This window comes from Triticum aestivum, chromosome 5A (genome assembly GCF_018294505.1).
Source record: "Triticum aestivum cultivar Chinese Spring chromosome 5A, IWGSC CS RefSeq v2.1, whole genome shotgun sequence".
NCBI lineage: Eukaryota > Viridiplantae > Streptophyta > Magnoliopsida > Poales > Poaceae > Triticum > Triticum aestivum.
In genome coordinates, this window is record NC_057806.1 from 311,256,183 (window position 1) to 311,328,271 (window position 72,089).

The 72,089-nt window shown below is 44.5% G+C and overlaps 1 protein-coding gene and 1 long non-coding RNA gene across 3 annotated transcripts; one reads left to right on the plus strand and one right to left on the minus strand.

Moving 5' to 3' along the window:
* Positions 1-21,084: 21,084 nt before the first annotated feature.
* Positions 21,085-27,853, minus strand: LOC123103084 (uncharacterized). 2 transcript variants are annotated; one of them, XR_006449648.1, is made up of 4 exons: positions 27,459-27,853; positions 25,601-26,798; positions 22,147-25,431; positions 21,085-21,586 (listed from the first exon to the last, which is right to left on the minus strand). It is a non-coding gene; the product is annotated as an uncharacterized lncRNA (long non-coding RNA). The 2 variants fall into 2 exon arrangements; XR_006449647.1 differs by having other exon boundaries at positions 22,147-26,798.
* A 2,229-nt stretch (positions 27,854-30,082) lies between these two features.
* On the plus strand, positions 30,083-35,654 carry LOC123103083 (U3 small nucleolar ribonucleoprotein protein MPP10). Its single transcript, XM_044524575.1, has 12 exons — positions 30,083-30,878; positions 31,187-31,245; positions 32,721-32,868; positions 32,938-33,048; positions 33,159-33,296; positions 33,456-33,524; positions 33,616-33,657; positions 33,762-33,830; positions 34,582-34,653; positions 34,740-34,793; positions 34,877-35,018; positions 35,318-35,654. The coding sequence occupies exons 1-12, from the start codon at positions 30,177-30,179 to the stop codon at positions 35,371-35,373; spliced, it is 1,662 nt and encodes a 553-aa protein (XP_044380510.1). The 5' UTR covers positions 30,083-30,176; the 3' UTR covers positions 35,374-35,654.
* The last annotated feature ends 36,435 nt before the right edge of the window (positions 35,655-72,089 follow it).

A 72,089-nucleotide genomic window follows, 5' to 3' on the forward strand; every position in this document is an offset into this window, starting at 1 on the left:
CATCCCTCTAATCATCTAAGTGATCATGTGATCCATATCAACTAAACCATGTCCGATCATCATGTGAGATGGAGTAGTTTTCAACGGTGAACATCACTATGCTGATCATATCTACTATATGATTCACGCTCGACCTTTCGGTCTCAGTGTTCCGAGGCCATATCTGCATATGATAGGCTCGTCAAGTTTAACCTGAGTATTCTGCATGTGCAAAACTGGCTTGTACCCATTGTATGTGAACGTAGAGCTTATCACACCCGATCATCACGTGGTGTCTCGGCATGACGAGCTGTAGCAATGGTGCATACTCAGGGAGAACACTTGTACCTTGAAATTTAGTGAGAGATCATCTTATAATGCTACTGCCATACTAAGAAAAATAAGATGCATAAAGGATAAACATCACATGCAATCAAAATAAGTGATATGATATGGCCATCATCAACTTGTGCCTTTGATCTCCATCTCCAAAGCACCGTCATGATCACCATCATCACTGGCTTGACACCTTGATCTCCATCGTAGCATCGTTGTCGTCTCGCCAACTATTGCTTCTATGACTATCGCTACCGCTTAGTGATGAAGTAAAGCAATTACATGGCGATTGCATTTCATACAATAAAGCGACAACCATATGGCTCCTGCTAGTTGCCGATAACTCTATTACAAAACATGATCATCTCATACAACAATTTATATAATCACGTCTTGACCATATCACATCACAACATACCCTGCAAAAACAAGTTAGACGTCCTCTACTTTGTTGTTGCAAGTTTTACGTGGCTGCTACGGGCTTAGCAAGAACCGTTCTTACCTATGCATCAAAAACCACAACGATTTTTCGTCAAGTGTGCTGTTTTAACCTTCAACAAGGACCGAGCGTAGTCACACTTGATTCAACTAAAGCTGGAAAAACACACGCCCACTAGCCACCTGTGTGCGAAGCACATCGGTAGAACCAGTCTCATGAACGCGGTCATGTAAAGTCGGTCTGGGCCGCTTCATCCAACAATACCGCCAAATCAAAGTATGACATGCTGGTGAGCAGTATGACTATTATCGCCCACAACTCTTTGTGTTCTACTCGTGCATATAACATCTATGCATAGACCTGGCTCGAATGCCACTGTTGGGGAACGCAGTATTTCAAAATAATTCCTACGATCACGCAAGATCTATCTAGGAGATGCATAGCAACGAGAGAGGATAGTGTGTCTACGTACCCTCGTAGACTGAAAGCGGAAGCGTTAAGTAACGCGGTTGATGTAGTCGAACGTCTTCGCGATTCAACCGAGCAAGTACCGAACGCACGGCACGTCCGCGATCTGCACACGTGATGAAGCTACCGGCGTAGGGCTTCGCCTAAGCATTGCAATGATATGATCGAGGTGTGTTTCTATGGAGGAGGGCACCACACTCGGCTAAGATAAACTTTGGTGTGACTTTGGGGTGCCCCCCTCCCACGTATATAAAGGGGGGAGGGAGGACGAGGCCGGCTAGGGTGAGGAGGCGCGCCATTGGGGGGGGGGGCAATCCTACTCCAAGTAGGATCCGGCCCCCCTTTCCTATTCCAACAAGGAGAAGGGGGAAGGTGAGGGAGGAGAGAAGGAAAGGGGCCGTTCCCCCTAGTCCAATTCGATTTGGGCTAGGGGCGCATGTCCTGCCTTGGCCTGCCTCCTCTCTTCCACCAATAGGCCCATGAGGCCCAATAACCCCCCGGGGGGTTCCGGTAACCCCCCCCCCCCCCCCCCGGTACTCCGAAAAAACACAATACACCTCAGAACTGTTCCCGTGTCCAAATATAGTCTTCCAATATATCAATATTTATGTCTCGACCATTTCGAGACTCCTCGTCATGTCCGTGATCTCATCTGGGACTCCAAAACTACCTTCGGTACATCAAAACACATAAACTAATAATACCGATCATCATCGAACGTTAAGCTTGCGAACCCTACGGGTTCGAGAACTATGTAGATATGACTGAGACTCATCTCCGGTCAATAACCAATAGCGGAACCTGGATGCTCATATTGGCTCCCACATATTCTACGAAGATCTTTATCGGTCAAACCGCATAACATCATACGTTGTTCCTTTTGTCATCGGTATGTTACTTGCCCGAGATTCGATCGTCGGTATCATCATGCCTAGTTCAATCTAGTTACTGGCAAGTCTCTTTACTCGTTCCGTAATGCATCATCCCGTAACTAACTCATTAGTTACATTGCTTGCAAGGCTTATAGTGATGTGCATTACCGAGAGGGCCCAGAGATACCTCTCCGACAATCGGAGTGACAAATCCTAATCTCGATCTATGCCAAATCAACAAACACCATTGGAGACACATGTAGAGCATCTTTATAATCACCTAGTTACGTAATGATGTTTGATAGCCCACTAAGTGTTCCTCCGGTATTCGGGGGTTGCATAATATCATAGTCATAGGAACATGTATAAGTCATGAAGAAAGCAATAGCAATAAACTAAACGATCATAGTGCCAAGCTAACGGATGGGTCATGTCAATCACATCACATTCTAATGATGTGATCCCGTTCATGAAATGACAACTCATGTCTATGGCTAGGAAACTTAACCATATTTGATTAACGAGCTAGTCAAGTAGAGGCATACTAGTGACACTCTGTTTGTCTATGTATTCACACATGTACTAAGTTTCCGGTTAATACAATTCTAGCATGAATAATAAACATTTAGCATGATATAAGGAAATATAAATAATGACTTTATTATTGCCTCTAGGGCATATTTCCTTCATAAAGAGTTGTATATGATGCAACCAGAAGGTTTTGTCGATCCTAAAGGTGCTAACAAAGTGTGCAAGCTCCAGCGATCCATTTTTATGGACTGGTGCAAGCATGTAGGAGTTGGAATATACGCTTTGATGATGTGATCAAAGCATATGGTTTTATACAGACTTACGGTGAAGCCTGTATTTACAAGAAAGTGAGTGGGAGCTCTGTAGCATTTCTGATATTATATGTGGATGACATATTATTGATTGGAAATGATATAGAATTTCTGGATAGCATAAAAGGATACTTGAATAAGAATTTTTCAATGAAAGACCTTGGTGAAGCTGCTTATATATGGGCATAATTATCTATAGGGATAGATTGAGAAAGTTCTGAAGAAGTTCAAAATGGACCAGTCAAAGAAAGGGTTCTTGCTCGTGTTGCAAGGTGTGCGACCATGGCAGAAGATAGAGAGAAAATGAAAGTCATTCCCTATGCCTCAGCCATAGGTTCTATTATGTATGCCATGTTGTGTACCAGACCTGATGTGTGCCTTGCCATAAGTTTGGCAGGGAGGTACCAAAGTAATCCAGGAGTGGATCACTAGATAGCGGTCAAGAATATCCTGAAGTACTTGAAAAGGACCAAGGATATGTTTCTCGTTTATGGAGGTGACAAAGAGCTCGTCGGAAAGGGTTACGTCGATGCTAGCTTCGACACAGATCCAGATGACTCTAAGTCACAAACTAGATACTATTTATATTGAATGGTGGAGCTGTCAGTTGGTGCAGTTCCAAGCAGAGCGTCGTGGCGGGATCTACGTGTGGAGCGGAGTACAGAGCTGCTTCAGAAGAGGCACATGAAGGAGTCTGGATGAAGGAGTTCATATTCGATCTGGGTGTAATACCTAGTGCATCGGGTCCAAGGACAATCTTTTGTGACAACACTGGAGCTATTGCCCTAGCGAAGGAATCTAGGTTTCACAAGAGAACCAAACACATCAAGAGACGCTTCAACTCCATCTGTGAAAAGGTCAAGGATGGAGACAGAAATTTGCAAAGTACATACGGATCTGAATGTGGCAGACCCGTTGACTAAACCTCTTCCATGGGCAAAACATGATAAACACCAAGACTCCATGGGTGTTAGATTCATTACTATGTAATCTAGATTATTGACTCTATTGCAAGTGGGAGGCTATTGAAAATATGCCCTAGAGACAATAATAAAGTGATTATTATTATATTTCCTTAATCATGATAAAAGTTTATTATTAATGCTAGAATTGTATTTACTGGAAACTTAAATGCATGTGTGGATACATAAACAAATACCATGTCCCTAGTGAGCCTCTACTAGACTAGCTCGTTGATCAAAAGATGGTTAAGGTTTCCTAACCATAGACATGTGTTGTCACTTGATAATGGGATCACATCATTAGGAGAATGATGTGATGGACAAGACCCATCCGTTATCTTAGCATATGATTGTTTAGTTTATTGCTACTGCTTTCTTGATGTCAAATACATATTCCTTCGACCATGAGATCATGCAACTCCCGTATACCGGAGGAATACCTTGTGTGCTGTCAAATGTCACAACGTAACTGGGTGATCATAAAGATGCTCTGTGGGTATCTCCGAAGGTGTCTATTGAGTTGGCATCGATTGAGATTGGGATTTGTCACTCCGTGTATCGGAGAGGTATCTCTGGGCCCTCTCGGTAATACACCATCACAAGAAGCTTGCAAGCAAAGTAACTAAGGAGTTAGTTACAAGATGATGTATTACAGAACGAGCAAAGATACTTTCCAGTAATGAGATTGAACTAGGTATGGAGATACCGACGATCGAATCTTGGGCAAGTAACATACCGACAGACAAAGGGAACTACGTATGTTGTCATAAAGGTTTGATCGATAAAGATCTTCATAGGATATGTAGGAACCAATATGGGCATCCAGGTCCCACTATTGGTTATTGACAGGAGAAGCGTCTCGGTCATGTATACATCATTCTCGAACCCGTAGGGTCTGCACTCTTAACATTCATTAATTATATAGTATTATATGAGTTATGTGAGAAGTGACCGAATGTTGTTCGGAGTCCCGGATGAGATCACGGACATGAAGAGGAGCTCCGGAATGGTCTCGATATATAGGATGATACTATTTGGTCATCGGAAAGGTTTCAGAATGCACCGGGTATTTATCGGATCACCGGAAGGGGTTCCTGGAAGTCCATGGGGAGTTATTGAACTTACTAGGCCAACGAGGGAAGCACACGAGCCCACAAGGGCTGGTGCACCCCACCTCTAGGTCGCCGGCCCTAGGGAAGGAAAGGGGGAGGGCTAGCCCCTCCTGCCTTCCCCTCCACATGAGAGAAAGGACAGGGGGCGCCTCCCCTCCTGCCTTCTCCCAAGGCGCCAAAGAATGAAGGGGGGCAACCAGGGCAGGAGCCCAGGGTGGGCATCGGCCCTCTTGGGGGCGCCCTAGGCTGCCTTCCCTCCCACCCCACCTATATGCATGAGAGGAGGGAGAGAGGCAACACACACCACAATCCCCAAGCCGTGTGCGGCGCCCCGTCTCCCTCTAGTTCTATTTCCTCCTCCATACATGTCCGTTGTGCTTGGCGAAGCCCTGCGGATAGTTTCACCACCACCGTCACCACATCATCATGCTGCCGGAACTCATCTACTACTTCGCCTCTCTTGCTGGATCGAGAAGGCGAGGACGTCATCGAGCTGAATGTGTGCTGAACACGGAGGTGCCGTACGTTCGGTACTTGATCGGGACGGGTCGTGAAGGTGTACGACTACATCAAACGCGTTGATAAACGCTTCCACTTAGCGATCTACAAGGGTATGTAGATGCTCTCCCCCCTCGTAGCTATGCACTTCCATGGATAGATCTTGCGTAGAAATTTTTTGTTTTCCATGCAACGTTCCCCAACATCAACTTTATCCTTTATTTATTCTTCTTCATCTCTTCTTTTCTGCAAACGACTTTCCCAATCTGAACAGATACACTGGCATAGGAATAAAACAAATCCGTTGGCCCGTCCATGATAGAGAGCTACTATTTTTCTGGACACCTCGAACCGCCACGAAGCGTTTGCACCATGTGTTCCCAAGTAGCAGATGGCACGACAACATGGGCATAGGATAAACGTAAAAATACTCTGCACAACAATCTTTTTCCAAAGTGAAAAATAGCAAAATACAATGTGTAATTTTGATTTCACCTTTGAACCACTTCACTGTGTACGGTTTTTCAAGATGCGCCATATTCAGCCCAAATTTTCTCACCACCTCGATGCTCATCATGTTGACCGCAACAAAATGTATATACATGAAAACACACACATATAGATAGATGGGATTTGTGCAACTAAGGAATGAGCAACCACGAAAAAAGCCCGTGCTACACAAACACAAGAGAGACGCTAGCCTGATTGCTCAAATGGCCTAGATATGTACTCGTGCACCAACCTATGAGAACAAACATGTCGTCTTCTATTCCGAGTATGCTTGTATGTATGATCTAAGAGGATATACACTCCAAGGTAATGGATGTGAAATGCCACGACTATTGCTATTGAAGCTCTTTTATATCTTTTTCTTTTGCTTAAAAGTTCTTTTTATATGCTTCATTTACCGCTATGTTTGATGCTTGAACCGATATGCAAGACACGCACGCAATTGTTGCTATGCGGGGATTGTATCACTAAATGCACAAGTAGCGTGGTCCGATAATTCTGAAATCGCTAGTCGCAATGGGTAAGGAACACAACATGCTTGGGGCTATCAAGTGTAATGGAAAGGGAAGGTGAATGGTGACGAATGGATACCTTGGTCGAGGTCGGAGAGGTTACCAGCCTTGCTTCCGGTTGTGGTGTCAAAGAATGAAGTGATCGTTGTCGTTGAAGTATTCAATGATGATGCTGTCGATGTCTTAGTCATCCCTAAGTAGCCGAAAAATGTTAGGAAAATGCAAACCGCGAACTCTAAAACCGCAAAAGGAAAAATGGGTAAAAAAATTGGGTTTGGTAGCGGAAGGTGGGTTGTGGTTACAAAAGCTTAGGCGTGGTTTGCCAAAATTGGAATAGAGCCGCAAAAGAGATGGTGGTAAGGCGTGCTGGGGTTTTCTTTATTTTTGCTTTCTTTTTGTTGGACAGGGTTGACTCGATGTCTGGTGCGTCGATCGGTACGGGATGTCCGGTGGCTGGGGAAAGTCCGTGGTTGAATTGGAAAATCTAGATCTCGCCAATTTGGTGGAAGAAGAAAAATTGCGGGGATGTGTGGGGTGGGTTTTATGGGGGAAAGCGGAGGGAAGGTGGAAAAAATATCTAGATCCACTCATAACACAAGAAATCCATGGATCAAATCCAACAAAATCTCATCAAAATCAAAAAATTGCAAGATTTTTGGTATGACTATTTTTGGTGGGGATTTTTGAAGTTGGGTAAAAAACAAAATTGGCTAGAAAAGGTGAAGAGGGAGAACTCCAATATTTGCTCGACGTTGCTCTGATCCAACATAATGTAGGGTAAGGTACACTAGTGCGCAATCTTCCAAAACTTGGAGGGGACTCGAGAGGAACACAAATCATGAGGAACACTCAAGACAAGTCTGATCACACATCCACTAGATAGACAAACACATGAGTTCTACAAGCATACACAAACAATCCGAGGAAAAAGAGGAACACGGTAAAGTTCATCCCAAATCCAAGAGGAAGTGGGGTCTTGATGGTAGATAGTTCTTCCTAAATCTCTAAGAGAGATGGGGGCTTGAATCCATGGCGGAACTTCCCTTGCAGGGGTCTTGAATCCACTTAGGATCTTTTCCAATGGAGGTCTTGGCCTCCAAAGATGGGTGGGGGGTAAAGGAGCAAAGATCTCTCTAGTTCTTCATCATGCTTTGACAACCTTAATTCACCCAAGGGGAAGGATATTTATGGTCTTGGGGGGAGGGAGGTACATGGGCCGAACCCCTTGAATCTACGCACAGGCGGTACCGAATGTTCGGTGGCTATAGGATGCCCGGTAGCTTTGTGGTACCGGATGTCTGGTGGATCACGAGGGACCGGACGTCTCATAGGCATCGGACTTCTGTTAATTTCTTCTTTGGACATTCTGGACAGTGGCACTGGATTTCCAGTCGCTCAGGACCTGTCAGATGTTCGCTACTTGTCGGATGTCCAGTCATTGTAGGTTTCATCTATGAGTGGTTATTTCGGTCATTGGTCTTCATGTTGCACCAGATGTCCGACAGATGATGCGGTTCACTGACTCCTCTGCTTGTGTTACTTGCCCCGCTTCCACGCCGTCTTGTCCATTGCTCTTAGTATTCCATGGTCGTTTGCTTGGTACCTAAGTACACATAGCATTTCTATTTGAGGTAGTAGCCATGTCTTGCATGTAGAGAAGTGAGATTCGATAAGGAGTGATCTCACCTCATGTTCAATGGCGCGCACATGAGCTCTTTTTATAGGACCACCTAGTGTTTGGGGAGTTGGTGTAGTGTCCATGGGATGACCGTAGGGGTGCTCTGCACCACAATGTGAGGAGGGGAACTTTTGCAGCTCTGTATAATTTCACTCTAGCAACCACCCACTCTATGCGGGGTTATGGGGCTATTTATAGCCGACACAATAGTTGCATACAAAGTTGTTATCGTCTCAACAGCAGACATCTTCCAGTCCAGTGTCGCCGGCCTCATCTCTCTGGTAGTTTGGATGTCCAACACGACGACAAAGTTGTCATCCAAGGTCCAACCGATGAAGGCGAGGAGTTTGCATGAATGCTATTAATTAATCCATGATTTTCTAAATAAATTTTGTGTTCACGTTGTTTGCATGATAGGTATAACAGTATGTCTCTTCGCAACATTTATCAATATATTTTGTCAATTTACGGTACGAGCCTGCTCTCGTTTCTACTCTAAATCCATAATCTCATACGCATTCAAATCATTATAGAATTATTATCTGCTTCGCTCTAAATTCGACTAATAAAGATGGTAAATGATACAGAGTGAGCTTCCGGGGACACGGAGTTTCTGCTCCCAGGCTCAACTGCACCCGCATTGACGAAAAAATCAAAACAAATAGTAGAAAAATTAAAAAATCCATTTTTATGTGGTAGATAATCTGATGCATGATGTTCGCTTCAAATTTCAACCCATTTGGACATTTGAGCAGCTCTCGATAAAAAAGACAAAATCGTGGTCTGTAAAAAAGTTTACTATTCACACGCTGTTCTGATCCGATTTGTGTTTTTGGCGAGAGCTTCTCAGATGTCCAAATGAATTGAAATTTGGAGCAGGCCTCATGCATCAAATTATCTACCACACATTTTTTTGATTTTTTTTGAAATTTTCTAGTATTTATTTTGTTTTTTTTACCGGCAGCAGATGAGTGTGGGCACCAAGTTGGATTTCAGCTTCATGTGATCCTAATCTTATCGTTGTATTATTAGAGCATCTCCAACAGGCGCCCAAAAAAAGCTCCGCGCACTAAAAATTCGTTTTTTTTGCGCCCAACAGCTCCAGCAGATGCTGTAGCGTTAAAAGGTTTTGGGCGCGCGCTGAAAAACGCTATCGCGCATAGCATATTTTGGGCTCCTGATTGGCTGCGCTTCACAATTTGCACTGTCTGCTTTTTAGGCGCGCATCTTTGGGCGTCTGCTAAAGTAATGTTGGTTCCGGCGCATTAAAAGTGCTATAGTGGCGCGCTATAATTTTTATTGGGCCTGAGATTTTTGTGCGGCCGTTGTGAAAAATCACAAAACTGGCCCTTTGGCCAAAGTTCAGCACAAAATAAATCCTTTTTCAAAATATTTCACAAAATGGCCCTTTCCTCATGGCGCCCGCACCCGGGGCGCCATGCTAGACATCATAACGCCCCAGTCAAGAGCGCCATGTCGCGGTGCTGACCAGCCACATCGGTACGCCTGGGCCCATCTGTGGTTGCATGACGCCCCAGGGACGAGGGCGCTATGGGCGTGACCATGATGCCCTGGACGAGGGCGCCATGCCCCTTTGATGAAATTACCCCTGCCGCCGCGATTCACTACAGGGAGAGACAAAGGCTTGTCTCTGTTCTTCCTCTCATCGCCCAGCCCGCCGCCCCTCCCTTCCCTCCTCCAAATCCACGGCCAAGAAGGACAAATCGAAGGGGAAAACTAGTGGATCTTCTTCCCCTCCTAATCCTCTAAGTGATCCCCCAACTTTCTCCTCTTTTTATTGGTTAATTTTGTTGCATTCACCCCATGTGTAGAAACCCTAGTTCATCCCCTTTTTCAAAATTTGTTGATATTTGCATTTGTATTAGAAATGTATGGGTAGGGATATGTATGGTATGATTAGTATTTGGTATTTATAGTAGTTTTTTTAGTTTTTATGTATTTGGTAGCAAATTTGACATAGAGGATAGAAGGTTGTGTGCAAATGTGTATGTGCATAATCACTTGTATGGATGATTTGGCTTAGGTACAGATTTGTAGTTGTATGTATCCATTTGTTGTATGTATATGGATATTTGCACCTGTATGTATGTTTATATTTCCATTATTTTGGATATTTACAAATTAAAAGGAGGCTTACGATGTACATTGTAATTTTGTAGGATGGCTTCTCTGATCCATCCATCGTACGATCTACTTCATCGTGCACGGTTCATGGCAGATGAAAGAAAGGTTTTTGATCAGCTTCACTTGAGGTCTGGTGCAGTTCATGAGAAGATGGAATATGATGAGCGATACACGGAGTATATCTGGAAGACTGGGCTTCTCCCATTTGTCTCACTCGTGTCTCGTTCGATGCCGAAGATGAATCCTTGTGCGATCACGGCACTAGTTGACCAATGGCGCCCTGAGACACATACTTTCCACTTCTTTGCTGGAGAGATGACGGTGACTTTGCAGGATGTTACAATGATCATTGGAATTCCTATCAAAGGAGAGCCTATTTGTTTTAGCACAGATTCAGAGGGATGGCATGAGACTATGGTGGGACTCATTGGGAAGGAGCCGGGGGTGCAAGGAAAGTCCGCTGGTGCAAGTTATCATTGGATTACTGAGAACTTTAGTAAGTGCCCGGATGATGTTGATGATGAAACGGTGCAACAGTATTGCAGGGCATACTTGTGGTATGTAGTCAGCCGGACTCTTTTCTCGGATGGCACGGGCGTGAATGCTTCCTTTATGTGGTTAAAGTTGTTTGCTGGGTGGGAACATGGACTGAGTTGGGGTACGGCGGCACTGGCTTATTTGTATCGGCGAGTAACTAGTTTTGCATAGTATCTTAACAATGTAGATATTTTATATGGTTTGTACTGACATATCTACTATTTGTGTGTAGTTGGACGAGGCTTGCCGTAGGGGCGTGGATCCAAAGAACACCGCCAAGGCAAAGGAAGCCAATATCGGTGGTCCCATGCTTCTCTTGTCGGTCTGGAGTTGGGAACGCTTGCCAGTTGGGATGATCATGATGACCCGGACCGTATGCCTACATGGGCATATAAGTGGGACAAGGTTGAAGGTTTTGTTGGCAATTCAAAGACCATGTATTTGCACTATTGCAACGAGCTCGACATCATGACCCCGAAGCAGGTGAGTTTGTTGACTGTGTTGCCCCTTCGGTTTTCCAAAAATCATAGTAAGCATCTATTTTATTATTTGACGCTACAGGTGACCTGGGAGCCATACGGAACGGCGGGCAATATTGGTAGAAGTCTCACTTTCAAATTGAACCGAAAGTGTTATGAAGAAGCAAACCTATGGCGGATGCGTTGCCCATTGATTTGTTACTATGTCGTTGAGTTTCATCAGCCACAGCGGGTTATGACACAGTTTGTCTTATATCAGGAGACCCCGCCAAAGTATAAGGACACTTCGATACATCTGCATAGGTAAATGCTTAATACTACTTGAAGGTATTCTTTTCATTGTTTCATGCTACTGACAAACATGATGAATTTGAATAAGCAGCTTGGACAAGATGAAGCAGAAGAGTATAAAGAAGTGGAATCGTGAGCATGACATGTATATCCAGGAGTTCAAGCACAAGATCGATAAGATTGAGCTCTCATTGCATGAACCTACTTCTAAGCCTCCCCCGTGGGCTTTCGATACGAAGCATTCAACCACTATCTCTTGTGGTTTCGTTCCGTTACTCGTACTCAAAATAAACCCGCCGACATTTGATCCAAATGACATATTGCATGAACCCAATCTGGGGTTCGACCGGATGGCCAACATGCAGTACAACAAACTAATAAGAGATGGTAGACGGTATGAATCGGCGCTCGTTGTCCGCTTTGTGGTAAGTTACCGTTATCTCTAGTTGGAACCATAAGAAATATTGAACCGAACATGATTTATTTTGTCATTTTGAACAGCAATCCGAGCTCTCGAAGCATGTGAACGACGCTAGCGAGGCACTCAAGTACCCTCCAGGTGATGAGGTGTACAACAAGCTAAAAGCTTTTGTTGAGGTATGATGCTTTGTAAATTGATTTCCATACACACTTGTTAATGTTTATCTCCTTACTTTGACATGTTGATTTCACAGCGGAGCAAGTCTTGGGCACGTGGCCTGGGTGCTCTACTAGGCTGCCGCTCCATTGATGTCGCCCTGCCTTCTACATCGAGGTCGAGATCATCATCAAGTGCCATAGAACACCCACTCGATGACTCGGTTGATGGCGAGGGGGAGGAGGGCGATGAACAGACGCATGATGAGATCAACACCTCGCAGATGCCCGATGCACCCCAGCCTAGTCAAAGGCATGGAAAGTATACTCCGCACAAATATGACAGGAAGGCACGTAAGGCCCCGGTGATCGAGGCCGCTTCAGAGGAGGAGGAGGTGGAGGTGCCGCTGCAGAGGAGAAGGCGCTTAGTGAAGGGGAAGGATGTTGCACCGGCTAAGAGGGGTAAAGGAAGGAAATGATGCATTTGTCTTAAACTATGTAGGAAACTTGATGCATTTGTGGTGAACTATGTATGAAACTTTATCTTGAACTATGTATGAGACTTGATGCATTTGTGGTGAACTATGTATAAAACTTGATGCATTTGTGATGGTTCTCTTCCACTTAATGTTCTTGAAGCATCAGCAAAACTCCAGTAACAGCAGCAGCAGTACTCAGCAAGTGGCTAGTTGACAGCATGGCACCCCGGGGCAGGGCGCCATGCCTGTTGACAGCATGACGCCTTGGGGAAGGGCGCTATGCCTATTGACAGCATGATGCCTTGGGGAAGGGCGCCATGCCTGTTGGCTGCAGAAACGGCTAAGGACCCTAATTTTTGCTCTCTGATGTTCAGGGCGTCATGCTAATTAAGTCAGCGCGCCATGCATGGCGCCCCAGGATGGGGCGCTGTGCATACTTACATGACGCCCTTTCCCAGGGCGCCATGGTACTGCACATTTTTTAACTTAGTTTCCCGCAGATTAAGAACTTAGTTTGATCCATATTATTCAACAGAAAAAAGACATCAAATCATACATAAGTTCACACATAAATGCGGGACATAGAAAGTTTCATGGACATACAAATGGTTCATGTCACACATAAATGCGAGACATACAAAAGGATCACGTCATACATAAGTTCACACATTCCACACACCTAACATGACCAACACATACATAAGATTCACGCCCTAAGCCAGTAAGCAAAGCCACGTCCTTGAGCTACACCTTCACCACAGCCACGTCCTCGAGCTCCACCGTCACCACGGCCACGTCCTCGAGCTCCACCGTCACCACGGCCACGTCCTCGAGCTCCACCGTCACCACGGCCACGTCCTCGAGCTTCACCATCACCACGGCCACATCCTTGAGCTACACCATCACCGTGGCTCACACCACCATCACCACCATCACCATCTCGTTTTGATCTCTTTCTTTTGCCCCTTGAGCTACAACCTCTACTATTGTGCCCCTCGTTGTTACATTCACCGCAACGGCTGATATCATGAGGCTCTGCGAAATGTTGGCTCCCCCATTCCTTACGGAATCCACCACCCCAATCATCCATGTCACCCAAGAAACACTTTGTCTTCCGTCTTCCACGTGTCACCACCTCCATTTCCAAATCAGGGTATAGTGGGGGTCCATGGTATTCCGGCCATTTAGATTGGTCTAGATAGGGATGAACCCTCGCAACCCATGTATTTTTGACTACATTGATTGAATACTCCTCCAATCTTACATTGTTGGTCATGTTGACACTCACATTTCTAGTGCGAGATGCAGCCATCAAGTGAGAGCACGGGAGATGATACAATGTAGGCCTCTCGCATGAACACGCACCCATCTTAAGATAAACCTTGAAGGAGCCACCTCCATATGGTACGCTGTCACGTGACATTCCACCGTGCTCATCAACTTGGTAAATCAATTCTATGTTATCAAAGGACTGGATTTTGTGTGAATCCGCCTTCCTTGCTTGGTATTCCATCCAATCGTCGACCTTTGGTGGATACTTGTACATCTTTTTGGCCTTGTTTTTCCCGGACATCAAGTTGGATGTTTCTTCACTATACTTTTGAAAATAGACATTCAACTTCTGGAGTGTATACTCTACTATTGCTGTCACCGGCAATGCACGGACACCCTTTAGCACCATGTTGAAACATTCAGCCATGTTGTTTGTCATGTTACCGTACCTCACTCCATCGTTGTCAAAAGCCTGTGCCCACTTTCCTTTATCGGCAAGATTCCTATTTAGGAAATCTTTGCCACCATTGTTTGCTTTGGCATACACTTTGTCCCACAATTTCTCAAAATGTCTAGTGGTGAATGCGAGACAACAATCATAAAGAAGGTCAGACAATTCCTTGTCTCCACATGCTCGGTAAAAGTTGGAAACAAAATGCCTCATGCACCACCTATGGTGCACGCGAGGATGTCCTGGAATGTCAATCTCCACTGCATTGAGTATCCCTGAGTGGCGGTCCGAGATGATGCAAACCTCTCTTTCAGGTCCAATTACCTTGGTCCTCACTAGACTAAGAAACCACTCCCAGTTGTCATTGTTCTCCGCCGACACCAAAGCAAACGCCAATGGAACCAATTTTTCACCACCATCATTAGCCACGACGATCAACAATGTGCCCTTGAACTGGCCCGTCAGAAATGTGCCATCCACGGACATAACCGACCTACAATGCTTGAAGGCCCTAATGCATGGCTCAAAAGTCCAGAATGCACGTCCAAATATACGAACGTTTGCATCGTTGTATATCCTTGTTCTCACGCCATATGGCTCCACCATATAGTATATGCCAGGATTTTCTGCCGCCATCGCTTTCAACACCATCGCAAGGCGGTTGTATGATTCTTCCCCACCACCATACAATATCTCAAAGGCAGCTTTCCTGGCCTTCCATGCCTTCCCATACTTCACATCGTACCCAAAAACCTCCTTCACCATCTCCATTAAAGCCCGAATGGGATATGTTGGGAGTATCTTTATGGAGGCTGAAAATCTATATGCAATGAATTTGGAGGTCAATTGACGGTGATCATCCTTTACATTAGCATCATCAATATCCTTGCCACTACATCGATGGTGAAACACGAAACTTGTAATCTTCCATTGTGGCCGCCTTTGACACATCTTGCACGGATAACCCAAGGGCAATGATTCTTGTGTTCCTCACATTTGACCACATAACGCACTTTCGAGTTTGACTTCTCCACAATGGATGGCCGATGAAACTTAACCGCATAGTCCTTGGCCCATATTTGAAGTTCTGTCAAGCTTTCAAAGATTGTACCTTCACTAACACCATACACACTTGCTTTGGTAGCTCGCTTTGAAGTTAACCTTAGTGCAAGAATTTTACTTGTGCCACCATCAACAATCGCCTTATCGGCTAGGCTTAGATCACGAAACAATGATGTCTTGTGACTATGGCCTATTACCTTCTTGAAAGCATTGGCTTCTTTAGCCGTCAAACCATCCTCATCTATTTCTTCATCCGGGCCTTCATCCTCCGAGTCCCGCGCATAGGACCTATTGTATGGAATCTCATGGTCCATATCCTCTTCCATGCAATTTTCCTCAACATCACCAACATAATGGTCATGAAGATAAGCCTCCGATTCATCACCCTCAAACTCACCACCATCCATGTGCAAGTCTTCATTATCAACTTGGTCATTCCCGCCGGGGCTCAAACATTGGGTCATTGGAGGTTGTCTCATTGTTGTGTCATGCACATCCGGAGTGACATGTGTTGAATCTCGAACCGGGCTTCTAGCATCATATGAAGATGCACACCGATTCAAATCAATGTGCAAATGAGCACGAACAACCTTTGTGGCAAATAACTCAAATGATTTATCTTGTGAGGCCAACACACTCTCTTTATATGCTTCCCAATGAAACTCGGAGTCAAGAGGCATTATCTTCCAACGAATATGTTGCCCGTACCCAACATTATACCTTCCGATTAAGTCTACTCCATCGCTTTCTTCCATCCAATTCAACCTTCTTCGAAGCTCAACCAAAACCTCCTCAAGGCTAGGACTTGTGGGAAACACCATCACTACCGGCTTCTTCTTCGGGTCACCATACTCCGCGTCTCCCTTCTCAAAGGAGACAAAGTCCACATGATGCACATTGACGATCCTCACCATCTAGAATCATAAACACCAAAATTCATCAACAAAAATAGCAAAATTGGATGACCTAGGGTTTCCCCAAATCCCCACAATGTGGAGATTTCAACCAACAAAAAGAGGAGGAATGATGGAGAATACCTTGAGGGGTCGAAGGGAAGGATAAATCACCGATTTGGAGCACCGATCCACGAAATTTTGTGGGCATTAGATAGGGGCTTGAGTGGGGCGGCCGAGATGGAGAAGGGGAAAAGTGAGGGTTTGTGGAGGGGAAAACAGGGGAGACTCTGTTTTCTTCAGGCAAGGGGCATGGCACCCTGAGCAGGGGCGTCATGACCATCAGCACGGCGCCCTGGCCTGCGGCGCCATGGTGGCATGCCCATGCCAACGTGGCAAGTCAGCGCTGACCAGTATGACGCCCTTGACGAGGCGTTATGATATCTAGCATGGCGCTCCGGGTGCGGGCATCATGCGTGTAGTGCCATTTTATGAAATACTAGTAGAGTGCCCGTGCGTTGCCATGGGCTCTTGAAATAGTTTACCAGAGTTAAATGTTAAATTCCACACATACAAACAATATAACACAAACACAATTATTTAATAACTGAAGTCCATTGTTGCAATGTAATTTGATAACATAAAGAAAAATTAACGACATGTCCATGTAACAAACTGAGCGATGTTCCAACTAAACATCTATTACAAAACTATTAATATCTAGATGATGCGCTTAAGAAATTCTTTCACAATATCAGGAAAGTTTCATCTAGCTTCATTCCCATGATGTTTTAGCAAGTATAATAAAAAAATGCTTCCTTAATTCATACCCATCCTGCACAAACAATACATGTAGTTAGTATGAAAAATTCATGCCGAAGGTCTTAAAACATGTAACGCACAATACTCACCGCGCAAACCGGCTTGACCAATTCTTTACCGTTCCACCAGAGCATAAAATGAAAAACAAAATAGCCAGACACATTCTCGCAAAACTTTAAATTAATAATATAAAGAATATAGTGATAACAAAAGTAAATGTTTTTGTTATTAATTCATTACCTGTCTATACTCATTGGAACACTGAACGGAAATAAACGTTGCCATTTAGATATACCAGAATTCCAACCAGACAGCTTTATTTCGAGCGCTTCTTTGGAATCCCTTGCAAAACTTTTTAATTTCAGTGCATGCCTCAATTTTTATCCTCTGACGATTGTGATGTTTGAATAGGATCCATAATATATAGACAATGTGCCCATTTGTCGATATCGTACAAGATGTATCGGCCGATGGATGCATAGGGAAGATAAATCTACAAGTGGAGCTATTAGAAACAACAATAAACCGTATCTTGTTGGGTAAGGCAAAAACTAACCATATCTTGTTGTAGATAAATCTACATAAACTGCTCTACAACCGTCCATTTTGTAACATTAAGATCGGGCCACTTATGACATCTGATAAACTCCGGACTACGCTCTGCAAGTTTCAGCCATTTCTTGAGTCCTAGTAAATATTTTATATATAAGAAATATTAGGGATCAAGCCAAACAAAACATGTGTTAAGATGAGTAAAAAAATAGATAGTTACTATAGTAGCAAGGTCATTGTGTTTGACCTGAGAACCAGGTGAGTCCAATACTTGGATCTCACGTTTTCTGGCATTGGCGACTGCTAGATACCAATGGTAGCCTGGCATGTTAATCGGAATAAATAACTGGTGTAAATATCATACAAGTCACGGTCACAATTAGATATAAATTTTAATAAATAGTTATACATATGAATTAAATAAAAACAATCCATAATTATATGCATGGATAACGAGACAAAAACTAACCATATCTTGATGTAGATAAGTATTAACATGACGCACGATGCGACGATATTTTGATGGGTCTATGTCTCTTTCCCCGTCTTCTTTTATCTGCCAGATACAAACGTGCTAATAATGTGTACCTTTTCACCCGCTCTGTCTTGTAGATGCTCGTGAGCAAGAATGCAATATATGTAAGCATTTATCACCTATAATCAACATTTAGATCATATTTATATTTTATGATATTATATATTGTTCATTTATTAATTACAAAGTTTGTGCAAATTGGTCTTACACCGTCATGTAAGAACATATCATCTTTCATAAGGCATTTCAAATCGTCGGTTGCTAACAAGGCATCTCCAATGTCCACGAACTGGGTATTCTTGGGGGCAGACTTGATTGATTCGATGACTGTAATATCTCTAGGGGTACAAACATAGTCCGGCGAATTCATAAAAAAATGAGCCAACTTAGTAAACAAAATGAGACAAATTAGTTGAATACAAAAGGCAATATCACAAAAAAATATTAATAATAATACTAAGAAATACCTTGTGGGATAACATGTAAATTAGCATCCTTTTTTGGTTTGTTATGAGATATAACCTCTTCGACATTATTATGTTGTGAATTTTTGTCCCTGAACCCTCAATGGGTTCTTTCCGTGCATCTCCAAAGTCCATATCCATGTCTCCTGTAATCTGAAAAAATAGCCCTTCTGTATTATCATCTATAAGATACATATAGAGAAAGGTTAGCTATATGCACCTCTTCTCGTCGTGTTTCAGTGTGGTCTGTCATCGTTGCATCAGTGCATATGTCGGAACCCATCAATTTAGATCTGTGCTGAAATATAATTAATATTTTTTACTGCATCATAAAATCATATATTATATATAATAAAACTAAATGTGAAACTAACACAACTGTTTTCTCCATAATAGAAAAAGCATTTGGTTATATTAGAAAAATATGCTGCTTTTATCATTTTACTAACACAACAATTCGGGGAAAACAACAAACTATAATGTTCATATATAAGTAAGTAGGCGTCTGGAATTGCTTAAATTATTTTAAATTAATTGGATAGGCTATGGGAATTTGTCAAACAAAAACTAAAACAAACAAACCAACATTAACCAAGTACATATGTTTTTTCTATGATTTTTGTTGTGATACCCTTAGTATATGTAATAAGCATAAAAATAATTATTTTTATGAACCATGTTTAATATATATATATATACAAATTTTTTTATTTTGTGAGGTATGTATACGGTAAATGTATATGTTGTTTTATGAGGTATAAAAGATAATTACAAAAAAATCATCACAACAATAATTACAACTATACCATGATGAAATATAAATGATATTTCCTACTGCATAATATAATTATATTTTTTAGACAATTCCATGAAGCTTTATTGATTCGTCACAATGTTTACATGGACGGACGGAAGATTCCCTAGATGCCCCGGTCAAACATGGCGGCCAGCTCCCAGGGTAAGTGCATGCTTCGCTAAATTGTGAGCTTCAAAGTTTGAGCTCCTACGTTCATGAACAATATTACAGAAAGTAAAAGAAAAAGAATGGTTTATAATCTCTTGAACTATAGCCCCATAACTCGACAAATTTTTTTGAATGTCGTCAACCACCACCTTGCAGTCCGATGCCACATGAATTCTTTGGGCATAGAGATCATCGGCTAGATCCATAGCTTCTCTAACTGCCAATGCTTCAAGCGTTGTTGGGTCCGAAATATATCTGAAAACAATGGTAGAGGCACCCATATAGCCACCTTGTCGGTCCCTGCAGATAACTCCGATCGCCCCAAAACCACGGCGTGAAACCGCCACATCCACGTTCAGCTTTGCACATCCGTCCTCCGGCGGAATCCAGCGAGGTATGTGCTGCGGTATGGCATTAGTCCGAGCGGTTGGAGCTCTTTCATTGATCACCTGTAACTCTGATAAATAAGAGTTGATAAAACCTTGTACTGTATGTTGTGGCTGAAATATATCTTCATGAATGGCCTTTCTCCTTGCTCCCCAGATCGTCCATAGTGTCACCACCACCCGAACAAAATCATCATTGGCTAGTATTTCATGTAAGGCAAACAACCAATCCTTTGCACTTTCCTCCAAGTGGCCGCTCATAGTCTCGACTATATTATCAGGTGCGAGCGCCCACACGCTCCCTGCCATCGGACAAGAGAGTAGAGCATGCCGCCAAGTATCACGAGCCCCGCACAACAAACATGTCTCGGTCGTAGCCATATTCCGATTGTTAAGCAGAACCCCGCAGGGTATATATTGTCTTGCGAGCCGCCAAACTATAATTATATATAATATATAATAAAAATAACATCACAACCTTGCTACGGGCTATAATTAATGCATATATATAAATAAGACAAATGATTATGATCGTCTCCAAGGTCGAAGCTCCTTTATCCCTCATACGCACAGACGTGTTCGAACATCAAACAGATGACCAGCAGGCTCCCCCAAATTCAACTGTCTGGAAGTACATGCTCTTTACCATATATCCTCCCAATCTACAAGGAATAGTTCGTAATCCCACATAATAGAATAAAAAGGTTATATACCATCTATCCTCCCAATCTGCAGAACAATTAGAATTGATACACATCATGCCAATTCAATTACTAAATCTCATCCCCAATTTTGTTGGCAATTTCGTTTCTCAAGAGAAATGCATTCATACAATTTTGTCCACTTTGGATTATTCCCTCTAAACAGAATGCCATTGACCTTTCTGCTTTGGTAAGCCCAGCAAGTTACACATAAAAAATGGAGTACTTATAGCATGAATGATTTATATACTATATTGATAAATTAGGACATTCGTTTGAACTTACAAGTATCATTTTAAAACACATTACTACAGAATTCACTTCAAACTTTCATCTCTCATGCTATTAGACCAAAGAAGCATCCCCATTTAAATAGACCTTGTGCCTGCGCAAGCACTTGCAGTAATGTCGGCTCCTGACCAGAGTTAAAATAGCTTCCCATTAACAATAATTCTTTGTGGCCATGATACCCTAAGCCTGCTATGATTCCTTTCCAGAGCTATATTTAATCAGACCATTGAACAACAAAGTTGGTTCAAATAGACATAGTTTGTGCAAGTGAAGAATGCAACAAATCACTCATCAATCTATGGCTCAAATAGAAGTCAGTTCAGATGCAACCAAATGCCGCAAAATCTTCAATGTATGCAAGAGTGCCAACAAAAGCCAGTTCATCTTGTTGTTCCCAATCCATACTGGTTGTTCCCTTCATGCTTTGGTGGTTCCTATGATTCATGTTCATCAGTCTGTAGGGCATTCCCACATGCACCTGTGATGTCAAGCACCAATCAAGAAATGAACAAGCTAACAAAAACTATACTAAACGGAGGCCAGCAAAGATATGTTGAAAGAAAGGTCCAATAGTTGAGCACTATTTTCATATTACAAGTTTGGCAATATCAATTTCAATATCTACATCAAACAAAGCCTTTTAAGAAAAATAAATCATATCAACGGATTTAATATGGAGGGAGGATTCTAGATAGTTGGTCTCACTGAAAATAGAGGTGAGGGGCTGTGCTTTATACTGAAGCGATAGTAAAACAAAGACCGTCAGACTATTATAATGTAAGGCATGCACTGACACGTCATTGGTGTTGTAGCCCTTCACCGTATGTGTGATTTCAGATTTATATGTGTTTGATAGAAGAAAGATGATTGACTGAACTGCAATACAACCATCAGGTTGGGCATTGTTTATGCATTGGAAGGTAACTACAACGGCAAATAAAAATTAAGGACGAGTAAACAAAAATAAAAATAAACTCTAGCCGTTATTGCCCAATTAGAACCGTTGGATAATGTACAACTCTCATATTTTCAACATACCTTGAGTAACGGTAGAGAGAAGATGGCCGCATGTCAGTTCTGAATGGGAACAGAATGCAAAACGTTATTTTTCAACTGGCTGATTTTCTGGCTGTTTAAACCGCTCGGGACGCACAACACGTGTCCGGCCCCACGCACCACTTCCTTCCCTTATCTCCCGAAGTCGCTCGTCCTCTGTTCGTCTTGCTCCCCGCTCGTCCTCTATTCGTCTTCCTCCCCCAATCCCAATCCCTTGAACGCTCTCTTTCTCTCCACCACCCCATCTTCCATCTCACCTTCTTCTCCAACGCCTCCCATGCTAGCCATATGTGCCCCTCCACGCGTGCTACCCCCCCTGCTGCAAACCATGGTGTCTCCGCCATTGATGCAAGCAGAGGAGAGCTGCACAACACCAAGCTCCGCTGTAGCAGCACCTGAGCTCCGGCGCGGCCGGTGTTGCCCTGCGGTTGCCATTGCAAGCACGTCAGATGGAACGCCGCCGGTGCTACCGGGAGGGGTGCTGCAACCGATGGATCTCATCGGCGGTGGCGGATGCTTCCAATGCAGCGCGTGTGTTGTTGCGTCCTCGCAGATCTCGGAGGGCGGCAGAGCTGCAGTACACCACACCGGTGGGTGGCGGAGCTGCTGTTGCGACGGGGCATCTCTCCTCAACTCCGGCTGCTGTGGAGCTTCATCACGACACCGGTGCTGCCATGAGCGTCACTCATACGTTGCATTGGAGCTTCACCGGAGCCGGCGGTGCTGCATTGGAGTCTCGCCGGACACGTCATGGCTATAGTGGAGCTCGTCCAGAGTTGCAATGGAGCTTCGCCGGAGCGTCGGCGCTGTGTTGGAGCTCCGCCGGGGCTGCAATGGAGCTCCGCCGGGGCTGCAATGGAGCTCGCAGGACGTCGTCGGTGTTGCGTTCAAGAACCGCGCGGGGTAGCAATGGCGTTGTGAAGCTGCCGCGATGCGCTGCTGTCGTGGCGTTGTTGTGATCCAACGGCCCCAGGACACGGATCTGACGGTTGAACAGGCGGATGATCTAGCTGATTCGTAGCAGCGGCCGAACAGAATTGCATGCCCTATAGAAAGAATAGCAGGATGGGAAGTTTATGGCCCAAAATGATCGAAGAATATTTTGTACAATCTTACAACTCTAGGATTAAGATGAAGTAGAAAATATAGAGAAACATAACCACTATGAAGAAAACAATGTTATCATTTTTTAACCAACCAGTGTACTCATCGAATTCAAGGGGCACGTGAACAGTACCAAATCATGATGGTTGTGCAAATTTTCCACTAACATTACTTCTAGAAGTACATGAATCAGTAACGTGTAAATATTTTTTTTTCACTCAGCTTGGAATCGGCAAACCAAAAGAATCTACAGGTTTTCTTCTTTAGCCTTTTGGCCAAGCGTTGTCATTTTTGACAGATTTTTGCGATGCCTATTTTTGAGATCCTCAATTACTACCATTTACATTGGATCTTGACTGTTGAACTTCTAGGTAGTATGTATCAGTTCGCATAATCAGGCAAACACAAAGCTCTAAAAGTAACATATCCTTTCTTAGTAGCACCAAAATTCTGTCATTTATCTCTAAAATTCTCAAGGAAATATTTTCTCCTAAAGCCTAACTCGTGATGAATTTCAGACAGCAAGTATGCAGTTGCAGACACAAAGGGCACATGCAGTTGACCATGAGGTTCTTGAAGGCAATTCATCTAACGCTTGGTGCACACCCAAGAAATTTACAGGACAACAATACTCACAGTTTGGAGAAATGAGGTGAGGTCTTTTGGCTGGAATGTAAATGGTAGTACCCATCTTTACATCCTTGCGTTAGTGTGTGGGTTGCTACTGATGCCCCATGCGATGTCACATGATGTGGCGAATGATCGAACCAAAAAGTACTGGTTTGAGAAAGATAGTTGACCTGGGCAGGTGTTTGAGTCTGGTTATTAGTCGATGATGTAGGTCCTGGGGACTCTTGGTCATATGTTTCGCCAGCGATCAGTGTCTCTTTCTTTGAGAACAAACTCCAATCCGCAGAACAAGCATCAAGCAAATGATCAACAAAAGGAAAATGTATCCAACTATGTACGCTTACATATCTTCACATGCTCAATCTGCTTTTTATGATGTTCATGGTATATGAAATGATTAAATGTCCTTATTCACCCTTAGATATATATTTGCCAAATCATGAAGTCCAGTAGCTGCCCTCAAACTCTGTAAGGATCAGGCACATGCTAAGGTATGCAGCCCACGTTAGGCTGTGACGGGAAGGATTACAGGGACTTTTTTTCCAACAAGAAAATGAAAAGATCTATTTATTCACAAAAATATAAGTGAGCATCTGATTCAAGGAAAAATACTCCTAAGGCAAGTATAACAGTTCATGATACTCACCTAGCATTCACAAATAGAGATTGGCCATGCCTTCACTGCCTGATGAGGTTGTCAATTTTATTTTTCCTTGTTCGGAAAAGATAATGAAGATTAAAATGATGGGTCTAGTATGTCACTTCAGCAATAGGATGCAGTCACCATATTTTAGTTAGATGAACATAGATTAATGCCAAACGTTTTCATTAGTAGAATATAATGGAACAATTCCATTCTCAAAATGTTGGAACATAATGCATCAAGTCCAATGAGATACACTACCAGAAAGAAATGATTATAATTCCCTAAACACATAACCATACCGTTAAACAACTATCTTCTTCTCCTTTACCGCCCCTGTTGATGGGGCATCTGGCTCACAATCCAGCCTCCACCCCCACTCAAGGTCTTCTGATCGAGATATGGAAGAGTCAATTAAAAGATGAAATTTGAATTTAAGATGATTTCAATTCTGCAATGAAGACAAGGCTAATTAATTTATAGTGTGTCGGCCCTACCAAGATTAACCGTAGGAAGCGCCTCTAGAACCAGAATGAGCAGCTCACATTCACTATGTTGAGTAGCTGCATGAGCTGCTCATTCTAGTCCTGGAGGTGCTTCCTATGGTTTTAATTGTAGTCTCAGATCTCTATATTAGCTGTGTTTTCCAAACACCTTTGGCTTCAATAGCAGCAATGTGCTCTTCTGCATCATCATATGAAGAGGACTCCAGATATGGATGCATGGGTAGATTCACTATCATGAAGTAGCATAGGAGTGCTAAAAAGACTGACTCAGACCTTGCTACCGCCATATATTTCCCGGCGTTATTCAGCCTTTGGTAATCATAATTCTGTTAGCATGGTATCAAGTATCATACTGCAAGGCATCCTCACTACTGCTGGAGCAGCCTGTAGTTTTCAACAGCATGTAAAGTGGCATTAGGGGTATACCTTAGACTCAAAACTTATAACCTGTTTATACTGATCAAAGGAATAAACAACCTATCAATTAAATCAAAATCACATGACATGGCGAATGATCAAACCAAAAAATACTGGTTTGAGAAAGATAGCTGACCTGGGCAGGTGTTTGAGGCTGGTTATTAGTCGATGATGTAGGTCCTGGGGACTCTTGGTCATATGTTTCGCTAGCGATCAGTGTCTCCTTCTTTGAGAACAAACTCCAATCCGCAGAACAAGCATGAAGCAAATGATCAACAAAAGGAAAATGTATCAAATATGCACACTTAAATATCTCCACATGCTCAATCTGTTTTTTATGATGTTCATGGTATATGAAATGATTAAATGTCCTTATTCACCCTTAAATATATATTTGCCAAATCATGAAGTCTAGTAGCTGCCCTCAAACTCTGTAAGGATCAGGCACATGCTAAGGCATGCAGCCCACATTAGGCTGTGGCGGGAAAGATTACAGGGACTTTTTTCCCAACAAGAAAATGAAAAGATTTATTTATTCACAGAAATATAAGTGAGAATCTGATTGAAGGAAAAATACTCGTAAGGCAAGTATAACAGTTCATGATGCTCACCTAGCATGCACAAAACAGAGACTGGCCATGCAATCTTCACTGCCTGATGAGGTTATCAATTTTATTTTCCCTTGTTCGGTGAAGATAATGAAGATTAAAATGATGGGTCTGCTATGTCACTTCAGCAAAGTAACATGTAAAAATACAGTACAACACTCATTTTAGCTTTCCACAATATTGGCAAATATCACTTTTAGCCATAGGGTGGAGTCACCATATTTTAGTTAGATAAACACAGATTAATGCCAAACGTTTTCATTAGTACCATATAATGGAACAATTCCATTCTCATAATGTTAGAACATAATGCATCAAGTCCAATGAGATACACTACCAGAAACAAATGATTATAATTCCCTAAAGAAGTGTGTACATAGAAATTATAGCCAGACAACTTACTGTAAGCATGGGCTCCCACATGGCAAAATCATTATTCCGTTCTGATAAGACCAGCAAAATATCATAGACAGATACCAAGAAAACGCCAGAGCGGCAGAAAATATTGATCAATTATTGGTTACTGGCAAGACAAAAGGTAGAAGGAACCATAGTATAAGTAAAAAGGGAACCGCAATTTAAGTACAATGGAACCATATGAGTATATGAATGCAGTTAAGGGGGAGCTTGTGTCGTATCCATAATGCTCGTTCGCGGTGGTTGACTTGCCAGACCAGGTGGACCGATTATCCCAATCACCATGAAATCATTGTTCTCCATCAAATACTTCAAAAAAGGAAGAAGTAAAAAACACGAGTTCAATTTTTCATGCATGCCATTTAGCAACCAGTAATTCTAAGTTTTAGTTGTAACGTAAACGTATAGGACGCAAGTATCAATAGCCGGATTGTATATATGTCGAGAACAACTGTGTGCAATACAAGGTATATCTCCACAAATAATTCTAGTGTACACTATACATATATAGGTTAAGAACTACTGTGTACTGACCAGCCCTTCTGAAATCCCTGGTCCTATGTGATAACATACACGAAAAATTCTGCTAACCTGGAAGGTTGTGGGCACTGCTGAACCAAATGTTGAATTCAGAGAGAAGGAAGCAACAAACGACTCCATTAAATATATCCAGGGAGAATACTTCAGAAAATTAACGAATCCATATGCTTAATGCTGAATGACACATCAATGTGTGCACTGGCTCAGATCAATCGTAATCACAACATCCCTCCAGTAGTATGTACATTTGCTAAGTTTTTATAGTGACAGAGAATAATAGCATGACATACGTACATTCAAAACTCGACCAGTTTCCATTGCTATCATGCCCAAGGGAATTGTCACAGATCTACTGATCCTAAGTTACTTTGATCCCAGCATTATCAACGTAGCAGACACAAGCAAAATGGTAGATTCTGATTTTCCCACCTGGGTGCATCCATCTTGCCCGTCGATAGGAGGAGAGCTCTTCCTTCTGCCCTGAAAACGTCGATCCCTGGAGGAAGGACTTCCATCCACGTCCTCACCAAAGGGACCTGTAAAAGCACAAAAACACAAGCGGGAAACAACGCAAGACCAAAGGAAACATCAATTTCCACCGCTCACATCAACTTTTCTTACCATCTCATCGGTTGCGGAAGGAAAGCCTCGCGGCCCGTGCCGCGGCCGCGGACACTCCCTGCCCCGGCGACGATGGCGGACGACGAGTCAGGGGCCCCGACCAGGTAGGCGTGCTGGATGAGGTCGATGCCGGCAGGTGGGGCGGAGGGGCAGCAACGGAGGAGGAAGAGGTGGATCCGCGACGACAGCAATGGATCCACGAAGAAGTGTGTACAATGAGATACACTACTAGAAACAAATGATTATAATTCCCTAAAGAAGTGTGTACATAGAAATTATAGCCAGACAACTTACTGTAAGCATGGGCTCCCACATGGCAAAATCATTATTCCGTTCTGATAAGACCAGCAAAATATCATAGACTGATACCAAGAAAACGCCAGAGCGGCAGAAAATATTGATCAATTATTGGTTACTGGCAAGACAAAAGGTAGAAGGAACCATAGTATAAGTAAAAAGGGAACCACAATTTAAGTACAATGGAACCATATGAGTATATGAATGCAGTTAAGGGGGAGCTTGTGTCGTATCCATAATGCTCGTTCGCGGTGGTTGACTTGCCAGACCAGGTGGACCGATTATCCCAATCACCATGAAATCATTGTTCTCCATCAAATACTTCAAAAAAGGAAAAAGTAAAAAACACGAGTTCAATTTTTCATGCATGCCATTTAGCAACCAGTAATTCTAAGTTTTAGTTGTAACGTAAACATATAGGACGCAAGTATCAATAGCCGGATTGTATATATGTCAAGAACAACTGTGTGCAATACAAGGTATAGCTCCACACATAATTCTAGTGTACACTATACATATATAGGTTAAGAACTACTGTGTACTGACCAGCCCTTCTGAAATCCCTGGTCCTATGTGATAACATACACGAAAAATCCTGCTAACCTGGAAGGTTGTGGGCACTGCTGAACCAAATGTTGAATTCAGAGAGAAGGAAGCAACAAACGACTCCATTAAATATATCCAGGGAGAATACTTCAGAAAATTAACGAATCCATATGCTTAATGCTGAATGACACATCAATGTGTGCACTGGCTCAGATCAATCGTAATCACAACATCCCTTCAGTAGTATGTACATTTGCTAAGTTTTTGTAGTGACAGAGAATAATAGCATGACATACGTACATTCAAAACCCGACCAGTTTCCATTGCTATCATGCCCAAGGGAATTGTCACAGATCTACTGATCCTAAGTTACTTTGATCCCAGCATTATCAACGTAGCAGACACAAGCAAAATGGTAGATTCTGATTTTCCCACCTGGGTGCATCCATCTTGCCCGTCGATAGGAGGAGAGCTCTTCCTTCTGCCCTGAAAACGTCGATCCCTGGAGAAAGGACTTCCATCCACGTCCTCACCAAAGGGACCTGTAAAAGCACAAAAACACAAGCGGGAAACAACTCAAGACCAAAGGAAACATCAATTTCCACCGCTCACATCAACTTTTCTTACCATCTCATCGGTTGCAGAAGGAAAGCCTCGTGGCCCGTGCCGCGGCCGCGGACACTCCCTGCCCCGGCGACGATGGCGGACGACGAGTCAGGGGCCCCGACCAGGTAGGCGTGCTGGATGAGGTCGACGCCGGCAGGTGGGGCGGAGGGGCAGCAACGGAGGAGGAAGAGGTGGATCCGCGACGACAGCAATGGATCCACGAAGGCGGAGGCGTCCGAGGGGTTCCGCGGCGACGGCGGCGGCGGATCCACGATGGCAGCGATGGATCCAAGAAGGCGGACGTGCGCGTCCAGATGGGGATCTATGGATCGGCTTTCGGCTCCAGAAGGGCGGCAGGTTCGTTGTGCGAGTGGGACGCCTTTGATGTGAGACCGAGGGCGGCGGCGAAGGGATGAAGGGCGGCGGCGGCGAAGGGATGAAGGGCGGCGGCGGCGAAGGGATGAAGGCGGCGACGAACGAGGGAAGGGAGTCTAGCATGCGAGTCGTTCTCGCTCGAGGGCATGTGACGTCGCTCGTACGTGTGGGGTTTTTCTTCGCTGGTTATTTTTCGTAGGTTCTTTTATCGCTGGTTAATTTTTGTAGATTTTTTTTCGTCTCTTGTCTCGGGCGCGATCGGTGCTTACGACCTGAAGAGCGCGGGGGCTGGTGGAGGACTCGGTACGTGGTTTTGTCGGTTCGTGGCGGGTCAGCGGGAGGTGGGAGCAAGTATCAAAGAAGTACCAAAAAAGACCGGATGAGGTGGGACGAATATAAAACCCGAAACGCGAACTACCAACTGAGACATTAGGAGTAGAGATTTTCAAAAGATGGCCATTTTGTGCTGAAATTTGGCCAAAGGGCCAGTTTTGTGATTTTTCACGCGGCCGTTGGAGGGTTATGAGCTTGGAGGGTGAATTTTACATTTGGAGTGGAGTTTGAGGACCAAATCGTATAAAGGACATCGCCGCCTGCGGCTCAACGAGTTAAAACCCTAAAACCCAAACCTGCTCCTCCTGTCTTTCCCAGCGTCGCCTCCACATACTCCAGTCAACCAATTCGCTCCCGGCCACCACGGCAATGGCCATGGATTTGGACGAGCCGCTTGCCGCGGAGAAGGGCGAGGTGGCGCTGCAGCAGCTGCGGCGCGCCGACCCGTCCGTCTACCTCTCCCCGTCCGCCGACCTCGCCGCCGCCGCCCGGGCGGCTCTGAAGCACTTCCACTCCTCGCTCGCCGTCGTCTCCCCCGTGCAGCCGCCCCCGCTCCCCAACCTCCTCGCCGGCCCCAACTTCGACGCCGAGCAGATTTGGTCCCAGAGCGAGCTGCTCTCCCGCCCCCTCCTCCCCCACCTCCACCGCCAGCTCCGCCGCCTCGAGCACCAACCGCCTGCGCAGCCGTCGGCTACTCCTCCGCCGTCCAAGACCGCTGAAGCCGAGGAGGGCCCGTCAGACGAGGAGGAGGATGGAGAGGGTGACGAATCGGAGGAGGAGGAGGATGAGGGTGGCCTGGAGGACACGGATGACGAGTTGGAATCGGGGGAGGGGGAGGATGAAGAAACGGAGGAGCTAGGGGCGAAGGCAGGGAACGGGGTGGAGGACAGGTTTCTGAAGATGAAGGACCTGGAAAAGTTTATGGAGGAGGGGGAGGAGCTGGAGTACGGTGGGGGTTCCAAGGGAGGAGAGAAGAAGAAGGCTAGTGTAAACTTGATGGAGGACGATAGTGATGAGGAGGATGTGGATGAAGATGACGGGGGTGATGATGAAGATGATGACGATTTGGATGTAAGTAATTTGTACTCACACACTCTCTTTATATACATGGAATGATTGTTAGCTCTGATAGAATCTAAGATGTAGAACCATAAGTAATTCATTAAGGGAAGCCAAAATTTCTTATGGATGTGCAATATAAATGACTTAACAGCTAGTGCTAGTTCATGAAATGCATTGCACACATATGTTTATAGCTACTGCATAGACCAATGTGCTCCTTTTGACAGTTATAGTGTTAGATACCACACTTTATTGATGAAGGACATTAACCTGAATTCCTTTCTTCTTAATTTGATTGGTGGCACTATTAACTGTAGTTGGAAGATTTTGAGTCTGATGATGAAGAGGGTGCGGGGAAATCCGGCGGAGATATAAGGTAAGCATTTTATGCTAATCTCAAGTATGCGATTGTGGTGATTGTGAAAATGTGAATCAATTTGTATTATGTGCTCCTTATATCTGTTAAAGTGTGCCACAGCACAGTTCATCGATCATGTGAAGATATGACAATAGTAGCCATGTAGGATTTTAAAATTGCTTGAACAATGCTTCACAACTCTTTCCCAACTTGTAACACATAGAAGATAAATTGATCTATGAAAAAAATCAAAGGGTGGATAATTGGGAATTTCTTATGCATGATATTTATGCACGTTCTAGAAATTCCACACTGTTAATATACAAGATATCACTACATGAGACTTTCCTTTCTTTAGGTGAATAGAAGGGAAGGGAGCCTTCCTTTCATTGACATAGGGGAGAAATTAAGTATTAATACTTGTGTGGAGATGGACTCAATTATAGTAGAAAAGTAAATAATGAAAAAGAGCCCCGTTTGTACATAATTTGTTGATGAGAGGGAAAAAAACTAGCCTATGAAAAATAGATTTAATGTACAGAAGCTTGCTGCCACCTGTACTGGAGATTTGAAGTAGTAATTTACCTTTGTGGGGTTGCAGTGAAACAAGTCTGAAAAGAACAGAAAAGCATGATTTTGCGTACCACCTAACATAGAAATTAACCAATGAAAAAGTTAGATTTCATACAGAACAACTTTCGTGCCACCTTTACCAAGACAGGGAAAAGGCTATTATCCAATTGCCAACCACCTCCATGAGGGTTCAACAAAAAAAATTCACAGAAAAAGGTGTCACTACTCACTTCTACATAACATAGCAAGTTGATTTTACTGGAGAGATAACCAAGTCGTACAACTTATTTGCTGGTGCAAATGTCCCTGTTGGACAGTCGTAAGCACCCATCTTTTGTAGTGCATGCATTACAGTCCTTTCCTATCCCACCTACATTTGCCCAGTAAAACCTCTACAATCCGGACATGTTCTTTTAATGCCGAGCACATGTGCTCCCTTTTAAGTGTGTGTTTGAAGCTTCAAAAATTCAAAACGGATCTTACATGTACATGTCAGAGCGCACTATGTATCTTCAATGTTTTGTGAAGGCACCACTTGATTTGTGATCTGCACTAAAACGACGACGACAACAACAAAGCCTTTAGTACCAAACAATGTGGGGGGTAGGCTAACTAAAACGACAAGAACGAGAGGCTAAAAAGCAGCTTTATCTGCTCTATTTTTTTGTTGCACAGGCCGCAGAAATGAACCAAGTTTCCTCTCATGCTTCCAAATGTTTTAAACAATTCATGCGCATCGATATTGATTATTCTGTGCACTTGAAACAGTCTGAAGCTTGAGAAATAAAAGAAAATGCAGAATTGAAACTTGAGGTTATTCTATAATCTTCCTTAGGCTGTAGAATAATGTTATATATCATGCATTTTGGTTGCCATGAATTTTGTGTTGTGCTTTTAACCAGCTAAGAGTGTCTTTTCAGGTATGAGGATTTTTTTGAGGAAAGCTGTAAGCAACAAGTCAAGAAGAGAAATGGTTTCACAAAGAAAGTCCACTTCAAGGATGAATTGCATGAAATGGAAGTGGATAACATTGAGAAGGATGATGTAAATGATGGTCCAGCATTAGAGGTACTCATTTCAGTTGAAATAAGTAATGCACATATACTTGTTTATCAACATGCTTTCCCTTCTATGCAGGATGAACAAGGTCTTTCAACTCATGAAAAGGGGCTCTTGAAGATGCGTAACCAAATAGACATAATGGAGAAAGCTAGTCTTGAACCCAGTAAATGGATCATGCAGGGAGAGGTAGCTGATAGCATGTTTTGGAAATGAGACATATTTCTGACTCACAATATTGTGCTAGTAATAGTTAATTACCATTGCAATTGTGTTTTTTAAACGAGTTCCTTTTGTAGGTTGATGCTTCCAGGAGGCCCAAAAATAGTGCCCTGGAAGTGGATCTTGATTTTGAGCATAATGTAAGACCTGCCCCAGTAATCACGGAGGAAGTCACAGCTTCTCTCGAGGAGATGATCAAGAAAAGAATTGCGGAGGTAATATTTTTCTGGATATGTCACTACGTTCGTAACTGGGTCAACACTCAACAGTAGTATACCGGGAAATAGTAGAGTGAAATTGTGAGGAGTTCTTTGGTTATTTCGTTTTGTGACTCTGCTAGTAATATTGAGATAGCTTCTCTTGTTTCCTGACAGGGTCATTTTGATGATGTTGAAAAGCCTTCAACCTTGCCGTATAAAGCTCCAAAGCAGCAAATGGAGATGGTATGGTTTTGATCGGTTGCAATAACTAGAATTCTTTCATGATAACAGTATGATAATTGTGTGATTCACTATTGTTGCTATATTTCAACAGGATGAAAACAAGAGCAAAAAGGGTCTTGCCAAACATTATGAGGTCTGTATTGTCTTACTATGATCTTATTTTAAATCCAAACGAGTTGGTAGATAGGATCAGTTTTAGTATAGTTCATCCACTAACTGATTCTTTTGCTCTTCCAGGATGAGTTTAAGGAAAAAACTGGCATTGCACCTGCCACACTTGCTATTTCAGATGAACTGAAGAATGAGGTGAGCAATCAATTGTTTTTACTAGAAAACCTGAGTGACATTGGATTTACCTATCATGATTACAGTTTTATTCTGCTCTTGTTGGTCTTAATTGTTGTGCAACATCTGATACATCATTTGTGTTGGATTGAAAGATAATGTCCGCTAAAGAGCAAATCTTGCATTGTCTTGTTAGTAAAGGCATGCCAGATGTTATTATATCCATCTAAATTAGCAAGTTTTCATGTTCCCTGCTTGTCCTGGTGACTGTAGTGTCAATATATTCATCATCACTTTTTCGTGGTGCACAAGATGCTTGTCATAGTACGAAGTACTCCCTCTGTCCGATAATATAAGAGCGTTTTTGACACTAGTGTAGGGAGTACAATTTTAATACCGATGCTCAGTGATGGTTTATTGCCATGCGATGGATATGAAGTTCGCTATTGGAATTTCCGGTGTTAGAAAAATACTCCATTTTGTAATGAATGAGAAGAAATGGATTGCTTCAGTCACTATATGCGTTACGTTAAGCATACATATTGCGTAGGTCACACTTGATACTTTACAGTTATCTTTTTTTTTTAAGTGCCCTTACTACATTGGCCAACTTGATTTTATGCTTCTGTTTCCTGCAATCTTTCCACCGGTGCTATGTGCATATGTTCTCCTTGTCTTTATTATGATATCAACTATCAGTCTGGCTATGTGGATATTTTTGTGTTACCAAAGTGATACTTCCTGATTCTGACTAACTTCTTATTCAACTCAGGCAAATGATTTATTTAAGAGGATATGCTTGAAGTTGGATGCGCTCTCTCATTTCCACTTTGCCCCAAAGCCGGTATGTGATAGCTCTCTATTAGACAGCAGCGTATAATACCTAAAGTTTGCAATTTTTGGTAAGAAGGACAAGTGTTGTCTTTTCAGGTCATTGAGGATATGTCTATACAAGTTAATGTACCTGCTCTAGCAATGGAAGAGGTACCACAATCATTGTTTTTCTCTCGTGAAGTTATTCTATTTGAGTATTTCATTCATGTAACGACTTGTCTTCCTCCTTGCAGGTTGCACCTGTAGCTGTTTCAGATGCCGCAATGCTCGCTCCCGAAGAAGTTTTTGAAGGGAAAGGGGATATTAAAGAAGACGCGGAGCTTACACAAGCTGAGCGCAAAAGAAGAAGAGCCAACAAGAAGAGGAGATATGCAGGTATTTTTTTCTCTATTAGGTCTTTGGGGGTTTCACTCGCCTCGATGGCTTTCAAAAAGTCCTCCCAAGAAACAATGAATCCTGCTCTCTACTTCATCACCAGAGTAATTCATGGTTGTATTCAGTTGTATTACTCCCTCCGTTCCTAAATATATGACGTTTTGGTAGTTCTTGAACTACCAAAACGCCATATTTAGGAACGGAGGGAGCAGTATATTGGAAGATTTGGAGTAGCGCAATCGCACACATAGACTGAATTGTGTTGGCAACATGACAAAACCTGCTACTTTGCCATGCAGAATCACACAAGGAGAGGCCAGCCAAGCTGCGGAAAGAGAACTCATCAAATATATAGGAAGCTGCTGCTTACATGCTATGTATTTCGAATCTTTGGGGTTAGTTGGAGGGAGGACCGCCACCAACAATGTAATGCCTTTCGTGATCTGATGCCTGGCCTGCAATTTCAAGGCTCTGATGTAGCCAGTTTTCGAGCTTTCATGCAGTGTAAAAGCATTTCCGTTTAGAATTTTTCATAGGGGAGTGAGTGTTGTCTTCTCGAGTAGCGGGGTTAGCAGTGCTGGAAAAAATGGAATTGAACTCTTGCGAGTAAAAATGGCATGCACTATATTGGTTCAATGCATCGGTGTGTACTTCCGGCACTCGAAGCCGAATTCAACCCAGAAACTGAGCAAGGTGGTACACAGTTTGACCATATTCGAATACAGTTTGACCATGTTGTACCTCCATAGTTAAAATTTTGAGATTGACTATTGAGCGCGGGAGCATCATCATCATAGTTTTTTTTGTTTTTTTTTTTTGCTGGGGAATCATCATCATCATTATTGTAAGTTTGCAACCATTTGCTTAGTTCAACTCCAACGGACGCTCATTTTTTTCCGTTTGGATAGCGGCGTCCGGCCGTTTTCCTAGATGCGCTAACCGTTGGGCGCATCTAATCCAGCATGGCTGCCTGGAGCCTCTATGTATACTTTTTTTGGGCCATCGGAATACATTTTTTTATTTCATTCAACGACATATTGATACATTAGAATATACAATTCACCAATTCTTCACTAGGGAAGCGAGAACAAAGAGAACACAGAATCAAAATAAGACACTTCAAAAGGTAACCAACTTTCATAAATGCTCCCACTAGTTGGATTAATATCTTCTCTATATCTTCATTGTTGATCTGCGGCTTTTCGAGTTTGCACACTTATTTCTTGTTCGATTACAAAGAATTCGATGTTGCTTAACATCTAGTCTCACCTCTAGCCTTCATTTTAGCAACGAATGCTCAAGCTTCTATCAATTTTCTTGTTATCAATAGATCAATGTAATCTTCTTCCCGATATCAAAACTTGCACCCATCCTACACACAAATTTGAGCAAGCAATAAGCTATTGACAATGCGTCAAATCTGTCGTGAAAGTGTCACGGCAGATGTCCTTATGGAAGGACTTAGTTGTGGAGCCATTGCGACGAGGTTAGCTTAAAGGGGTTAAACGGGACAAAGGACACGGAAAGTTATACTGGTTCGGCCCCTTGCGGTGAAGGTAAAGGCCTACTCCAGTTTGAGGTGATATTGCTAAGGTTTCGATTACCAGGGAGCAAACACGCTTTGCCTGGCTCTCGATCTGAAGTTTCTTGCCCTAAGCCGTTGTCAGGTCGTCCCTTTATATACACGGGTTGACGCCCTGCGGCCTACAGAGTCCCGGCCGGCTCATACAACGTGTCCAACTCGGTGACGTATCTTACATGCCTTACATTACAAGTCTACACATACATGTCGGTTTATACTTACGAGCCTTAAGCCGCCTCTGGGCTTGGGCCTCTTACAATCCTAACTGTGAACCGCCATCTTGTATACTCTTGGGCTTCATTTTAGATGAACCGCCATTGTGGTTGACCCGGCCCCTCCTGGGCGGGTCATATCTGATAGTCATATCTCCAATATTAGGCCCCAGGTTGATTTAAACTTGTTCATGTCAATCTTCAACATTTAGAAAAAATCCTTCTTCATCTGTTGTGACATATTGTAACCCGCCATGACGTCATCTCCAGAAATCTCGGAAACCTGCCACGACGTCATCTTTAACGGATCTTTTATCTTTAATGACCTTCCGAAAATCGAGGCATTCAATTAGTTGGATAATCATCATTTGGCCTCCTCGTTTTTCGTGCCTGCCTATTACTCTTTTCCTTATAAATAGGGTCAAACCGCCCCTTTCTCATTCTCCTCTCTTCTCCTTCTCATCTTCTTCCTCCTCGTGACGCACCAGCCCGCACGAGCTCCGCCACTGTCGACCTTCGTCCCCTTCGTCAACTCCGGCCGCTGCATCGCCCTGAACGGACTAGAAACGCCGCGGCACTCCTCCGCTGTCAACTAGCACCAGTAAGCCCTCCCTTTTCCTCTTCATGGATATGTTCTTAGGGTTTCGGTGTTCGTCGGTGTTCATCACCGTTTCTTCCCTTTCTCCTTTCCAGATTGCATAGTTTAATCTGAAAATAATGTAGGTCCTGTGCGGTAGCAGCTTTAGCACCCGCTTTTGATATTAGAACATATCCTCATCACGACAGATCTCCTCTGGGGCACCTCCACTTTTCTGCTGCCGCCTCTGTAGGTTTAGAATTTATTTCCTTTTTCTGAACAGTTGCAGATCTGAATTTATAGCTTTAACTTGTGGAACCTGTTTGTCCCAACACTTAGCCAATTTTGCTCTTGTTAGATCTTGAATATGGGTGGCTTACTTTACCGGCTTATCGCTACTTCATATATCATTAGCCCTCGCTTAAGCCGCCATTCTGAATGTACACTGCAACCGTTAACTTGTGATTTCACCAACTAACTTGAGTTGGCAAATTATTCCCTTCCTTTAGGTTGTCCTTCTTTCACAATGCCACCAAAGACAGTTACTACATGTAACTGGGTTCCCTCCATCATCACTGAGGGTACTTTGAAAGATTTTGTGAAAGTTGGATATTTGCCAGAGAAGAGTGTCATGCATTACCGCGCTCCTGACCCGGGCGAAGAGAGACCTCTGCCAAACGATGGTGAAGTCATTGTATTCACTGATCATATGAACCGGGGCTTCTCATCGTCCGGCTAAGTTTTTTCGAGATGTTCTGCACTTCTTCAAACTCCATCCTCAAGACATTGGACCCAACTCCGTGTTAAACATCTGTAACTTTCAAGTTTTCTGTGAAGTGTACCTTCAAGAAGAGCCTAGTGTCGAGCTTTTCAGGGAATTCTTCTATCTGAACCACCAAAATGAGTTCACAAATGGGCCCAGCTTGGAACTTGGTGGAATCTCAATTTAACGCAGAAGAGACGCCATCTTCCCTCAAGCAGCTCTACCGAGCCACCCCAAGGACTGGAATCATACATGGTTCTATTGTAAAGATATCTCGCCGGCTGATGAAAATCCATTGCCGGGTGGGTGATTGTGCTGAACGTCTTGACCCAAAACATCAACTCCCTGAAAAACTAACCGCCGCCGAACGTAAGAAACTCGCCCCTACTATCAAAAAGGTCCAAGCTCTTCTAGGAAACGGTTTAACCGGAGTGGATTTGGTCCGATGCTGGGTCTCGTGGCGGATCATACCCTTAAGCCGCCGATCTGGCTTGACGTGTACTTATACCGGAGAAAAAGACAATCCATTACGCCATAGCTCTCTGCGTCTGACTAAAGAGGGCATTATTGAAATGACAACAACACTTGTAAATGGAAAATTCGAAGACTGCAGCAAAGTGGGTCTGAACCCTTTTTGCAAGCTTAACCCGCTGCCATATGTAAGTCTCTTGATTTCACTTACTTTATCTCATTATCCAAATATTATGTGAACTCAAGTATGTTACTCTTCCGCAGGCTAAATCCGATTTCTGGAAGGCAAAATATGACCACGAAGCCGCCAAAAAGGCTAGGGCTGCCGCGAAAGCCGCCAGAAAGACCAACAAGAAACCTAGGAAGAAATCAAGCACCTCTGATCTTCTTAAGATGGATGACACCTCAGAGTCGGAGGTAGCCCTTGACTCTCTTGGCTTGTTTTTCAACCATCTTATTGTTGGGGAACGCAGTAATTTCAAAAAATTTCCTACGCACACGCAAGATCATGGTGATGCACAGCAACGAGAGGGGAGAGTGTTGTCTACGTACCCACGCAGACTGACTGCGGAAGCGATCACACAACATAGAGGAAGTAGTCGTACGTCTTCCCGATCCAACCGATCCAAGCACCGTTACTCCGGCACCTCCGAGGTCTTAGCACACGTACAGCTCGATGACGATCCCCGGGCTCCGATCCAGCAAAGCATCGGGGAAGAGTTCCGTCAGCATGACGGCGTGGTGACGATCTTGATGTTCTATCGTCGCAGGGCTTCGCCTAAGCACCGCTACAATATGATCGAGGTGGAATATGGTGGCAGGGGGCACCGCACACGGCTAAGGAACGATCTCAAGGATCAACTTGTGTGTCTAGAGGTGCCCCCTGCCTCCGAATATAAAGGAGCCAAGGGGGAGGGGTGCGGCCAGCCCTATGGAGGCGCAGGAGGAGTCCTACTCCTACCGGGAGTAGGACTCCCCCCCAATCCTAGTTGGACTAGGATTCCCCGAGGGGGAAAGAGAGAGAGGGGGGCCGGCCACCTCTCCTAGTCCTAATAGGACTAGGGGAGGGGGGAGGTGCGCAGCCCACCTTGGGCTGCCCCCTTCTCCTTTCCACTAAAGCCCACTAAGGCCCATTTAGCTCCCGGGGGGTTCCGGTAACCTCCCGGTACTCCGGTAAAATCCCGATTTCACCCGGAACACTTCCGATATCCAAATATAGGCTTCCAATATATCAATCTTTATGTCTCGACCATTTCGAGACTCCTCGTCATGTCCGTGATCACATCCGGGACTCTGAACAACCTTCGGTATATCAAAATGCATAAACTCATAATAACTGTCATCGTAACGTTAAGCGTGCGGACCCTACGGTTCGAGAACAATGTAGACATGACCGAGACACGTCTCCGGTCAATAACCAATAGCGGGACCTGGATGCCCATATTGGCTCCTACATATTCTACGAAGATCTTTATCGGTCAGACCGCATAACAACATACGTTGTTCCCTTTGTCATCGGTATGTTACTTGCCCGAGATTCGATCGTCGGTATCCAATACCTAGTTCAATCTCGTTACCGGCAAGTCTCTTTACTCGTTCCGTAATACATCATCTCACAACTAACATCTTAGTTACAATGCTTGCAAGGCTTATGTGATGTGCATTACCGAGAGGGCCCAGAGATACCTCTACGACAATCGGAGTGACAAATCCTAATCTCGAAATACGCCAACCCAACATCTACCTTTGGAGACACCTATAATGCTCCTTTATAATCACCCAGTTACGTTGTGACGTTTGGTAGCACCCAAAGTGTTCCTCCGGTAAACGGGAGTTGCATAATCTCATAGTTATAGGAACATGTATAAGTCATGAAGAAAGCAATAGCAACATACTAAATGATCGGGTGCTAAGCTAATGGAATGGGTCATGTCAATCAGATCATTCAACTAATGATGTGATCCCGTTAATCAAATGACAACTCTTTGTCCATGGTTAGGAAACATAACCATCTTTGATTAACGAGCTAGTCAATTAGAGGCATACTAGTGACACTCTGTTTGTCTATGTATTCACACATGTATTATGTTTCCGGTTAATACAATTCTAGCATGAATAATAAACATTTATCATGATATAAGGAAATAAATAATAACTTTATTATTGCCTCTAGGGCATATTTCCTTCAGTCTCCCACTTGCACTAGAGTCAATAATCTAGTTCACATCGCCATGTGATTTAACAGCAATAGTTCACATCACCATGTGATTAACACCCATAGTTCACATCGACATGTGACCAACACTCAAAGGGTTTACTAGAGTCAGTAATCTAGTTCACATATCTATGTGATTAACACCCAAAGAGTACTAAGGTGTGATCATGTTTTGCTTGTGAGATAATTTTAGTCAACGGGTCTGTCACATTCAGATCCGTAAGTATTTGCAAGTTCTATGTCTACAATGCTCTACACGGAGCTACTCTAGCTAATTGCTCCCACTTTCAATATGTATCCAGATTGCGACTTAGAATCATCTGGATCAGTGTCAAAACTTGCATCGATGTAACCCTTTACGACAAACCTTTTTTCACGTCCATAATCGAGAAACATATCCTTATTTCACTAAGGATAATTCTGACCGCTGTCCAGTGATCTACTCCTAGATCACTATTGTACTCCCTTGCCAAATCAGTGCAGGGTATACAATAGATCTGGTATACAGCATGACATACTTTATAGAACCTATGGCCAAGGCATAGGGAATGACTTTCATTCTCTTTCTATCTTCTGTCGTGGTCGGGCTTTGAGTCTTACTCAACTTCACACCTTGTAATACAGGCAAGAACTCTTTCCTTGACTGCTCCATTTTGAACTACTTCAAAATCTTGTCAAGGTATGTACTCATTGAAAAAAAAACTTATCAAGCGTTTTGATCTATCTCTATAGATCTTGGAGCTCAATATGTAAGCAGCCTCACCGAAGTCTTTCTTTGAAAAACTCCTTTCAAACACTCCTTTATGCTTTACAGAATAATTCTACATTATTTCTGATCAACAATATGTTATTCACATATACTTATCAGAAATGCTGTAGTGCTCCCACTCACTTCTTGTAAATACAGGCTTCACCGCAAGTCTGTATAAAACTATATGCTTTGATCAGCTCATCAAAGCGTATATTCCAACTCCGAGATGCTTGCACCAGTCCACAGATGGATCGCTGGAGCTTGCACATTTTGTTAGCACCTTTCGGATTGACAAAACCTTCTGGTTGCATCATATACAACTCTTCTTTAATAAATCCATTAAGGAATGCAGTTTTGTTTATCCATTTGCCAGATTTCATAAAATGCGGCAATTACTAACATGATTCGGACAGACTCAAGCATAGATACGAGTGAGAAACTCTCATCGTAGTCAACACCTTGAACTTGTCGAAAACCTTTTGCGACAATTCTAGCTTTGTAGATAGTAACACTACTATCAGTGTCCGTCTTCCTCTTGAAGATCCATTTATTCTCAATTTCTTGCCGATCATCGGGCAAGCCAACCAAAGTCCAAACTTTGTTCTCATACATGGATCATATCTCAGATTTCATGGCCTCAAACCATTTCGCGGAATCTGGGCTCATCATCGCTTCCTCATAGTTCGTAGGTTCGTCATGGTCAAGTAACATGACCTCCAGAATAGGATTACCGTACCACTCTGGTGCGGATCTCACTCTGGTTGACCTACGAGGTTTGGTAGTAACTTGATCCGAAGTTACATGATCATCATCATTATCTCCCTCACTAATTGGTGCAGGAGTCACAGGAACAGATTTCTGTGATGAACTACTTTCCAATTATGGAGCAGGTACAGTTACCTCATCAAGTTCTACTTTCCTCCCACTCACTTCTTTCGAGAGAAACTCCTTCTCCAGAAAGTTTCTGAATTTAGCAACAAAATTCTTGCCTTCGGATCTGTGATAGAAGGTGTTCCCAACAGTAACTTTTTGGGTATCCTATGAAGACACACTTTTCCGATTTGGGTTTGAGCTTATCAGGATGAAACTTTTTCACATAAGCATTGCAACCCCAAACTTTGAGAAACGACAACTTTGGTTTCTTGCCAAACCACAGTTCATACGGTGTCATCTCAACAGATTTAGATGGTGCCCTTTTAACATGAATGCAACTGTCTCTAATGCATAACCCCAAAACGATAGTGGTAGATCGGTAAGATACATCATAGATTGCACTATATCCAATAAAGTACGGTTATGACGTTCGGGCACACCATTACATTGTGGTGTTCCAGGTGGCATGAGTAGTGAAACTATTTCACATTGTTTTTAACTGAAAGACAAACTCGTAACTCAAATACTCTTCTCTACGATCAGATCGTAGAAACTTTATTTTCTTGTTACGATGATTTTTCACTTCACTCTGAAATTCTTTGAACTTTTCAAATGTTTCAGACTTATGTTTCATCAAGTAGATATACTCATATCTGCTCAAATTCATCTGTGAAGATCAGAAAATAATGATACTTGTCGCGAGCCTCAATATTCATCGGACCACATACATCAGTATGTATGATTTCCAACAAATCTGTTGCTCGCTCCATTGTTCCGAAGAACAGAGTCTTAGTCATCTTGCCCATGAGGCATGGTTCGCAAGCATCAACTGATTCATAATCAAGTGATTCCAAAAGCCCATCAGCATGGAGTTTCTTCATGCGCTTTACACCAATATGACCTAAACGACAGTGCTACAAACAAGTTGCACTATCATTATTAACTTTGCATCTTTTGGTTTCAATATTATGATTATGTGTATCACTACGATCGAGATCCAACAAACTATTTTCATTGGCTGTGTAACCATATAAGGTATTATTCATATAAACAGAACAACAATTTGTTCTCTTACTTAAATGAATAACCGTATTACTATAAACATGATCAAATCATATTCATGCTTAACGCAAACACCAAATAACACTTATTTAGGTTCAACACTAATCCCGAAAGTATAGGGAGTGTGCGATGATGATATCAATCTTGGAACCACTTCCAACACACATCGTCACTTCACCCTTAACTAGTCTCTGTTCATTCTGCAACTCCCGTTTCTAGTTACTACTCTTAACAACTGAACTAGTATCAAATACTGAGGGTTTGCTATAAACACTAGTAAAGTACACATCAATAACATGCATATCAAATATACTTATGTTCACTTTGCCATCCTTCTTTTCCGCCAATCACTTGGGGTAGTTCCGCTTCCAGTGACCAGTCCCTTTGCAGTAGAAGTACTTAGTCTCAGGCTTAGGACCAGACTTGGGCTTCTTCACTTGAGCAGCAACTTGCTTGCTGTTCTTTTTGAAGTTCCCCTTCTTCCCTCTGCCCTTTTCTTGAAACTAGTGATCTTGTCAACCATCAACACTTGATGTTTTTCTTGATTTCTACCTTCGTTGATTTCAGCATCACGAAGAGCTTGGGAGTTGTTTCCGTTATCCCTTGCATATTATAGTTCATCACGAAGTTCTACTAACTTGGTGATGGTGACTAGAGAATTCTGTCAATCACTATCTTATCTGGAAGATTAACTCCCACTTGATTCAAGCGATTGTAGTACTCAAACAATCTGGGCACATGCTCACTAGTTGAGCGATTCTCCTCCATCTTTTAGCTATAGAACTTGTTGGAGACTTCATATCTCTCAACTCGGGTATTTGCTTGAAATATTAACTTCAACTCCTGGAACATCTCATATGGTCCATGACGTTCAAAATGTCTTTGAAGTCCCGATTCTAAGCCGTTAAGCATGGTGCACTAAACTATCAAGTAGTCATCATATTGAGCTAGCCAAACGTTCATAACGTCTGCATCTGCTCCTGCAATAGGTCTGTCACCTAGCGGTGCATCAAGGACACAATTCTTCTGTGCAGCAATGAGGATAAACCTCAGACCACGGATCCAATCCGCATCTTTGCTACTAACATCTTTCAACACAATTTTCTCTAGGAACATATCAAAATAGACACAGGGAAGCAACAACGCGAGCTATTGATCTACAACATGATTTGCAAAATACTACCAGGACTAAGTTCATGATAAATTTAAGTTCAATTTAATCATATTAGTTAAAGAACTCCCACTTAGATAGACATCCCTCTAATCCTCTAAGTGATTATGTGACCCAAATCAACTAAACCATAACCGATCATCACGTGAGATGGAGTAGTTTTCAATGGTGAACATTGTTATGTTGATCATATCTACTATATGATTCACGCTCGACCTTTCGGTCTCCGTGTTCCGAGGCCATATCTGCATATGCTAGGCTCGTCAAGTTTAACCTGAGTATTCTGCGTGTGCAAAACTGGCTTGCACCCGTTGTAGATGGACGTAGAGCTTATCACACCCGATCATCACGTGGTGTCTGGGCACAACGAACTTTGGCAACAGTGCATACTCAGGGAGAACACTTCTTGATAATTTAGTGAGAGATCATCTTATAATGCTACCGCCAATCAAAGCAAGATAAGATGCATAAAAAGATAAACATCACATGCAATCAATATAAGTGATATGATATGGCCATCATCATCTTGTGCTTGCGATCTCCATCTCCGAAGCACCATCATGATCACCATCGTCACCGGCGCGACACCTTGATCTCCATCGTAGCATCATTGTCGTCTCGCCAAGCGTGTGCTTCCACGACTATCACTACCGCTTAGTAATAAAGTAAAGCATTACATCGCGATTTCATTGCATACAATAAAACGACAACCATAAGGCTCCTGCCAGTTGCCGATAACTCGGTTACAAAACATGATCATCTCATACAATAAAATTCAGCATCATGTCTTGACCATATCACATCACAACATGCCCTGCAAAAACAAGTTAGACGTCCTCTACTTTGTTGTTGCAAGTTTTACGTGGCTGCTACGGGCTTAAGCAAGAACCAATCTCACCTACGCATCAAAACCACAACGATAGTTTGTCAAATAGACTCCGTTTTAACCTTCGCAAGGACCGGGCGTAGCCACACTCAGTTCAGCTAAAGTTGGAGAGACAGTCGCCCGCAAGCCACCTGTGTGCAAAGCACGTCGGGGGAACCGGTCTCGCGTAAGCGTACGCGTAATGTTGGTCCGGGTCGTCTCGTCCAACAATACCGCCGAACCAAAGTATGATATGCTGGTAGGCAGTATGACTTATATCGCCCACAACTCACTTGTGTTCTACTCGTGCATATAACATCAAACCATAAAACCTAGGCTCGGATGCCACTGTTGGGGAACACAGTAATTTCAAAAAAATTCCTACGCACACGCAAGATCATGGTGATGCACAACAACGAGAGGGGAGAGTGTTGTCTACGTACCCACGCAGACCGACTGCGGAAGCGATCACACAACGTAGAGGAAGTAGTCGTACGTCTTCCCGATCCGACCCATCCAAGCACCGTTACTTCGGCACCTCCGAGTTCTTAGCACACGTACAGCTCGATGACGATCCCCGGGCTCCGATCCAGCAAAGCGTCGGGGAATAGTTCCGTCAGCACGACGGCATGGTGACGATCTTGATGTTCTACCGTCGCAGGGCTTCGCCTAAGCACCGCTACAATATGATCAAGGTGGAATATGGTGGCAGGGGGCACCGCACACGGCTAAGGAACGATCTCAAGGATCAACTTGTGTGTCTAGAGGTGCCCCCTGCCTCCGTATATAAAGGAGCCAAGGGGGAGGGGTGCGGCCAGCCCTATGGAGGCGCAGAAGGAGTCCTACTCCTACCGGGAGTAGGACTCCCCCCCAATCCTAGTTGGACTAGGATTCCCCGAGGGGGAAAGAGAGAGAGGGGGCCCGACCACCTCTCCTAGTCCTAATAGGACTAGGGGAGGGGGGAGGTGCGCAGCCCACCTTGGGCTTCCCCCTTCTCCTTTCCACTAAAGCCCACTAAGGCCCATTTAGCTCCCGGGGGGTTCCGGTAACCTCCCGGTACTCCGGTAAAATCCCGATTTCACCCGGAACACTTCCGATATCCAAATATAGGCTTCCAATATATCAATCTTTATGTCTCGACCATTTCGAGACTCCTCGTCATGTCCGTGATCACATCCGGGACTCCGAACAACCTTCGGTATATCAAAATGCATAAACTCATAATAACTGTCATCGTAACGTTAAGCGTGCGGACCCTACGGTTCGAGAACAATGTAGACATGACCGAGACACGTCTCTGGTCAATAACCAATAGCGGGACCTGGATGCCCATATTGGCTCCTACATATTCTACGAAGATCTTTATCGGTCAGACCTCATAACAACATACGTTGTTCCCTTTGTCATCGGTATGTTACTTGCCCGAGATTCGATCGTCGGTATCCAATACCTAGTTCAATCTCGTTACCGGCAAGTCTCTTTACTCGTTCCGTAATACATCATCTCACAACTAACATCTTAGTTACAATGCTTGCAAGGCTTATGTGATGTGCATTACCGAGAGGGCCCAGAGATACCTCTACGACAATCGGAGTGACAAATCCTAATCTCGAAATACGCCAACCCAACATCTACCTTTGGAGACACCTGTAATGCTCCTTTATAATCACCCAGTTACGTTGTGATGTTTGGTAGCACCCAAAGTGTTCCTCCGGTAAACGGGAGTTGCATAATCTCATAGTTATAGGAACATGTATAAGTCATGAAGAAAGCAATAGCAACATACTAAACGATCGGGTGCTAAGCTAATGGAATGGGTCATGTCAATCAGATCATTCAACTAATGATGTGATCCCGTTAATCAAATGACAACTCTTTGTCCATGGTTAGGAAACATAACTATCTTTGATTAACGAGCTAGTCAATTAGAGGCATACTAGTGACACTCTGTTTGTCTATGTATTCACACATGTATTATGTTTCCGGTTAATACAATTCAAGCATGAATAATAAACATTTATCATGATATAAGGAAATAAATAATAACTTTATTATTGCCTCTAGGGCATATTTCCTTCACTTATTGACACTGATTATTACCAGGATGACACAGGAGCTAGCCAAGCAGTTGAAGAAGAGGTAACTATTATTTCCTCCGACTTAGAACTTTTGCCAAGATAGAAACTTCGGCGAGTAACCCGGAAAGTAAGGTTTTCACACCCCTTGGCTTATTTAGATCCTCACTTTCTTTTGAAATGACAGCAACACGAGAATCGACGTCAAACCCGGACTAGTGAAGGTGACGAGCTGTCCTCCAGCTTACCAAACAACCCCGCTCCTCGAAAACATCGAAATGAGGTTCTTTTTAACTTTAAACTCTTTCCACCCGTCGCGAGTCTTATCTGCCTTCCTCCTAACTCTATTGAACCAACTGACCAGGAGCTTGCTCGTTCCTCCTCTGGCGACTCATCGCAAACCGAATTGCCGGCTTTTAAAACTGCCCCTGGGTAATGGCAATTAATTTTACTCTGTACCTCTTTATACTCTTAAACTTGTACTGACTTGTCATAAACCGTGTAGTGGTCAAGCAAATCCTCACAAGAAGGCAAAAGTGATCAAGCCAACTGAGGCGCCTGAAGTTGCTGAGCCGGAGCAACAAGTTTCTGCGTCTGACGTTTCTGACAAACAACTGGAAGATTTTGTTTCGGACCCTGCACCTGAAATTCCTGACCTTTCCCATGACCACACGGATGTCAATCCTACGCCCACCGAGTCATCCAACCCACTTAAGCCGCCAGAAGAACATGGTGAATACGTTATGATTACTGGCACCAGCTTCCAAGAACTGGGATGTCCAACTGTCTTGGCCAAACACTCCGCGAAGGATGAGTTCATTGAGAAGCGGAAATTGAAACTTGACATCGCTGATTATTCTCAACTGTCCGTCAATGAAGTATTCTCTGGTTATCTTAACATAGTTCATTCCAGTCGTGATCTTGAGATTGACATGGTGAAACAGATGCACCAAAAATATGAGGTATGACATCCGGCTTACATAAGTTATGTATATCCTGCTAGCCCCCAAGTCTTCTGATTATGATAAGAATGAATAATCTGTAGACTTAGAAGAATCATAAGCTTCTGTCCTAGACTCCCTCCAAGTCTGGTTTAAAATTAAACCGGACGCTGCAATAGCGTAATTTTGCATTCGTAGTCCCCAAGGGCCAGTTTAATCAGTATGAATGAGTCGGTCCTATTTATCACTGTGTAAGAAAAAAGAGCTTAACTGCATAGCCCCCATGAGTCGGCTGAGACTGTTTACAGCACATCCGGCTCATTATAACAAAGATACAAGCAATATGCATTAGCCCCCAAGTGCCAAGTAGTGTTGCTTGCAAAGTGCTTGGGACTTTATTTATAAGAGCCGTTTCTTTGAAAAATTGTTTTGACAGACATTAGCCCCCAAGTGCCAAGTAGTGTTGCTTGCAAAGTGCTTGGGACTTTATTTATAAGAGCCGTTTCTTTGAAAAATTGTTTTGACAGACATTAGCCCCCAAGTGCCAAGTGTTATTGCTTGCAAAGGACTTGGGACTTATATTGTTGTAATCCGCCATAAAATATGTTTGATAAATCTGTGTTGCATGTAGGCTGCTACTGCTGAATTGGAATCTCAACTGAACGATGCCAAGACCCGGCTGGTGGCTCAAGAAAATGAGACCCGGAAAGCTGAGTCGAAATTCCAGTTTAGTTTGGCTGAATCGGAAAATTTGAAGACCAACTTTAAGGCGGAGAAAAGGACTTGGCTTGAAGAAAAGACTGCTTTAACGCAGCGGGCCAAGAAAGCAGAAGCAACTCATCAGGATGTGACTACTGGGCTCTCCGTCTTAAAACATCGTGTATCTCAGATGGTTTCTACTATCTTCGGTGAGTCGCCTTGTTATTCATCCAAAGTTAGTACTTGCCACAATAATGTAAGCCGCCATTTAACCAATCTGTAACTTACTCAGGTCCCCGGAGCAGCAACCTTAGCCAAGACACACTTGTGAAGCTCAAGGCAGTCTATACTCTTGTCGAGCAATTGTATACGAGAGCTTCTTGTCGAGCAATTGTATACGAGAGCTCAACGAACATTGGCTACCATCTCCCCGGCTAATCAAGGACCCAATCTGTTAAGCGATGTGCTGAAGAAATTATCAATCTTGCCCATCAGGATTCAAGAGATAAAACGGTCGTGTGCGAGAGCCGGTGTCGTGACGGCCTTGAGCCGTGGGTACCGGAGTTAGATTTGGCTGATGTAGCTAGCGGATATCCAAGTCTGAAGAAGGATGTACTTCTTTTGATCAACATGACTTCGTGGCTTGTGTTAAAGCAATCCATCCTCATGCGACAGTCGTTGCCGAAGAAACCAACCTCTCTAAGTATCATCCAACTTACGACAGAGAATCAGAAGATGCATACGCCTGCATACAAAGTGATGGACTTAATCCCGCTGATTCGTAAGCACACTATCGCTCCTGAAATTGATCCATCCAATCTGATTGACAATGAAGCTGAATTCTTTGCCTTGCGTAGCTTTGATTGGTCCAAACCAAACTTCCAGACGGCGTAGGAGGAAGAAGAACCGGCAAGGGATGAACCGGAGGCCTCCCAATGGCAAGGTCAAGAAGATTGAACCGCCGTGCGATTTAGAGACTTGATCTTTGGAAAAACACTTGATCTCCTTTTGGCCCATGGAGCCATGTAATAGGGTAGTTAAAACTTGTCGTTGTCGTGCCATCATGCATGTTTCTGTTGTGCGTAATACTGCTGATCCACCGGTTTAAAAAAATTATTCTGGGTATGATAGCCTTTGATTTATGCATATTTGAATTATTATTATCTTGCACACAAAGAAAACACAAGGGCCCTGGCGGCTTACCACCGGGCGGGTCATGATACCCAATTAAAGCCGCTGGGGACGACATAACCAGAGCCGGTCTGACAACTGCTAAGTAAAACGACATACCTGTAGTATATACTTAAACTACCTGCTTATCAGCTTCGTGAAACTGAGAGGTGTTAAAGTTATACCTCCAACCATAGGATTCATCACGCTTTGGCGATTTAGAGTCTGTCCTCCTGACGGGTTGTATAAACCCAAAATATGCTTCAAATATGAGCCATAAACGGGATAGCTGGGCCCGACTTACAAAAACCAGAAAACAACGAAAAAGCCAAACACAAATAAGAAATCAAAAGAGAGAGGCTTTTGTAGGCTGCCAAGCCAAAGTGTCTTCTTCAATGAAACTAGCCCGAGCCACTGGATTATTCGTGCTGTCGTGATCCTAACTCATAGTGTGCCCAATCGACATTTGAACCCTGGAATAAGTCTGGTCTTGCTCAAAGACTTATCAGGAGTACGCGGGGCCAGAGTAACAGTATCATAAGCTGATTTATCCAAGTTCCAAGGAAGGCGGCTTATGAAGCCTGGATCCATCCTGACTATCTGTAAACCGTGCTCTCGCATGACAAGCTGCCATTTGAACCTTAATCGAGCTCAAATCTTGGTCAAATACGCCGTAAAGACTGATCGTTAAGAGTTCGGCGGGTCAATCAGGATGACCTGATGGAGTTGAAGCAGCTGGTGTACAGGTAGGATGACCCGGACAGAGTTTGTTCTCTTTGGTCGAATACACCTGTTTTTGAACAAACCTGGTCAAGAGGGTAGTAACGCTATGCTCTCTTTGGTCGAATACGCCTATGTTTAAGCAGGAAGCCCCCAAGTGACATACTTACAAGTGTGGCGTTTGAGCCGATCAAGAGGGTACCGACAGCTATGTTCTCTTTGGTTTATATACCTATGTTTGAACAGGAAGCCCCCAAGTGACCTTATGAGTTTTGGCATTGCGCCGATCAAAAGGGTACCGACAGCTATGCTCGATGAGCAGGAAGCCCCCAAATGACCATGTAGGTTTTGGCATTGCGCCGATCAAGAGGGTACCGAAAGCTATGCTCGATGAACAGAAAGCCTGCAAATGATCTTCAGGGACCTATGTTTTAGCTGTGTTGTGCATCCAACTCTCTTTGGTCCCTGAGGTTGTGAGCGTTGAGCCTCTTAAATGATGATAAAGACTCAGCTTCGAAGAAGTGAAACGATAGAGGCCCTAAATTGTCAGGGATGCCGGCTTTATTATACTGCTTATAATATATACATCAGATAACTATGTACATCGTGAGATCCGGAGGCTCAAGTATAGTAGGGTCGAAGATGAGCAATGTTCCACGGCCGACGGGTCTCCTCCTCCGATGTGCGTGAGTCCTTGTTGTCTTGAACGTCGATAAGGTAGTATGACCCATTATGCAGATTCTTGCTGACCACAAAAGGTCTTTCCCAGGGTGGTGATAACTTATGCATATCTATCTGATCTTGGATGAGCTGGAGCACTAAGTCGCCTTCTTGAAAGGTTCTGGTTTTAACCCGGCGGCTGTGATAACACCGTAGATCTTCCTGGTAAATCGTTGAACGAGCCGCCGCAAGATCACGCTCTTCATCCAATAGGTCAAGTGCATCTTGATGCGCCCTTTCATTGTTAGCTTCAACATAAGCCGCCACCCGAGGTGAGTCGTGACAGATATCACTAAGGAGAACCGCTTCTGCCCCATAAACCATGAAGAAAGGTGTGTAACCCATAGACCTGTTGGGGGTCGTGTTGATGCTCCATAACACTGAGGGTAACTCCTCCACCCAGCAACTCGGCGTTCTCTGCAAAGGAACCATAAGCCGGGGCTTGATACCTCGCAGAATCTCCTAATTTGCTTGTTCTGCCTGTCCATTGGATTGAGGGTGAGCCACAGAGGAAACATCAAGCCGGATGTGCTCCCGTTGAAAAAATTCTTCCATAGCGCCTTTAGAAATATTAGGGCCATTATCTGTTATAATGCTGTGTGGAAAGCCAAAACGGAAGATCACTTTCTTCATGAATTGAACCGCCGTTGCCGCATCACACTTACTAACCGGCTCTGCTTCGACCCACTTAGTAAACTTATCCACCGCCACCAAAAGGTGGGTCTTCTTATCCTTGGACCTTTTAAAAGGTCCAACCATATCAGGCCCCCAAGCTGCAAACGGCCAAATAATTGGAATCATTCTCAATCCTTGAGCCGACACATGAGCTCTTCGTGAAAATTTCTGACAGCCGTCACATCTTCTTACCAAATCCTCTGCGTCAGCGTGAGCCATCAACTAATAGAACCCGTGACGAAAGGCCTTGGCTACAAGAGATTTAGAACCGGCATAATGACCACAATCTCCTTCGTGGATCTCTTGTAAAATCTCACAACCTTCTTCAGGAGAAACGCAACATTGAAACGCCCCTGTTACACTGTGATGGTGCAACTCCCCATTGACAATCGTCATCGACTTAGACCACCGGGTTATCTATCTGGCCAAGACTTCATCCTCTGTCAACTCACCCCAGGTCATGTAAGCCAAATCAGGGATAAGATGAAGAGCCGCCGCCAATTGCGCCTCCGGATCAGGGACAACAAGATCCTTCTCTGTAGGTATTTTAACAGACGGGTTAAGCAAGATGTCGAGAAACATGTTAGGTGACACCAGCTTCCGCTGAGACCCTAGCCTACTTAAAGTATCAGCCGCCTCGTTCTTCCGGCGATCAATATGCTCAACTTGGTAACCCTTGAAGTGACCTGCAATGGCATCAACCTCTCGTCGATAAGTCGCCATAAGTGGATCTTTGGAATCCCAAGTACCAGAAACTTGCTGAGCCACCAGATCTGAATCGCCAAAGCACATCACCCAGCTTAAGCTTATCTCCTTAGCCATCCGAAGACCATGGAGTAAGGCCTCATACTCAGTCGCGTTGTTAGTACATGGGAACATTAGCCGGAGAACATAAGAAAACTTGTCACCTCGCAGAGAGGTTAAAACAACTCCAGCCCCCGAGCCCTCCAACTGTCTGGATCCATCAAAGTGAATAGTCCAATATGTGTTATCCGGCTTTTCCTCAGGTGACAGCAACTCTGTCCAATCATTGATGAAATCCACAAGTGCTTGGGACTTGATGGACGTGCGCGGTACATACTTTAAACCATGAGGACCAAGCTCAATGGCCCATTTAGCAACCCGGCATGTGGCTTCCCTGTTTTGGATGATATCTCCTAAAGGATCAGAACTAACCACGGTGATGGGATGACCCTGAAAATATTGCTTAAGCTTCCGGCTTGCCATGAAAACCCCATACACAAGCTTCTGCCAGTGTGGGTACCTCTGTTTGGACTCGATAAGTACCTCACTGATGTAATAAACCGACCGTTGGACCGGGTACTCCTTGCCTGCCTCCTTTCTTTCCACCACGATGGCTACACTGATAGCCCGGCTATTAGCAGCCACATATAACAACAGAGGCTCTTTATCAACAGGGGCAGCAAGCACGGGCAGCTCAGCCAGCTATTTCTTCAGATCCTCAAACGCTTGATTAGCAACATCACTCCAAACAAAGTGATCTGTCTTCTTCATCACCTGATAAAGGGGAATAGCCTTCTCACCCAGCTGGCTTATGAACCGGCTCAGAGCCGCAATACGACCTGCCAGACGCTGAACATCATTAATACACGTCGGCTTAGCCAATGAAGTAATGACTTTGATCTTCTCCGGGTTAGCTTCAATGCCTCTGTTAGAAACCAGGAAACCCAAGAGCTTGCCTGCTGGCACACCAAAGACACACTTAGCCGGGTTGAGCATCATCTTGTAGACCTGGATATTGTCAAACGTCTCCTTCAAATCATCAATCAGGGTCTCTATCAGTGTCAAAACCGGCGGATCTCGGGTAGGGGGCCCCGAACTATGTGTCTAGGCCGGATGGTAACAGGAGGCAGGGGACACGATGTTTTACCCAGGTTCGGGCCCTCTTGATGGAGGTAAAACCCTACGTCTTGCTTGATTAATATTGATGATATGGGTAGTACAAGAGTAGATCTACCACGAGATCAGAGAGGCTAAACCCTAGAAGCTAGCCTATGGTATGATTTTATGTTATGGTTGTTGTCCTACGGACTAAAACCCCTCGGTTTATATAGACACCAAAGAGGGTTAAGGTTACACAAGGTCGGTTACAAAGGAGGAGATATCCATATCCGTACTGCCTAGCTTGCCTTCCACGCCAAGTAGAGTCCCATCCGGACACGAGACGAAGTCTTCAATCTTGTATCTTCATAGTCTAACAGTCCGGTCAATGGAGATAGTCCGGCTGTCCGGAGACCCCCTAATCCAGGACTCCCTCAGTAGCCCCTGAACCAGGCTTTAATGACGATGAGTCCGACACGCAGTATTGTCTTCGGCATTGCAAGGCGGGTTCCTTCTCCGAATACACCGCAGAAGAATTTGAATACGAGGATAGTGTCCGACCCTGCAAAATAAGTTCCACATTCCACCGTAGAGAGAATAATATTTTGGCAGCATGACGTTACGTCATGGCCCGGTGATTATTTGAACCGTTTCTTTTAACCAGCCCCGCACATAACGCGAGGCAGTTTTTTGACATGTCTTGTCAAAGCAGAGATCGTGTCCTCTTATTACGGGATTCTCATCAATACGGGCGTGGGTTACCCAACCGCTCCATCAATTGCGGCACTTGAGGGATAAGCGAGTTTTACCAGGCAAGTGGGGACGCTCAGTTTCGTCCGCCCATATAAAGGGATAAGGATTCACCTTTCTATCCACGCCTTCTTCCTCCCTTACCCATCCGTTTTCGCACACTCGAGCTCTAGCGCCCAAGTCCGCACTTCCCACCTCAACCTTCTCCAATCATGTCCGGAGCGGGAGGCAAGTGGATGGTCTCCTCCGTCACGGAGGGAGACATCAAGAAACTGAGGAGAGCCGGATACCTGCCAGGACGACATCGCGCACCGGCTCCCAGATGAGGGGCAGCTCATCCCACCACTAGGCCCCATGAGAGGGTAGTATTCCTCACCCATTTCCTCTGCGGACTGGGGTTCCCTCTCCATCCCTTCATCCGGGGGCTCATGTTTTATTACGTCTTGGATTTCCACGATCTGGCCCCAAACTTCATCCTCAACATCTCAGCGTTTATCGTCGTGTGCGAGGCCTTCCTCCGCATTAAGCCCCACTTCGGCTTATGGCTGAAGACCTTCAATGTCAAGCCGAAGGTGGTGGGCGGCCGCCAGGCGGAGTGCGGAGGTTCCATGGTGGGCAAGATGCCCAACATAACATGGCTCGAGGGCTCCTTTGTGGAAACCATAAAGGGGTGGCAATCGGGGTGGTTCTATATCACCGAGCCGCGCGACCCTGCATGGGCAGCGTCCCCCGAGTTCCGATCTGGCATCCCCACGCGGCTCACCTCCTGGAACGATAAGGGCCTGTCCTGGGGTAGTTCGAAAGAGCTGACCGGACTCCAAACATGTATTCAAAACATGGTGGACAAGAAGCTCAAGCTTGTCAACATAGTCCAAGTTATGCTCATCCGCCGGATACTCCCATGCCAACAACGGGAGTTCAACTTGTGGGAGTTCAATCCGACGCATCATCGAACTCTGAACAGGCTCTTCGACACGACTCATGAAGACGCCTGGAGGGTGCTTTTCAAAAGTGCCGATGTCCCTCCCCCTATTACTGAGGATCGCGGATTCAGCGCGAAGCGCCAAGCCAGTGCGGTAAGCTGCTTTACCTTTCATAGGATACTTATTTTTTTTTAATATAAATTGACTCTATGCGGGATCTAAACTCCCGTACCTTTGACAGGACTGGCAGAAGATGGCCGGACAGATCGACTGTCCGGCTCCTTTGCCTGAAGGCCCCGCAGACGCTCTTCTGGCGAAGATGCTGACTCCGGCCCCTTATAAGGTGCCAGAGAAGACCAAGAAGGCCAAGGGAATCCGAAAGAGTTCCCGACGCCAGGCGTCGTCGGACTCACCGTCCAATGACTCTGCGGCGCACTCTTCCCCTGAAGACGAGGAAGAGGAAGAAGAAGATGCTCCCCCACCAACTGGGGGAGACAAGAAAAGGAAGGCCGCCCCAACTGGGGAGGCCGGAGGGTCCAAGAAGGGAAGGACTCTCCTTCCGGATAGTTCTACTGCCGCTGACAAAGGCGAAGACGAGTGGTTGCCTAGGGTCAAGCCCCCGGGGAGATCGTAAGTATTCGGATACCAGAGTAACTCATAGGATTCCTTTGTCGCACTGCTTTCCCTAACGCCGAACGCAATTATGCAGGCCGCCACGAGCCAGTATCGATGTATCATCGGACGGCTCCTTGGGCTTGTCGGACATGGATAGCGATCCAGTCCCGACAGCCAGCTCCCCTCATCCTGCCGATGACGCCGAGGTGTTGTCTCAAGAGGCACCGGATCGAGGGGAAACAGTCCTAGAGGCGCCTCAAGGCGACCTTCCGGACTCCGGGAGCCGCGGGGACGGGACCCCCGAGAGCTTCGAGTTCGGCCCTCGGCCGAACACCGCGCCGGACCCTCCAGCGGTTTCGGGCTCGGGCAGGCGGCCTCCTTCTAAGAGGGGCAAGACGCCTGTGCCGGTGACCTCTGTCCATCCAGAGGCGCCGGACAATCTGCTGGAAGCGCTTCGCAACGCTTCCATCAACGAGGAGCACCGCACTGTCATGAGTGCGGTCATCCAGAAGGTTCAGTCCGCCAAGAGCGGAATGACTGAAGCCTGTGCCAGCCTTCTAACAGGCTTTGAGGTAAGTGTTTTAAAATGTAGTAGAAATATTACCGCATAGACAGTAGCCCCTGATGCTTTGTTCGGTGTTCAAAAAGAAAAGCCGAACAGAGGATCAAATAATATCGCAGAAGTCTAACATAAGTATGTCAATATGCGTATGCAGGCTTCGCTGCTGGCGTCCGCCGCACTGACTGCGGAGGTCGCCGTGCTAAAGCAGGACCTCGAGGGGTCTAGGAAAGAGCTCGGCCTTGCTAAGAGGCAGCTCGAGGAGAACAAGGGTAAGTAGTACCCCGTCTATAGATATGTATATATAAAAAAGGACGCGATTGCAGAATGACAGGATCATTGTATGTTTGCCAGGGGCCACGACCGAGGTGGCGACCCTGAAGCAAGCGCTAACCGAGGCCGAAGATAAAGCGGCCAAGGAGCGCACCGAGCAAGAGAAGCACGAGGCTCGGGTGGGCGAGGTGCAACAAGAGCTCCAGGATCTCGTGGCGAAGCACGAGGCATTGGAGCTTGACTCAAAGACGTGGGAGTCTGAGCTTGCCGCGGCCCTTGAGACTGTAAAAAGTGCCAAGGCCGAAGCCTAAAAGGCCCTCCAAGCGATCGACACGATGAAGAAGATAGCGGCGGGTAAGGCTTTCTATATGCAAAGCAAGCATGTAAAAGTAAATTACCGATTACTTGCCCGAATCCGGAGCTCTCCAGGAGCATTCGCAAATCTGCCCCACAGTGTGTTCGATGCCACACAATTTTACCAAACCGAGGACGGAAGCTCGACGGAGAAGCTGTTCTAGTCTCAGTATGCTGAGGCTGAACATCCGGTGCCGATGAGCGACCAGCTGAAGCAGATGGTCGAGCTACATAAGGCGGCCGATCAGGCCATGAAGAGCTTTATAGTCCGGCTGTGGCCTGGCGACGCTCTTCCGAACAGCTTCTTCGGCCTGGTGAGGCGGCTTGTGGATGCCTGCCCGATGCTGGAGGTCATCAAGCGATCTGTCTGCATTGAAGGTGCACGCCGGGCTTTCGCCCGTGTGAAATTGCAGTGGGTCAAGCTAGACACCATGAAGCTGATCAAGGAGGGGCCGCCGGAGGGCAAGGAGCACCGCCACCCCGAGATGTACTACGAGGGTGTTCTGCCAGGTGCCCGTCTTATCGCAGATGAGTGTTCAAAAGATGTAATATTTGAATGAGACTTGTTCGTTTTATCCTGTATGTATGAAAACTTGTTTCATATGCGCTATGCAACGCATATTGGAATTTAAAATATTACCTTCTGTTTGGCTGTTTATACAATCTGAGAGATGGCTAGTCCTCGGCTTCTGCCCCCATGCCACGAGTGCTGGGGTGTTCGGGATAAACCTGAGCACTCTTGTTCCCATGTTTGGGTCCTTCGAGGGAGGTGCTCAGCACAACGAACAAGGCAACCAGACTAATAATGCTTTATCACTCTCACTTAGCCATAGAATTCTATAATTTTAAATTTCGGCGAAGCCCCTGGTATTCAGAAGGCCGAATTCGGGGCGCGATACACGCCTGTAAGCCGGACATGGCCGGCCCCTCGCCCTAAGTGGCATAAGTCTTTAGGGACTCGAAAAACCTCGCCGAACAGCGACCAGTCTCCCGCCTTATCATGACGGTCAGTTTTAGCTTTCTCTACTGAGGTGCTAAGCCCGGCAGAACCGGGGCACAATCGCAGTAGTTGTCCTAGCGCTACCTTAGCCGATAGAGAGGAACGTAAGGTACCAAAACATAGGAGCCGGGCAAACCCAACATTTGACCAAAGACACGATTCGGAGCTGATGCATATAATGCTATAAGTTCGGGGTGCCGCACTTGTGAAAGTGTTCAGACTTTTCACAGTGCATTGTGGGGTACGTAAGCCCCTGGTGTTTTGGCCATACCAGAGTGTACGGTTGCAAGGCGCCATTAATGAACACACACACACACACACACACACACACACACACACACACACACATATATATATATATATATATATATAACAAGAATGCAATAATAGTCGTAATGTCATGCATTGTTTATTAAAAAATTGCGTTAAAGCAGAGTGATACAGATAGTGCGATAAGCAAAGAGTAGGACTAAGTCCCTTCCAAGGGCAAGCTGAGGAACGATATTAAATTGAATATTTCACTCGTTACTGTAATCAACCTGGGAATTCCCTGGTATGACGTAGCTGTCTGCCTCCTTGGTTGCTGCATCATGTGTTCAGCAATAGTGCTGCCGGACAGTGTTTCCAAAGATTAAGGTCCTGAAAGAAAAAGAAAAATAACCAAACGGGAAGCCCCTAGTGCGGTTTAGGCCACGTCTTGGGGCGTGCCGCAGTTGTGCCCCCTCCCCACCTGTGCCCATGGTATTTTTAATGCGTAATTATGTACGCGCGGCACGAATATCGCCATTGGGCTGGGATTGGGGTGGCCACCGTATTGCTACACGAGCTCAGATCGCACCAGGCGGTCTATTTGCCGATTGCCCCGAGCACGCTTGAAGGTGTCCGGGCTTTGAAGCGCCGAACTGGTTGATTGCCTTGAGAGGCTTCTTAGCGCTTCTGCTGCGAGGGCCGCAGTGTGCTCCTCTGTTCAGAGAGAGCGCTATGTGTTTCCATTGACTGTAATAACTCCGTGAGGTCCTGGCATCTTGAGCTTCAGTTATGCATAATGCGGTACCGCATTGAATCTAGCAAATGCGGTTTGCCCGAGCAGCGCCTGATAACCACTGCGGAACGGGACTATATCGAAGATTAACTCTTCGCTTCGGAAGTTATTGGGGATCCGAAGACCACTTCCAATGTAATTGAGCCTGTGCAATGGGCCTCTACACCTAGAATGACGCCCTTAAATGCCGTTTTTGTGGGTTTGATCCTTGAGGGGTCTATACCCATTTTGCGCACTGTGTCCTGATAAAGCAGGTTCAGACTGCTACCGCCGTCCATAAGGACTCGAGTGAGGTGAAATCCGTCGATGATTGGATCTAGGACCAGTGCGGCGAATCCGCCATGACGGATACTAGTGGGGTGGTCCCTGCGATCGAAGGTGATCGGACAGGAGGACCAAGGGTTGAACTTTGGGGCGACTGACTCCAATGCATATACGTCCCTGAGCGCACGCTTCCGCTCCCTCTTGGGGATGTGGGTTGCGTATATCATGTTCATCGTCCGCACTTGCGGGGGAAACCTCTTCTGTCCTCCAGTGTGCGGCTGCCGGGGCTCCTCCTCATCATCGCTATGCGGCCCCTTGTCCTTGTTTTCGTCAATTAACTTCCCGGCCTGCTTGAACACCCAACAATCCCTGTTGGTGTGATTGGCTGGCTTGTCTGGGGTGCCGTGTATTTGACACGAGCGATCGAGTATACGGTCCAAGCTGGACGAACCCGACGTACTTTGTTTGAATGGCTTTTTCCGCTGACCGGGTTTAGAGCCTTTGAATCCGATATTGACTGTCATATCCTCAGTATTTTCACTGTTAATGCGGCGCTTATGCTTGTTGCGACGTGACCTGCTATTGCCGTCCTTGGTATCTGAGGTACCATGGTTCTTTCATATGTTATTATTGCGAGCTAGCCGGCTATCTTCTCCCACACAAAAGCGGGTCATTAGCGTCGTGAGGGCTGCCATAGATTTCGGCTTTTCCTGACCAAGGTGCCGGGCTAGCCACTCATCTCGGATGTTGTGCTTGAAAGCCGCTAAGGCCTCCGCATCTGGACAGTCGACGATTTGATTTTTCTTTGTAAGGAACCGAGTCCAGGATTGCCTGGCCGACTCTTCTGGCTGCTGAATTATGTGGCTCAAATCAACGGCGTCTGGTGGTCGCACATAAGTGCCCTGAAAGTTGTCGAGGAATGCGGCTTCCAGATCTTCCCAACAGCTAATGGAGTCGGCTGGCAAGCTGTTAAGCCAATGTCGCGCTGGTCCTTTGAGCTTTAGTGGGAGGTATTTGATGGCGTGTAAGTCATCGCCGCGGGCCATGTGGATGTGGAGGAGGAAGTCCTCAATCCATACCGCGGGATCTGTTGTGCCGTCGTATGATTCAATATTTACAGGTTTGAAACCTTCTGGGAATTGATGTTCCATTACTTCGTCTGTGAAGCATAAGGGGTGTGCGGTGCCTCTGTATTGGGCTATATCGCGATGCATCTCGAATGGGTCTTGCCCGTTGTGTTCGGCCCGGCCGGATTTGCTTTTACTGTATCCGGCATGATGTTTGTCGTCTCACAGAGTGGTGCGCCCTCGTGATCCGTAGATCGATCTTGAATGTTTTGCCTTGTCCTCCAATATGTCTCGCAGGTCTGGCGTATCTCCCCATGCCTTTTTATTTGATTGGTGTTGGGGTGGAGGCTGAGCTTTTGGCTTGAATGCCTCTCTATCGCGGCCACGAGGTGGCCGATCAGCCGTATCATACACTTCTTCCTCCAGTCGGGGTAGTAACCTGCGCCTTGGGTAACTCTTGGAGGGGCGCTCGAGTTTATATTCCTCGGCCGCTAGGACTTCAGTCCATTTGTCAGCTAGCAGATCTTGATCAGCTTGAAGCTGCTGCTGCTTTTTCTTCAGGCTATTTGCCGTGTCCATAAGCCGGCGCTTGAAGCGCTCTTGTTCGACAGGATCCTCTGGTACGGTGAATTCATCGTCGCTGAGGCTTGCCTCGTCTTCGGAGGGGGGCATGTGATCATCCTCCTCCTCTCCGTCTGCCGCTCTCTCAGGAGTGCTAGCTCCTTCATCCTCCTGCTCTAAATCTTGCTGCAGGGGATTGTTGTTGTCTTTGGCACTATCCAGAGTGTTATTATCTCCTGTGCCGGTATCACCACTTTTGCTTTGGCGGGACTTAGAGCGGCGCCGCTGACGTCGGCGTTTGGGTTGCTTCTTGGAGGGGTCATCCTCCGCTATCCCGTCGCCATTGCCTTCTTTGGGTGTATCCACCATGTATATGTCATATGACGAGGTGGCTTTCCAGTGCCCTATAGGTGCTGGTTCATGTTCGTCTCCTACATCGTCGTCCATACCATCAATGTCTTCGGAGTCGAAGTCGAGCATGTCGGTTAAATCATCGATAGTGGCTACGAAGTGGGTGGTGGGTGGGCGTCGAATTTCTTCGTCGTCCGCATCCCAATCCTATTGGCCATAATCTGGCCAGGGCTCTCCTGACAAAGAGAGAGACCTTAGTGAATTCAGAATGTCGCCGAAGGGCGAGTGCTGAAAGATATCCGCGACAGTGAATTCCATGATCGGCGCCCGATCGGATTCGATTGGCAGGGGCGCAGATGGTTCGGAGTCAGAAAAAGAGTCCGACACCTTGGAGTCACGGGCTGCGGAGAGGATTATGCTGGTGTTTGGCTCGATCGCCATTGAGACTGCAGCCCCTGAGGCAGTGTCTAACCACCCGTCCTCGATTGGCGCAGTTGGCTCCGAGCTAAGGGTCGGAGCTGATGCAGGCGCGGCCTCTAGGGTACTGTTCGGCGGTAGAGCTAGGTCATACCCATCGCGACAGTGCGGCGCGCCCGGCTGTGGCTCGAATCCGTCGAAGATCAAGTCTCCGCAGATGTCAGCCGTGTAGTTCAAACTTCCAAATCTAACCTGATGTCCACGGGCGTAGCTTTCAATCTGCTCCAGATGGCCAAGCGAATTAGCCCGCAGTGCAAAGCCGCCGAATACGAAGATCTGTCCGGGGAGAAAAGTCTCACCCTGGACCGCATCACTATCGATGATAGTAGGAGCCATCAAGCCTAACGGCAACGACACAGAGGAACTCTTAATGAAAGCACCAATGTCGGTGTCAAAACTGGCAGATCTCGGGTAGGGGGTCCCGAACTGTGCGTCTAGGCCGGATGGTAACAGGAGGCAGGGGACACGATGTTTTACCCAGGTTCGGGACCTCTTGATGGAGGTAAAACCCTACGTCCTGCTTGATTAATATTGATGATATGGGTAGTACAAGAGTAGATCTACCACGAGATCAGAGAGGCTAAACACTAGAAGCTAGCCTATGGTATGATTGTATGTTATGGTTGTTGTCCTACGGACTAAAACCCCTCTGTTTATATAGACACCGAAGAGGGTTAGGGTTACACAAGGACGGTTACAAAGGAGTTGATATCCATATCCGTACTGCTTCCACGCCAAGTAGAGTCCCATCCGGACACGAGACGAAGTCTTCAATCTTGTATCTTCATAGTCTAACAGTCCGACCAATGGAGATAGTCCGGCTGTCCGGAGACCCCCTAATCCAGGACTCCCTCAGTCTCCTTCTCTCTTGACTTCACCACAATGTCATCTACATAAGCATGAACGTTGCGCCCAATCTGATTGTGAAGGAAATTTTGCACACACTGCTGATAAGTCGCCTGGGCACTCTTGAGCCCAAAAGGCATAGACACATAGCAGAAGGCTCCAAACGGAGCAATGAAGGTTGTCTTCTCCTGGTCCTTAACTGCCATCTTGATCTGATGATAACCAGAATAAGCATCCCAAAAACTTAAACACTCACAACCTGCCATAGCATCAATGATTTGATCAATACGAGGGAGAGCAAACGGATCAACCAGACAAGCTTTGTTTAAGTCCGTGTAATCCACACACATTCGCCAAGTGCCGTTCTTTTTGAGTACCAGCACCGGATTAGCCATCCACTCAAGATGAAAAACTTCAATGATAAACCCGGACGCCAAAAGTCGGGCCACTTACTCACCAATGGCCTTCCGCCTCTCCTCATTAAACCGACGAAGAAATTGCTTGACCGGCTTAAACTTCAGATCAATATTAAGAGTGTGCTCAGCGAGTTCCCTCGATACACCCGGCATGTCTAAAGGCTTCCATGCAAAGATGTCCCGGTTCTCACGGATGAACTCAATGCGCGCGCTTTCATATTTCGGATCCAGATTAGCGCTGATGCTGAATTGCTTAGATGAGTCGCCAGGGACGAAATCAACCATCTTAGTATCGTCCACTGACTTAAATTGTAATGAAGGATCATGCTCCGTGGTCAGTTTCTTCAAAGACGTCATGTCTGCCGGGTCAACATTGTCCTTGTAAAATTTTAACTCCTCCATTGCACAAACTAATTCAGCATAAGCCGCATCACCTTCCTCACATTCCAAGGCCACCTTGCGACTCCCATGTACTGTGATGGTACCCTTATAACCCAGCATTTTAAGCTGCAAGTAGACATAACAGGGCCTCGCCATGAACTTAGCATAAGCCGGTCGCCCAAACAGAGCATGATAAGGGCTTTTGATCTTGACCACCTCGAAGGTTAATGTCTCAGACCTGGAATCGTGCTCATCTCCAAAGGTCACTTCTAACGATATCTTCCCCACTGGATAGGCTGACTTACCTGGCACGACACCATGGAAGACAGTGTTTGACGGTTTAAGATTCTTATCTGTCAGTCCCATGCGATGGAAGGTCTCATAATAAAGTATGTTAATGCTGCTACCTCCATCCATGAGCACCTTAGTAAACTTATAACCCCCAACCTGAGGTGTCACTACCAGAGCCAGGTGACTCGGATTATCGACCCGGGGAGGATGATCCTCACGACTCCACACAATATGCTGCTCTGACCACCGCAAATAACGTGGCACCGCCGGCTTAATCGCATTCACTGCCCTCTTATGAAGCTTCTGGTCCCGCTTACATAATCTAGTGGTGAACACATGATACTGCCTACTATTCAACTGCTTTGGGTTGGTCTGATAACCAGACTGTAGCTGCTGTTGACTCCCCTGATTACTCTGCTGATTGTAACCACCCTGGTTACCGTGACCTTGAAACTCGGAACTTGAACCGCCGCCTCCATGACCCGGACCATGAGAACCGGATCCTGATCCGCCGTTCGGGCCATGGTGGCGTTGGATAGACTCCCTAAAGCTTCTCATTATGCTGCAATCTTTCCACGAATGAGTAGCCGGCTTCCGATCCGTTCCGTTCTTCGGACACGGCTGATTTAACATTGCCTCAAGGTCAAATCCTGTCCTCGGATCCGTCTGTCCCTTACGATGCTGGTTATAATTGCGTGTGATACATCTCCGTCGTATCTATAATTTTTATTGTTCCATGCCAATATTCTACAACTTTCATATACTTTTGACAACTTTTTATACTATTTTTGGGACTAACATATTGATCCAGTGCCCAGTGCTAGTTCCTGTTTGTTGCATGTTTTTTGTTTTGCAGAATATCCATATCAAACGGAGTCCAAACAGGATAAAAACCGACGGAGATTTTTTTGAAATATATATGATTTTTGGGAAGAAAAATCCACGCGAGACGGTGCCCGAGGGAGGCACGAGGCAGGGGGCGCGCCCCACCCCCGCCCCGACCCTCGTGGCCACCCCATAAGGCGGTTAATGCCCTTCTTTCGCTGCAATAAAGCTAATATCCGGATAGAGATCGTGTTAAAATTTCAGCCCAATCGGAGTTACGGATCTCCGGGAATATAAAAAATGGTGGAAGGGAAGAATCGGAGAACGCAGAAACAGAGAGAGACAGAGAGACAGATCCAATCTTGGAGGGGCTCTCGCCCCTCCCGCGCCATGGAGGACAAGGACCAGAGGGGAAACCCTTCTCCCATCTAGGGAGGAGGTCAAGGAAGAAGAAAACGAAGGGCCCCCCTCTCCCCTTCTCTTCCGGTGGCGCCGGAACGCTGCCGTGGCCATCATCATCACCGCAATCTTCACCAACAAGTTCACCGCCATCATCACCAACTCTTCGCCCCTCTATGCAGCGGTGTAACCTCTCTCTTACCCGCTGTAATATCTACTTAAACATGGTGCTCAACGCTATATATTATTTGCCAATGATGTATGGCTATCCTATGATGTTTGAGTAGACCCGTTTTGTCCTATGGGATATTTGATGATCAAGATTGGTTTGAGTTGCATGTTTTATTATTGGTGCTATCCTATGGTGCTCTCCATGTCACGCAAGCGTGAGGGATCCCTGCTGTAGGGTGTTGCAATACGTTCATGATTCGCTTATAGTGGGTTGCGTGAGTGACTGAAACACAAACCCGAGTAAGGGGGTTGTTGCGTATGGGATAAAGAGGACTTGATGCTTTAATGCTATGGTTGGGTTTTACCTTAATGATCTTTAGTAGTTGTGGATGCTTGCTAGAGTTCCAATCATAAGTGCATATGATCCAGGTAGAGAAAGTATGTTAGCTTATGCCTCTCCCTCATATAAAATTGCAATAATGATTACCGGTCTAGTTATTGATTGTCTGGGGACAAATAACTTTCTCGTAACAAAAAGCTCTTTACTAAAACTAACTTAGTTGTGTCTTTAACTAAACAGCCCCTACTTTTTATTTACATAATCTTTATTATCTTGCAAACCTATCCAACAACACCTACAAAGTACTTCTAGTTTCATACTTGTTCTAGGTAAAGCGAACATCAAGCATGCATAGAGTTGTATCGGTGGTCGATAGAACTTAAGGGAATATTTGTTCTGCCTTTAGCTCCTCGTTGGGTTCGACACTCTTACTTATCGAAATCTGTTGTGATCCCCTATACTTGTGGGTTATCAAGACCTTTTTCTGGCGCCGTTGTCGGGGAGCAATAGCGTGGGGTGAATATTCTCGTGTGTGCTTGTTTGCTTTATCACTAAGTAATTTTTATTTGCCGTTCTTAGTTGTTCTTTATCTTTAATTATGGATATGGAACACGAAATACCAAAAAAATTAGGTGTACTTGCTGCTCATGGAGATGAGGAACCTCCTAAAACCCTCGATGCTAGTTATGTGACAAATATTATGTACTACTTTGATAATCCAGAGAAAACCCCATTCAATTTGCTAATGGGAGACACGTTGGATAAACGTGAATACTTTAGGGATTATCGCTTGACTCAAAAAGGGAAACTATTATGGGATCAAATTTATATGTTGTATTGGTATGCTAGGCAACTATGCTTGAGATATGATTATACTTGTTGCTCTAGGATGAAGGCTCCACACCTTCCCTTTTCATGTGAATTTAATGATAATGAAACTTTGGCTTCTTATGCTAGAGGTATATATGACTACTATGATGTGGAACGAATAGAAGAATTTGTTGCTTTTATGGGTGCTTATGAAATTGAATCTATATTCAAAGAATATGAAAATCTTTATGATGCTGTCTACAGACCTGAAAATTTTGCTATCCTTAAATATTTTTTTGAGAATTATGAATACAATTCCTATATTGATGCGTTTATTGAGAAAGTCTCTGTTGTCCCAGAAGAGACTAATATTTTGCAGGAATCTATGGAAGAAGAAATTGATGAAACTGTGAGCTCATTGGATGAAAAAGATGAGGAGGAGAGCGAAGAACAAAAGGAGGAAGAGCGGATTGATCACCCGTGCCCACCTTCTAATGAGAGTAACTCTTCAATTCGTACATTATTTAATTTCCCTTCGTGCTTACCGAAGGATGAATGCTATGATAATTGTTATGATCCTGTTGATTCTTTTGAAATATCCCTTTTTGATGATGCTTGCTATGCTTGTGGCCAAGATGCCAATATGAATTATGCTTATGGAGATGAACTTGCTATAGTTCCTTATGTTAAACATGAAATTGTTGCTATTGCACCCACACATGATAGTCCTATTATCTTTTTGAATTCTCCAAACTACACTATATCGGAGAAGTTTGTGCTTATTAAGGATTATATTGATGGGTTTCCTTTTACTACTACACATGATGATTTTGATAGATATAATATGCATGTGCTTGCTGCTCCTACTTGCAATTATTATGAGAGAGGAACTATATCTCCACCTCTCTATGTTTCCCACACGATAAAATTGCAAGAAACTGTTTATACTACGCATTGGCCTTTACTTTGTGTGCATGAATTGTTCTTTTATGACATGCCGATGCATAGGAAGAGAGTTAGACTTCGTTGTTGCATGATATGTGTTGCCTTGTGCTCACTACTAAATGCCAAATCATTGCTAATTAAAATTGGCTTTGATATACCTTGGGATCCGGGTGGATTCATTACTTGAGCACTATATGCCTAGCTTAATGGCTTTAAAGAAAGCGCTGCCAGGGAGACAACCCAGAAGTTTTAGAGAGTTGTTTATTTCTGTTTAGTGCTTTTGTATAGTTTAAAACAACAAAAATAAAGAGGGGAACCCGAAATTTTTCAAAAAGAAAAGCGAAAGTGAGAAAGACAAGCATTGTTGAAGTGGGAGCTAGCCTTGAACTTTTTTCATGCTCACGGAAACTTTGTGAATCTTGATTACAGAAACTTTTCAAAAAAAAAAGTATCCCTCGTACAATTCCATTGTATTATAAAAATAATGTTCCAAGGTTTGCCTTTAGGATGTTTACAATGTTTGTTGGTTTGTATGGTGCATGACAGAAACTTTGGCTGTAGTGCGCGATTTTTCATTTTTTACTGGAATGTCAAATGGTTCTAATTCTTTTTGAACTGTATTTCTATAAATATTTTTTATTTTTCCTAATTTTTGCAGAATTTTCAAGTATAATACGTATGGTGAATGTTCTGATTATTACAGACTGTTTTGTTTATACAGATTCTGTTTTTGATGCATAGTTTGCTTGTTTTGATGAAACTATCAATTCCTATCAGTGGATTAAGTCATGGAAAAGCTATATTACAGTAGACACAATGCAAAAACAAAATATTAATTGGTTTTCAACAGTGCTTAGAGTAGTGATTTGCTTTATTATACTAATGGATCTTACCGAGTTTTCCGTTGAAGCTTTGTGTGGATGAAGTGTTCGATGATCGAGAAGGTCTCGATGTGAGAAGAAGGAAGAGAGGCAAGAGCTCAAGCTTGGGGATGCCCGAGGCACCCCAAGTAAATATTCAAGTAGACTCAAGCATCTAAGCTTGGGGATGCCCCGGAAGGCATCCCCCCTTTCTTCAACAAGTATCGGTATGTTCTCGGATTCGCTTCGTTCATGCGATATGTGCAATCTTGGAGCATATTTTGCATTTAGTTTTCATTTTTCTTTTATGCACCATGCTGGTATGAGATAGTCCTTGGTTGATTTATAGAATGCTCTATCCACTTCACTTATATCTTTTGAGTATGGCTTTATAGAATGCTTCATGTGCTTCATTTATATCATTTGAAGTTTGGATTGCCTGTTTCTCTTTACATAGAAAACCCCCATTTGTAGAATGCTCTTTTGCTTCACTTATTTTTGTTAGAGCGTGGGCATATCTTTTGTATAAAGGATTAAACTCTCTTGCTTCACTTATATCTATTTAGAGAGATGACAGGAATTGGTCATTCACATGGTTAGTCATAAAATCCTACATAAAACTTGTAGATCACTGAATATGATATGTTTGATTCCTTGCAATAGTTTGCGATATAAAGATGGTGACATTAGAGTCATGCTAGTGGGTAGTTGTGGATTAGTAGAAATACTTGTGTTGAGGTTTGTGATTCCCGTAGCATGCACGTATGGTGAACCGTTATGTAACGAAGTCGGAGCGTGATTTATTTATTGATTGTCTTCCTTATGTGTGGCGGTCGGGGACGAGCGATGGTATTTTCCTACCAATCTATCCCCCTAGGAGCATGCACGTAGTACTTTGTTTCGATAGATAATAGACTTTTGCAATAAGTATGTGAGTTCTTTATGACTAATGTCGATTCCATGGATTATACGCACTCTCACCCTTCCACCATTGCTAGCCTCTCTAGTATCGCGCAACTTTCGCCGGTACCTTAAACCCACCATATACCTTCCTCAAAACAGCCACCATACCTACCTATTATGGCATTTCCATAGCCATTCCGAGATATATTTCCATGCAACTTCCATCATCATCATATACATGACTTGAGAATCATTGTCATATTGCTTTGCATAATCGTAAGATAGCTAGCATGATGTTTTCATGGCTTGTCCGTTTTTTGATATCATTGCTACGCTAGATCATTGCACATCCCGGTACACCGCCGGAGGCATTCATATAGAGTCATATCTTTGTTCTAGTATCGAGTTGTAATATTGAGTTGTAAGTAAATAAAAGTGTGATGATCATCATTATTAGAGCATTGTCCCAGTGAGGAAATGATGATGGATACTATGATTCCCCCACAAGTCGGGATGAGATTCCGGACGAAAAAAGAGAAAGGCCATAAAAAAGAAGGCCCAAAAAATTAATGAGAGAAAAAAAGAGAAGGGACAATGCTACTATCCCTTTTCCACACTTGTGCTTCAAAGTAGCACCATGTTCTTCATATAGAGAGTCTCTTGAGTTATCACTTTCATATACTAGTGGGAATTTTCATTATAGAACTTGCCTTGTATATTCCGATGATGGGCTGCCTTAAATGCCCGAGGTCTTCAAGAGCAAGCAAGTTGGATGCACATCCACTTAGTTTTCAGTCTGAGCTTTCATACACTTATAGCTCTTAGTGCATCCGTTGCATGGCAATCCCTACTCACTCACATTGATATCTATTGATGGGCATCTCCATAGCCCGTTGATACGCCTAGTTGATGTGAGACTATCTTCTCCTTTTTTGTCTCCTCCACAACCATCATTCTATTCCACCTATAGTGCTATGTCCATGGCTCACGCTCATGTATTGCGTGAAAGTTGAAAAGGTTTGAGAATGTCAAAAGTATGAAACAATTGCTTGGCTTGTCATCGGGGTTGTGCATGATGTGAATATTTTGTGTGGTGAAGATGGAGCATAGCCAGACTATATGATTTTGTAGGGATAACTTTCTTTGGCCTTGTTATTTTGAAAAGACATGATTGCTTTATTAGTAGGCTTGAAGTATTATTGTTTTTATGTCAAATGATAGACTATTGCTTAATCACTCGTATCTTAATATTCATGCCATGATTAGATACATGATCAAGATTATGCTAGGTAGCATTCCACATCAAAAATTATCTTTTTTATCATTTACCTACTCGAGGACGAGCAGGAATTAAGCTTGGGGATGCTGATACGTCTCCGTCGTATCTATAATTTTTGAGTGTTCCATGCCAATATTCTACAACTTTCATATACTTTTGGCAACTTTTTATACTATTTTTGGGACTAACATATTGATCCAGTGCCCAGTGCCAGTTCCTGTTTGTTGCATGTTTTTTGTTTCACAGAATATCCATATCAAACAAAGTCCAAACGGGATAAAAACTAACGAAGATTTTTTTTGGAATATATATGATTTTTGGGAAGAAAAATCCACGCGAGACGGTGCCCGAGGGAGGCACGAGGCAGGGGGCGCGCCCCTGACCCTCGTGGCCACCCTATAAGGCGGTTGATGCCCTTCTTTCGCTGCAAGAAAGCTAATATCCGGATAGAGATCGCGTTAAAATTTCAGCCCAATCGGAGTTACGGATCTCCGAGAATATAAGAAACGGTGAAAGGGAAGAATCGGAGAACGCAGAAACAGAGAGAGACAGAGAGACAGATCCAATCTTGGAGGGGCTCTCGCCCCTCCTGTGCCATGGAGGACAAGGACCAGAGGGGAAACCCTTCTCCCATCTAGGGAGGAGGTCAAGGAAGAAGAAAACGAAGGGCCCCCCTCTCCCCTTCTCTTCCGGTGGCGCCGGAACGCTGCCGTGGCCATCATCATCACCGCAATCTTCACCAACAACTTCACCGCCATCATCACCAACTCTTCGCCCCTCTATGCAGCGGTGTAACCTCTCTCTTACCCGCTGTAATATCTACTTAAACATGGTGCTCAACGCTATATATTATTTGCCAATGATGTATGGCTATCCTATGATGTTTGAGTAGACCCGTTTTGTCCTATGGGCTATTTGATGATCAAGATTGGTTTGAGTTGCATGTTTTATTATTGGTGCTATCCTATGGTGCTCTCCGTGTCAC

Bases quoted from the DNA above. Each gene is read 5' to 3' on its own strand.
- LOC123103083 (XM_044524575.1), top strand. From the start codon at position 30,177: ATGGCCATGGATTTGGACGAGCCGCTTGCCGCGGAGAAGGGCGAGGTG. The intron at 33,831-34,581 runs GTGAGCAATCAA...TATTCAACTCAG, and splicing joins CAGATGAACTGAAGAATGAG to GCAAATGATTTATTTAAGAG. The intron at 35,019-35,317 runs GTATTTTTTTCT...TTTGCCATGCAG, and splicing joins CAAGAAGAGGAGATATGCAG to AATCACACAAGGAGAGGCCA.